This window comes from Pangasianodon hypophthalmus, chromosome 15, assembly GCF_027358585.1.
Source record: "Pangasianodon hypophthalmus isolate fPanHyp1 chromosome 15, fPanHyp1.pri, whole genome shotgun sequence".
In the NCBI taxonomy this organism is placed as follows: domain Eukaryota; kingdom Metazoa; phylum Chordata; class Actinopteri; order Siluriformes; family Pangasiidae; genus Pangasianodon; species Pangasianodon hypophthalmus.
In genome coordinates this window covers 16,754,138-16,825,337 of record NC_069724.1, presented here as the reverse complement: position 1 = coordinate 16,825,337, position 71,200 = coordinate 16,754,138, and the positions used below count along the sequence as shown (strand labels likewise).

Here is a 71,200-nt window from a genome sequence, read left to right as displayed (position 1 = left end):
TAAGTTTAGTTTAACAGTATAGTTTTTATAATTATGTTTAAAAAATATTAGATTTTGTCCGAAAGTTATATTATATACACAGTTATAATTATAAAACCACATGCTCTGCCTCATGGCGCCGTGAACCATCTTCTCAATTCAAATACATGCACTGCTGAGTGTTACAAGTCACTTTACTGATTTAATTCATTCCAGAACAAGGGCTCACATGAATCAAACTACTGTGCTACTGCTTGACACACCATGCATAAGTGGGTTTATAAGCACAAATATTGTCTGTTAATAAATATTTTACATTTTAAAAATGAAGGGGATTTCAGCAAGTAGTTTTCTCTATGTGAAAAACAAAAGCATCAGTTCACTTGTGCTGAATCATGTGTTTGTGAATCATGACAAGAGTCATTCAATAACAGATTCGTTTGGTAAGAGGCCCAGAGGGAGAGATGGATTTGGTTTAAAATTAATTCTTAACAAGGTCTTCTGGGTCTAACTGGGCTTGTTAATGATCAACACAGTCCACCCTGCTCACCAGACCGTCACTGTGGATACCATGAACTCGTAAACACCTCCACCTACAGCTTAAGCTCCTTCTGGAATTTAAATGATGCAATAAGAAATTAACTGTCTATTATTATTTTTTAAATATGTATAATTCTTCATAAGTGGAGCCATGTGGCGGCGTCTGTCCAAGGACGTCATCGTTGCGCACGTCACGTTCTTTTCAGGCCACAAAGGAGAGGTGGGTGAAGGTCATATTATAATTTGATTCCGTAATGTAGTAGCCTATAACACTTTAAATGTGTATTTATTTACTTTTTGCTGTCATTAAAATGTAATTTGATCATTTTTATGCTATTGATAGGCTATATCTGCATTAATCATAGCAATGAATCATAGTATACTTTTTAAACAAATAGTTTTAGCTATAGGTATAACAATTTTTAGGCAGTAATGCGTCCTTAGACAATGGGGAGGCAAGAATACATTAGGGATGACACCACTTGAATATTTAAAGAACATGGTTGCATTTGCAGAATATCAGATTTGCTCCTGGAGAATGATTGGCCATATACTATTTATTATATGATATAGGATACAATATGAGCAATATATGACTCAGTAAGGCTGCATGTATTACACAGAATAGATTGCACTTCACAAAAACAGTGTATGCGAAAAGTCTCACCCTTTCTTCAGCTGATAATCTCACCTGGATATTGATATTGCACGTAAGAACTGCTCCTGTATTCATAAACACTATGATGTTCATAATGAACATCCTTTCAACACACTTAGACTTTACACTATACAGTTGTAGAAGAATAATGATTTACAGTCGCACTAAGAGGTGTCACCCAGAAGAGGATGGGTTCCCTTATGAGGCTGGTAACTCTCAAGGTCTTCTTCCTCATGTTGTCTCAAGGTCTTCTTCTTCATGTTGTCTCAAGGTCTTCTTCTTCATGTTGTCTCAAGGTCTTCTTCCTCATGTTGTCTCAAGGTCTTCCTCCTCATGTTGTCTCAAGGTCTTCTTCCTCATGTTGTCTCAAGGTCTTCCTCCTCATGTTGTATCAAGGTCTTCTTCATGTTGTCTCAAGGTCTTCCTCCTCATGTTGTCTCAAGGTCTTCTTCCTCATGTTGTCTCAAGGTCTTCTTCATGTTGTCTCAAGGTCTTCCTCCTCATGTTGTATCAAGGTCTTCTTCCTCATGTTGTCTCAAGGTCTTCTTCCTCATGTTGTCTCAAGGTCTTCCTCCTCATGTTGTCTCAAGGTCTTCCTCCTCATGTTGTATCAAGGTCTTCTTCCTCATGTTGTCTCAAGGTCTTCTTCCTCATGTTGTCTCAAGGTCTTCTTCCTCATGTTGTATCAAGGTCTTCTTCTTCATGTTGTCTCAGGGAGTTTTTCCTTGCCTTTATTGCATCTGACTTGTTGATTAGAAATTACAATCTACATTAAACTTTACATCTAAATCTACAAATCTAAAGCTGATTGGTAACAATGTCTATTATTAAAAGCACTAAAAGCAGAAATACAAAAGAAATGAACTGAACATAGAATAGATTTTTCAGATGTGATATTTGAAGACAGAAATTGTTGAGGCTGAAGTTGTGGTGATTGAATTTTAGTTAGAATTTAGTTAGAATTATTTCCAATGCAAAAATAAAACCAATGATGATGATGGTGATGATGATGATGATGATAATGAAGATGATGATGATGATGATTATTATTATTATTATTGTTATTATTCAGGTGAATTGCTGTGCATTCTCGCCTGACTGTCAACTCGTTCTCACATGCTCAGATGATGGCCGCCTTTACCTTTGGAGAACGTTTAAGGGGAAACTTGTGGCCAAAGTACACGGTCACACAGGTTTGGATGCTCAGAAGAATGTCATTTCTTTGTCTTAACTAACAGTCAGTGATTATATGTGTGATTTTCTGACACCAAGGGCCAGTGAAATGCTGCACTTTTTCCAAAGACGGCCGTTTGTTTGCGAGTGCGTCACACGACTGTACTGCACGTGTCTGGAGCACGTCACCCATCCAGTGCGTTCACATTTTGACAGGTTTGTTTGAATTCGGATATAACTGCTTGAATAAGGCATCTGAACCTCCTATAGACAAGAACAGTTTTATGACTGTTTAATCCTGTTTTGTTCTTGTTTATACCTGCTACTACAGGGCTGTGGCCACATGGCTGCCACAAGGTGGAACTGCCCCTAAATAAACACCCTGCCACTACCACTGGGCCATTAGATTAATTAATTAATCATATCGAGCTCATAATGATTTAAAACTGCATTGTAGCATTGTATACTCTAAAAATGCTCTTTTTTTACAGCTTCCTAGGTTTAGTTGGGTCAATGTAACCTAGATTGGATTGATAGTGGCCAATGCACCAGTTCTGCCAACTCTTTTCATGGGAAAGTTGCAAATGTATGATCAAAAAGTCACAAGAATAGATGATCATTGCATATCAAAACACTATATATCATGATCATTTGCATATCAAAACATTACATGAAGAAGGAAGATTTTTTCAAGCCAGAGTAGACTAGAGTTTTAATACAATATAAAATAATAGAATATAAAATAATAGTTTATAACTGATCTATAGAAAGAAAATCCTTTGTAATGGCGCCATTAACTATTTACATATTTTCAAAATAGTGATATGAACTGGCGAGCCACATCAACATCAGGACAATCATTAACGCCTGAACATGAACAAAATTATATATCTGAATTTTTGAACATTTCAAAATTATATTTCTATTTTAACTACACAATATGTAGGCAGTGACTTTTAGTTCAGCATGCTGACAAAAAGTACACTAGCTAATGTTATTTGAGGGGGAAAAAAGGTTGAAGTTAGCTTCGATTGAAAAATAAAACAAATCAGTATTATTTTTTAAGACAATTTTAAATATTAAAATAAATCCTCACATAATTATCCTTACAGATAACATTAAGTTACCTAACTTTTGGGCTGCTACATAACTATTAACAAATATTAACATTAATTCTAGCTAGTTAAAATTACATCATGACTTTCTAAGTTGTGACCATAAAGGGGTCTGTAATTTATTTATTTATTTATTTATTTATTTACACTAAATGGCTTTGGCTAACAATGTTATTAATGATTTTTCAAAAATAATTTACATCAAGACACTAACTAGTCAACAAGACAAGCACAGTATTTAATTATATTTATTTATGGAGTGAAATAATATAATTTAAAGCATGTACCTTAGAGAAGAAATCTTGTTTTTTTTTAATCAGCTTAACCAATAGTTATTGTTCAGGTCACTTGCGAAGTGTTGAGACGGTGTCCTTCAGTCCCGACGGCCGAAGCCTTGTATCAGGGGGATGGGACAACATAGTACTGGTCTGGGACATCCAAGTGAGTGCTGTGTATGTAATATTTCCCTATTTGTTGTTGTTGTTTTTAACTGATTGACTGGTGACAAATGAAAGGAAATCCAACATAAAGTGTCTTAATAAGGTGTTGGGCCATCATGAGCCACAAGAACAGCTTCAGTGCTTATAGGCTGTTGATTCAATTGGCTTGGTTTAGAGACAGAGTCAAAGAATACAGTGTAAGGATTTGTTGTCTTATGCTGTGTGCTACTTTTTCACTTGATTAAATATTGTGTTGTTATTGTGTTGTTGTGCAGACTGGGCTCAACCTGAGGCAGTTCTGTGGTCACAGTGCTGCTGTTCAGAGCAGTGCATTCTCCACAGATTCACAGTGGCTGGTATACACACACACACACACACACACATATACGTACATACATCTTCCACCATGCCTGTTGAGACCGAGCAGCAAACAGAAAAAAGTCTGAATCAAAAAGCCACAACTGTAATGTAGGATTTTGTCCACATTTAACTTAATTTATAATTTTGTTGACCCTTCCAAAATTATATTTCTGTATTAAGCAGACATTATGGTGGCAATATCCTTTTTAATCATATAGTTTGGCTTGATGGCCAATGTTAGCCTTCTGACAAAAAGTACACAAGCTAATGTTATTTGAGGGGAAAATATGGCTGAAGTTGTGATCTAGAGATAAATAGTATTAGTATAAATAGACTAGTCCCCGCTGGGTTAGTCCATATTGGACCCAGCACTAGGTTTCCAAATTGACTCAGTTTGGGTTATCTTCAGCCCAGCGATTCTGAGAGTGTAGGTATTTCCACCAAATCTCTTGATTATTAGGTATACAGTATATACAATACAATAATGTTGTTATGTGATATGGACATTCAGCCATGTTATTCAATTGTTATGTGGAACAAATTAAATATTCTGTAAATGCAACTGTACAACTGCCTGATACAAATGTATATAAATCAAAATTTGTATATATGAGTGGACTGTATACACAAGCGGACAACATGGCACCATTTACTCCTATTGTGTGGTTTTTAAGCCATTTTTGGTTGAAATGTGAGTCGCCATCTTGCAAAGTTGTATAATATACTGATTTTTACCATTGTCAGGAAACGATTTCAAAGCTTTGAGTCACAACCTAATACCATTTGCTAGCTAGCTGACATTATCCATCATTTTAATCAAAGTAATTTAAGTATAAGAAGCTAATGTAAGTTACCAACTTAAAATATTCTGGAAAACAGCAGTCAACACAACCTATTTTTTTTTTAGGAAAAATATTGCTGCTCTCCTTGATTTTCATCTAGCTCTGACAGGAGAAGTGCACTCTTTCATGCTCTACTCATTCTGTACGTGCAGTTCGTTTAAAAAGGAGTGACTGACTAACCTTACCTAGCTACTTTGAGTGTTTACTAAGGTCATACAGTTAATAATTATTTAGCTAGTGTTTAATTAATGTTAGCTAGTGGTAGCATTGGTTTATGCAATCACTTCATTCACTCACATTTTGCCAGTTATAATATAATATCAAATAAGCAACATACAGGAAAAACTGCAAAGAACTCCCCGCTGAGGGTCTGTTACAACAGCTAACAGCAGAACAAGACATGGCTTTGCTATAGAACTGTCAAAGCTGTCAACACTGTAAATCTACAAAGTTTTAAGAAGGTTTTATGAAGTTTGCTGAGCTGTAATCTCAGTAAGAGCTTCAGGTCCATGTTGGAAAGTGTGTGCCTCTTCATGAACCTTGGCTGTCTTTTTTAGCCCAATCCAAAACTATCAATCACCACATCAACCATGCCCTTTATTTATCATCAAATAACTCCCATAAAATGCAGTTATTGCAGTATTGGGAGAGATATCATGAACAGAAAATAAGTTGTGGAGACGTAATCTACAATATACGTTTGGGTCTTTACCCCACTGACTAACATGGGAATGGGCGGAGTTAAAAAATTGTACTGCAGCCAGCCACTAGAGGGCCTCAGAGATAATTTGGCTTCACTTTTGAACCCCTGTTGTGACATCCACCCATATATACAGTCGTTGTTATAATTCATACATACGCTGTGTGTTTGGCATATTTCATGTTTGTATAGTGATGAAGACTGTGTGTGTGTTGTGATCCCAGGCCACAGGCTCATGGGATCACACTGTGAAAGTGTGGAGGCTCAGTGGTGATGAGGAGGTCGTGACCTTAACAGGGCATCAGGGGAATGTGGCCTGCCTCTGCTTCTCCATCACTGGGATGTTGGTGAGTTTCAATTTTTCCAAAAAATTCTAAGACGTGTGTTTATATACATAATACATATATAAAACAGCAGCAGGCAAACACACAGACCTCTTTTCCACTGTACAAACAACTAGAACATCTGGTACTTGAAAGCCGTAACTGTTTTTTTTTTTTTTTATTCTGGTACTGAAGGTTCCAGATATGTGGAAGTTGGTTCCTGCTCATGATTGGCAGCACTAATAATTTACAAGGCAGCACTGTCTGCTGATGATTGGCCCCCATACACCCCATACACATGCAACATTGTACACACAAAAGACAGACTAAAAACCACATTAAAGACAAAAACAACACTGTTGGTTTTTTTTCAGCAAATGATTTTATTTTTGTCATTGTAACTATTCCATTCAGTAAAAAATCAACTAGAACCAAAAGTTCACTTGGGTCCTGTTTGGGCTAAATTATGTTTTTCATGTATAAAGAGACAATGTCATGCAGAGACAGGAACATATTCACTACAGCAGCACTTATTCCAAACATCTATTTTCTCTTTAGCAATTAAATAATGTTTTCATTTCAGTATTAGAATTTTGGGCCCCTATAATGACAGTGCCATTTTTGTTAATACTTTAATGGTTAGCGGAAGTAAAATATGTCGGGTGTTATTTTGAGTGTTCCAGGCATCCGGTTCGTGGGATGGAACAGTGCGCGTGTGGTCACTGCAGAGGCGTGAGTGTGTGTTCGTACTGGGTGAGGGCGAGCGTGTGTGGGTGAGGTGTGTGGCTTTCTGTCGAGATGGATCAGTACTAGCATCCACTGCTGAAGGGGACAAGGTAAGAGCTCACACACACACACACACACACACACACACACACACTGACACAGAATAATAATGTTAAATGTTTCTCGCTCGCACAGGTTAAAGTCTGGGACATGGCAGATGGCAGGTGTATAAAGTGTTTACAGGTGAGTGTCTACTATTTAGGTCTGTCATGTGCAAAGAAAGCCATTGTGTGTGTGTGTGTGTGTGTGCAAGATAGGACTGTAAAGGCTTAACAATATTAACAATATTTACAGTATTTAACAATCTTAACAATACTTAGCAACAGCACAATTCATAAAAAGGATTTAATATTAAAAGATTTAGTTCACAAAGATTTCCATGTGTGGCCATTGGACTGAGTGTGTGTGTGTGTGTGTGTGTGTGTGTGATGTAGGGGCACAAGGACTCAGCATACGGGTGTGTATTCAGCCCTAGTGGTGCCCTGCTCACCAGTGGATCTGACCAGCTAGCCCTGGGTGAGGAGGAAGACACTGATGTTGAAGAGGAAGAATACAATAAGCGAGAGGACGGACAAGACAAACTAAAGCTTACACACTGTAAATTTTTTTGGAAAACAGGAAGCTGACACCATTTCTGTTTAAACAGTTTTCTCTGTGTTACTGCTTAGATAAGGGTATAGAGAAGAATTTGTATTTTTTGTTTTCTTTGGTGGATAGATTAGGTAAAATATTCTTACAGTTACATTGAGTTTTGTTTATTACTTTGGCTTCTGAAACCAATATCCCTTATTTAAGAAGAAAGTTTTAAAAATAACAATATAAAGCAAATGCAACTCTGATCTCTCCACCTCTTTATTTTGTATGTTAGGGCCTGACCTAGACTGGGGTCTGTATTCATCAACCATCTCAGAATTAATAAAAAACATGCTGTACTTGTTACAAAAATGACAGCTCAGAGTAGTATCTCCGAGTCACATGATAAAACTACTTGTACCTCAATCTCAGTACTCTTGTGCACATGCCCTTGTTGACTTGCCATATCTATTTTCTCTTTGGGAAATCCCTGACTCCTTCTTAGAAGCATGTTATTACTCTATTAGCTTAAATTATTTTAATCACTTCTGTGAAAGCTTGTAGTATTGCACACAAAGGAGATGACAATTCATTTGTACCAATGACTGAATATATGAGCAGACGTTGTAACAAGGATTCAGAAGTGAAGCCAGAATGTCTCTGATACCCTCATGTGGCTGGCTGCAGTACAATTCTTAACCCTGCCCATTCCCATGTTAATGTGACAGATGGAAAGCTTTTATTTTAGCTTATATCTCCATAAATTATTTTCGGGAATAGTGTTCTGTTGTTTCTACAAGTTCAGCAGACCTTTCCATTATGATAAATGTGTTTTATAAGACTTATTTGATGATAAATAAAAGGGTGTGGTTGATGAGATGATTGACAGTTTTGGACATGACAGTCGAGCTCCATGAACACATATGCACTTTCCAACACACACCTAAAGCTCCTGACAGATAGCAAAGCTAGGTCTGGTATAATAGACCCTTAACAAGGATTTCCTGGCAATTTTTCCAGTATGTTGCTCATTTTGATGTCTAAGCTAGCTCACCTTATTGATATTATAACTAGCAAACCAACGTCAGTGAATGAAGTGATGGCATAAACCAAGGTACACTAGCTACATTTCATAATAAACTATGATTTATGTATGACCTTAGCAAACACTCGAAGTACTTTGTTAAGGTTAGCACTTCTCCATTCAGATGGGTAACTTACCGTAGGTATAAGAGCTAGATGAAAATCATGGAGAACAGCTATATCATGTTGAGTGTAAATGTTGACTGCTGTTTACCAGTATATTTTCAGCTGGAATATTACATTAGCTAGTTCTACTTACTTAACTTTCATTAAAATGATGGATAATGGCAGCCAGCTAGCAAATGGTAGCTCAGTCAGTCATGACTCAAAGCTCTAAAATCTTTTCCTGACAACAGTAAAATCAATAGACCTGTGAAAATTATACAACACTGTCACTTTGCGTTAGCCGATGCACCATTTCAAGTTGCCTGCTCACGTACGTGTCCATCACTAACATGGACAGGCGAGAGGCGCACCCACTGTCTGGCTGGTCATATTTACTGTGCATGCTCTGGCTCCAAATTTCACAAGATGGCGACTCCCATTTTGGCTTAAAAAAGGCTTAAAAACACACAAAGGGAGGGAAAGGCACCATGTTATCCACTCATACATTCACTGATTTTTACCAGAATAATGAATAAAAAAAGTAAAGCAGAAAAGACAAGGTTCCTTTAAATGTTTTCTCAATCTTGAACTTTCCAGTTTCAGTGAAACTGTGCCTTTTGTAGCCTCAGCTATCTGACAGGAATGGAACCTAATGTGATCTTCTACTGTTGTAGCCCATCTTCCTCAAGGTTTTACATGTTTTGTGATGCTTTTCTGCTCACCATGTTTGTAAAGAGTGGTTATCTGAGTTACTGTAGACCTCTGGTCAGGTCAAACCATCTCATCAATATGGCATTTCTGCCCACTGAACTGCTGCTCACCGGATTTTTTTTCTCATACCATTTTGTGTAAACTCTATAGAGAGTTGTGTGTGAAAATTGCAGGAGATCAGCAGTTTCTGAAATACTCAGACCAGCCTGTCTGGCACAACATCCATGCCGTGTTCACTGAGATCACATTTTCCCCTATTCTCATGTTTGATGTGAACATTAACTGAAGTGCTTGACCTGTAGCTGCATGAGTTTATGCATTGCGCTACTGCCACATGACTAGCTGATTGGATAATTGCATGAATGAGCAGGGGTACAGGTGTTCCTCCTAAAATAGCCAGGGAGTGTAAGTGTTTTATTTTAAATCTACACTACAAAAAATTACATATTACCCAGTGAAAATATCTTAAATGTAGTAAAAGCAGTGTAATTGCTTGCATACAGATTCAAAACAACCAATATTGTGTCACTGTCTAATTATACTGAATGTACTACATATCTACAGTAGTACAGTAGTACAGCCGACTGTGGGGCAGACATGGCCTAATGGTTAGAGACTCGGGCTTGCAACCCGAAGGTGAACCTGAAGGTTGTGGGTTTGAGTCTCAGGTCCGGCAGGGATTGTAGGTGGGGGGAGTGAATGACCAACGCTCTCTTCCACCCTCAATACCACGACTGAGGTGAGACCCTTGAGCAAGGCACCGAACCCCCAAACTGCTCCCCGGGCGCCGCAGCAAAAAAGGCTGCCCACTGCTCCGGGTGTGTGTTCCCGGTGTGTGTGTGTTCACTACTGTGTGTGTGCGCACTTGGATGGGTTAAATGCAGAGCACAAATTCCTAGTATGGGTCACCATACTTGGCCACACTTCACTTCACTTCACTTCACTAGAATGTACTAATGTCCTTATGATTGCTAATGTGCCTCTGAGGTTAAACATAGACCATGCAAATTCTTTAGGTACAGAAATTCTTTAAACAGCATCCTTAAGCTGTTTTTAAACAAACAAAACAAATAAGCTGATTGAGTAATTGATTATATTATATTCTTTCAGATCCAATGCATCATTCACGATGAAAGAGTCCACTTCAGGACCTATTTGGTGTATCTGAGGACAGCTTTCTGAGCAATGTTCTGAGTAAACGTTTCACAGATGGGAGAAATGTCTCCAATGGCAGTTGTCACAAAGAGTAAATTTTCACTGCAGTCAGCAACATTTATTAAAAAAATAATCTGTGGGGCCACAGATGTTTCCCACACCATCAGATCACATCAGTCTGATCTCCCAGAAAGTTTGGAGAGGACAATAATAAGCAGCAGTGTTGACACAATTGACAGCTCACAGGACCAAGGCATGACCTCTCCCATGTCTCATCTGACTTTAACAGCAGGCTACAAATACTGATCTTCTCTGGAACCTGACCACAAAGAGAAGTCAAGCAAGTCTAACACTTATTACCTTGTGTATGACTTTGCAGAAAATTGTTTAAAGCACCTGCTAACATATTATCTTACGTCACTGAAATCAGATGTAGATGATTTCTCAGACAAAAAGCTTAGTAATGGTTATGGTTATGCGAGTCTACATAGTGCCATAGGACATGAAGCGCTCACAGCTCATGCTAGAGCCATGCACACATACTATTAATAGTTTCTCCAATGACATGGCTATCCAGGTTAAGAAGACAGTCTCTATAGCTTCAGACACGTCTGCAAAGAAGGCTCAAAGGTCTTGCAGCAAACTAAGTCTCTCTGTCGAGCTACACATCCTATTCCTGAGATACCAGTGATCTTGACCCCTTCTGCTCTCTGGACCTGCCTGATCCATCCTGATACCCTACTTCTGGTTGAAGTTCTCATCATTTGGAAATCACTCGCTGTTGCTGAGGAGGGCCCCACATGGACAGACTAAAGATCAATGAGATTACTGTGGATGGAACCACTTAAAAACCATGAAGATGGCTTTGGACTGCAATTGCTATGAACAGTTTTGTTACGATGGCTTAGATCAGTAATTGTATTATGTTGAGATGTGTAAACAATATGGCCGAAATCGCCAATCAATCCCAGTAGAAAGGAGCTTGGTTTACTCAAACAGCTGTAACTCAGGAATGGTTGCATGGTTGGTTCACATAAAAAATATGTTCAGTATAAGGGTCTGAGAAGACCTGTAAAGTTTGGACCTTGGTATTTGATAGGGGCCGGTATTAATTTCAAATAGATGTTTCTTAGGAACCATAAGCCCGACTGAGCTGATGAGCTTTCAGCAGGCATTTCACAAATAACACTGAGCCACTGTCACAAAATTTGTAGTATGGTCATCTATGGTCCCTTTATTGCTCTATGCAACTTGGCAAACCTGGCTGCTGGAGATTGTTTGGACCCTGCAAATCACTGCTTGCTGCCATATTCTTTTGTTTTTCTCCATTTCCATTTGAAACTGCTATTGACTGAATTGGGGTAAAAATATGCTATGAAATTGCTTTATTTGTTTATTTTTTGTGCTGGCCTAGTACAAGGCTGATGGTGACTCTATAGCTCATTTGATTCCGATCTGTAAAATGTAGCAACAACTTCTTCCAAATTCAAACATCCTGCCAAGATTTTACATTAAACCAAGGGTCGTCAGTCTTATCCACAAACGGCCAGTGTTGCTGCAGGCTTTCGTTCCAACCAAGCAGGAGCTACACCTGATTCCACTTGTTTAAGCAGTTCATCTTGGTTCCCAATCAACTAACAAGTGCGCCCCCTATTTGGCTGGAATGAAAGCCTGCAGCTACACCGGCCCTTTGTAGATAAGATTGAAGACCCGTGCATTAAATAATGACTAGACACTGTCTAAACTATCTGCTTTCGCTCCAGATTATAGGAACAGGTGGCTGATCAAGTGATACTTCAGAGAGCTAACAAAGGTCTTTAAATGTGCACATGGCATTGGCAGCCTGTTGTTCAAAACAACAAAGGCAGTCAGTTCCAATAAAGCAAGCCATTATATAGCTAAAAATAACCCAGGAAGAATAGAATTGGTTGAATATTTCAGTTTTGGTAAATTCTGCCAGATCTGATTCTCTAACACATGAATGTGCCTGTTAGAATGCATTCTCTTTAAATTCCACTGTTTGGATACTATTCACATTTTCATGTGATCTATATTTTATATACTGATTTATTTGATTTTTTAGTTCCTCAGCTTAGAACCATACATGCATGACTTAGCATCTTTCTTTGAATACAACATTGATGACAAAACAGAAATTTCCCTTCAGATTAATAATCCCAGATGTTTTCCCCATACATTGATTATGTGCTTTTATAGATATAAATTATAGAATAATTATGTTACTTGTAGTCTCTACTCCAACTGTTTTTTTTTTTGTTTTTTTTTAATTAATAGAAGCAGGATACACAGACACCCATGGATCAGTAGTAACCAGCCAGACAAGGCCCAATTTTTGTCTTTGGAGTAGTGGTAATATATGAATATATTAAAAATTGAAAATATATTAAAACATTAAATATAGTTGTTATAGTTATGCACATAGCTGACTGGTCTTGACACCAGGAACAGTAATATGGTTACTTGAACCCAGTAGTAATTTTTGGAAGGAAAAAGAGTTGCACTACCTAAAGGTTTGAACAGATGAATAGACTGTATCCATAAAATAGAATTTTTTCAACACTGGAAAGGGTCCCTGACAATAAAATTTGAGCCGCTACCAAAAAAATGCTCTGTAATTGTTGCCTATTACTTGGCCATAAATTAACTGTTCTTCTGACTACCAGCTCCCTCCCTCCCAACACACATTATAATTGATGAAAAATCACTAAACCTAACTTTGTTTTACAGTAAAGTTAAACAAATGTTATTATGAGCAAGTCCTCGTAATGTGTACCCATTCTGTAATACATGTGTCTTATGGACTGTAATAAAATCCCTAAACTTTGTGCAAAATAGCCCACAAAACTTATATCCCAAAAATCAACAACAAGACACATGCAGCTCTTTGTCCAGGGGTGGGGCATTTTATTCAAGAGGAGAAAACAGCCTTAAGCCTTGACAGCATATTTGCGCATGGAGTAGAGACGGGACTTCCTCTGCATCTTCTTGGTCATGAGGCCCTGCTCGTGCTTGGTGAGCTGCCGGCGGATAGCGCGAGTCTTTTTGGGCCTCAGGTCCAGAGGCTTGTATTTCTTCCCCTAAAGAGAGAAAGAGAATGAGAGAAAGGGTTAGAATATATTTTTTGTGGAAGCTTTTATTTAAAAAAAACAAAAACAAAAACCACACCCCCCATAAGAACACCACACTGGCGGTGCCACAATACAAAGAGGGAAACTCTTGTTACTCATGCTACTTGGTACCTCTTTACACTGAATAATAATGGCACTGGGCAGTGTTGTAGGAATATCAAAGTTGCCCCCCAAAAAACTAGGAAGCCGTTATTTCCCCTATGGGTTTGACGCCTTAACACTGCCCCAGGTCATGCTAACCCTTTCAAGGTGCACCCAATACAATGAGCCCATGTGAGACGTACCAAAGAGACGTCTCCCTTACAATGGCGTAGCTGCTAATTATTTGCACATCAATATCCAGAGCTATTTAATATGAACTTAAAACTTGTTGGTCTTCTTGGCTCCGCAGCTCCCAGAGAAGGTTGAAGTTGCCATTAATTTGTTGAGACAAAAGTCTCACACCCGTTTTTTATTTGGAAGTTAGACACGTACAGAATGAACAGGCTCTATAAATGATTATTTTCCAAACGCATCTTAATGACATGACAGTCTCACCCAAATCGTTCTCAAACAGCAGGAGTGTTCACTCTTGAACCCATGTTCACGAATGGTTACAAAGATTTGAACACTCCATCATCCAATGAAAGGGTAAATGCTTAAGTTTCACCACTCTACATTACTATTTCTCATGTTTGAGAAGGGATGTTCAAGCCAAAATGATCTAATAAACTGTAGGCCGCCCACAGCAGATGTGTGTCTGAGACGCTGCAGCGAGCAGCCATGATTATTGTAGCAAGAGAGTATTCACACTAACTCCACTGATGCAGGAGCAGCGCTGGGTGATCGTCTTGCTAAACACATTCCATCAGCACTTGCTGTGTGCAGATATTAAATCTGTTATTACTAAGCTTCTGCCAAGTTCTGACTTTCAATTTGGCAAAGTAAGGAAGCTTAGAAACTGCTCCTCTAACCAAACACACAGCAGTGACATTTTAGTCTAAAATAATTGGATGTGCCCTTTTGTACCACAGCACTGTTGAATTCTCAAATATGATTGATTAGAAGGTGTTGATTAAGTAAGGAATAACATGACAAACCCCCTGAAGTGCATTAATTTCTTATAACAGCACAGTCTGAAGTGTGTAATTCCATTTCTAACACAGCGATTTGCCAATGATTACAATGTTTATTAATGCACGAAACATTGCTTCCATGCATAAACATGGTTTATAGTTAGATTTACCATTGTGGAATGTCAAAGAGAGACAAGTGACAACAGGAACTAACTTATGTTATAACCGCAATAAACAGTCATTCCCTCAACAGCCTCACTCTTTTCTCTCTCCATCAGATCGCTCTCTCTCACACAGCCTGCCATTTTACCAAGAAACCGGAAAGCAAACTCCTCCGCCCTGTAGACTCTCCTGTGCCGATAAACTTTGTAAAGCAGTGTGACTGTTAGACATTCACAGCTCCTTCCATGTTAAATATCTCCCAACATAAAGTTTCACCGCACTGATTATACATTTTACTTTGTTAAACACATTTTTCAAACTCTGTTAATTAGTCTTAGATTATGTGGAGTGTCCGCCATACAAACACCTGTGTGGTGCATTAATATTAACCTATTATTCATGTTACAGCTGGAAGTACTTTCCAAGCCATGCTGTTATTCGAAAATAATGCACACCTTCTGGCCAATCAGATGCGAGCATTCAGCTGCAGTTGTGTATAATTTTCTATAACAGCAGCTCTCACAGTACTGGCTGCAAGACAAGTCTCAGGTTTATATTAATGTGCTTATTTCACCGAGTTATTGTTTCTATAGTAACGGCTGATTCAGAAAGACTTTTACGGCAGACGTGCGATGATAAACCTTGTAAAGAATTACAAGATGTTATTTAACATAACTGTTGATATGTTAAACTTCTCCTTAGTGAAAGCTTCAAGTTGTGTGTCCATTTTTGTAAGTCAAACATTAAAATCAGAATCAACTGCGGGTAGGAACTAAGGTGGGGAAGTAAAAATGTCAGCCGACATGTGCTGTATGATTGGTTTGAGGAATGTGTGCATGTGAGTATGTATATATACACACACGTTTTATATGCATATATAAAAAATGGTCAGTAGCTGTTTAGGCCATTGCTTTGCGGCTTGCTAGAGTGAATGCCAGGGTAGCATGTCGAAGCCTGGCAGTGAAGTGTAGAATACATTATTGCCTTTATTTTTTTCTTTCAAAGTCTAGAATTCATGATCATGCCACAACTTCAACCTTCTCTGTTCATAAAGCTTTTAACTAACTAATGAGCAAGAAAAAGGCCAGTTTGCCAGCTGCAGAATAAGCCTTGTGTAGGACAAACTGAATGGCATCCGTAGATACATCTCTGTGTGTCACCAATGAGATTATAAATGCAAGGTGCTGCTAATCAAACCTTACCAAGCACTTTTCACCCAGGTTACACTCACCTTGTAGAACTTCCTCAGATTCTCTTTCTGTGTCTGGTTGATGACGGTAAGAACTCTGGCAATGGACTTACGCACAACGCGACTATGGAGACACAAACATAAATAATCATAAAGGGGTCACTGAATTAAAGTCAGCATGCAGACACCAGAATTGTTCAAATATTAGTAGCATTTGAGTTTAACTGAAAGAAAATTGTGAAAATCTATGAAATTTCTGGACAAAGATGGGTCTCAGCCTGCAGGGCTTCTGTGGCAGATACTTCTCTATAGTGGCAAAATTTATTTCAGATATTTATATAACCAAGCTAAAACACAATGAAAAGTTTCAGATTTGTGGTTACTATTGCGTATTTTTCAAAATCTCAAACAAGTGATTTAACTCGTGAGATAATTCTCATGGTTAAGTCACGTTAAGAGCAAGAACATGCGTTAGAAGTTAGATTACAGCATCTAGTGAAGATTTCAAGTGTCAGTCTCACTAATCACACACACACACAGCTTACATCTTTGAAAGCTTGGAGGCAGCACCACCAGTGACCTTAGCCACGCGAAGCTGGGAAAGTTCCACTTTCAGGTCATCCAGCTGCTTGAGCAGCTCCTCCTTCTTCTTACCGCGCAGATCTCTGGCCTTGATCTTTGCCTAAAACACAGAAAACCACACATCAGTTTAAGCCAAGAAAGCCAAACTCTGGTCCTCTATAACCAGAATACAACAGTGGCTACATTCACATGCACATCAAATTACGTTTAAAGTTTATATTCGGGTTGCAGTCATATTCTGAATACGATGTTTATATGCGTACAGGCATCAGAATATTCCTGTATACATTGTTGTTGTAAGTGTCCCTGAATCGCTGTTCCTAAATACCTAGCATCTATTAGTACCCACAATTCCTTGCAGACTGAGCATGTGCATACATCTCCTTTGAGTGGATTTTATGAATACGGTGGTTACATGCAACAAATTTCTGATTAAAACAGGCATATTCCAGTGGTGGGAATTTGGAGAATCAGATTATCATCTTAATCGGGCAATCAGATTGCAGCATTTACATGATTCAATACTAATCTGAATACTGCCAAATTCTGGTTAATAACAGAATATTGATGTAAACGTAGCCATGGATGCCTCAATGTTTGTCTTTGGTCAGCAAAAAGACACCCAGTTAGCTGTGATGAGAGACGTATATTTTACTCCTCAAAGCCAGTGTGATGGGTTTCCTGCTTAAGTGTTTATATTAACCTCATCATGAACTTAAATCTAGGAATCCAATCAGAGCCAATTCAGGTGCAGGCACTTGGGACATTTCAACACTCAAACACCTTACAACATTCTTACAATGACACATGTAGCATTTTAAACTGTTTAACACATCACACCTAATCAAACATACACCTCAACAGGACCAAAGTGCCAATTATCCACATAATGTGTATAAGCCTAACAGCTACAACACTACTTAAGTGTTTGTGTGGATGAACATACTGGAGGCCATCACTCAGAACTGAGCTCATTCTACACACTACACTAGCTCACGCTAACCCCTACAACTGCTACAGACTCAAAACTCCAAAACAGTGGATATTTCACAGATTATAGACTGGCTGTATGGTTTATAGACACACTGGTCGCTCACAAACTTGAATATAGTTCACTTTATTGATTACCAAATGGCGCTGGAGACGAGCTCACCGGGCCAGAGTCACTACACACTGCAGCTAAGCTACAAGCAAACAGGAAAACTATCAAACTATAACAATTTCAGACTCGGCGCACAAAATATAACTTCCTGTCACTTAATACAGGAAAGCCCAGTGTAGAAAACCTCTTTGTTGAACAATTTAGGGCTTTAAATCGACAAGATTGCGTTAGATTGAAAAGTCTTCATAAAACCCTCACCATTTTACTCGACGGCCGCCACAAGAAAGGAAGTAGAAGAGGTCAGACAGGAACATCTACCGGGTTACGGTTGGAATGTACCATCCTCTTTATCCAGACGGGGGCGGAGGCTTCTCACAGGAACACGAACTACAGAGGCTTGTTAGGAGAGGAAGGAGGCCAATAGGATTTAATCAGATTTATAAGAATTAAATGTATGTTGTTGTGTTCACTATACATTATTAACTGAGTATTTTTTAAGGGTGTGGAAAACATTCACCTCTGGATCTCAGATACAATGCGAATACTTTTTTAAAACGACAAAGGAAGCTGTGTATTATAAACTGTAGTATATCCCAAATAAAGTTATTACCTATGAAAAATGTTATATTTATAAATGTGTATAGTTTATGATTGAACCATCATGGCTTTAATGAATTGTAAGGTCATGAGTTGTGTTACAGTTTAATAATAATAATAATATGTACTTGGTACAGTCGTGTCAATAAAGCTATAATTTTTAAAGAGAGAAAGAGATTGAGCTTGAGCTGCGTTTCCCCCCACTGACTCTCTTTGGTTTCCTCCAGCCTGCTCTTTTCTGATTGGAGGAGACTCGGTGAAGTTCCCGCCTCTTCCTTTCTCGCAATCACACCGAGTATCATGGCGCTGGTGAAGAACGTCTACAGCTTGCTGTTTAGAAGAACATCGACTTTCGCCATCACCATCATGGTGGGAGCCGTTGTCTTCGAGCGAGTGTTTGACCAGGGTGGAGATGCGTTATTTGACAATTTAAATCGGGGGGTAAGTGTCGTCCCCTGCGTGAGTTAATTCAACTAATGATGATGATGATGACCCTTCTAGCTAAAGCTAACGCTAGCGGAAGTCTGACCTTAGTGTTCGCGTCAGAGGACGAGGTCGTGCTTCAGTCCCAGATGACTCTCTAATCTCTAATCCCTGTATGCAGAATAACATAACAGAATATGCAACATTTATAAGCCACATTTCTGCCTTAAGTAACGTGAGATAGTTAACTGGCAGTGTGTAGTCACTTCACTAATTGGCTTTATCCTAAATGGTTGACTACTTTATATACAAATACATCTGTAAACAATAAAGCCTTGTTTATAATACTTATAGCTATTATATGTCAGCTATGTGTAGAGTCACCCTACTCTATGTGTAATGTAGTTGTACAGTAAATACTATATATACTGTGCATATATACTGTATGTTTGTATGTGTGTGTGTGTGTGTGTGTATATGTACATACATACATACATACATACACATAGTATTTACTGTACAAGTACATTACACATAGAGTGGGGTGACTCTACATAGCTGACATACAATATGTGTGTGTGTGTATATACATATATACATACATAAATTAAATATTCAGTTGAGGTAGGGTAGAGTTCAGTGGTCAGTGGGCTTTGGCAGTTCAACCGTTAAGCCTCTGGGTTACTGATCAGAAGGTCAGGGGTTCAAGCCCCAGCAACGCCAAGCTGGACCCTTGGGCAAGGCCCTTAACCCCATCTGCTCCAGTATCGTGACTGAGTCTGTGCTCTGTCCTCTGCTTCCTAACAAGCTGGGATATGTGAAGAAAAGAATTTCACTGTAATGTATATGTGACAAATAAAAGCTTCTTTTTCTTTCTTCTTTAATATTTAGACCTCTGCTCACGTGTATGGTATAGAACATTAAGCCTTTATCTGGTGGAATATCCTAGGTATTTAAAAAGTACAGTAAGTGGCACATTAAACTCTCCACACTTTCCGCTTTACACTTGCAAGACCGTGAGTTAATTTACAGCATGTAAATTAACATTACTACTATTCCGCCTCACAGTAAGTCAGCTGCAGACAGATGATGCGACATCACCACTTTGCACTGACTTTACACTGTATGATTTCTGGCCCGATCTTACTGTTGCAGACAAAAAGCACAGAACGTTGAGGAAATGTTTGGTCTTGAGTTGAGATTGGTGGTAGTAGAACGTTTAATGTGACCGATCTCTTGCCGTTGTGACCAAAGACAGCTGTGGCTGTGTCAGAAATGTTTGATCCTCAGTGTGACTTGTAATAATTTTAAATGCTGAAAATGCAGAGTATAACTGGCTTAAGTCACTGTTTTTCCAGTTTCCTGCTTGACTTTCAAAGCTCAACCCCTGAGAATAAACCCTGTAGGAAATATAGCCAAAGGCATCTAAGTTTGTACAGGTATGGAGGAAAACTTGTCAAAATGGTTATCGTTCCATTTCTGGGCATTATAGTCTAGCACATGATGCAAGCTTACTCTGGCCCTCTCCCAAATGGTGCCCTAAATTTTGCAGTCTTTATCACTTCAGTGACATAAGCGAAATATCTCCTCAAGGATGGATGAACTTTTGAAAAATTGGGGCAGTTGGGACACAGTGTCCATTAACTCATGCATGCAATGCACAGGTTCAGTTGCACTGTATGAATGTTTATGAGCCTGTGATAGATGAGGAAACTAGGTTTAAGGCAGCTAGTTAGGCTAAATATAGACTACTACTACTACTAGGCTGCAGTATTACTACTTCCTTTTAATCCAGACTAAGCGTAAAGTTCACTGTAGCTCCTAGATGAGTTTCTTTACGCTGTCATATGTGTATACATAGCTTTAGTCTTGTCAATCATGAATGAAGCTGCATTTCATTTCATGGGATGGTCTCTTACTTTCTGCTTTTTCTAGAAACTGTGGAAACATATTAAACACAATTATGAGAAGGAGGAGTGAGCAGAATGTCATCTGATGTCGTCTCTTGATGGAGCGCCCAGCCACCACCACCACCTCTCCATGTTTCCTGAGGAAGAGAAATTGGCTTTGGCAGCGTTTTTAATGTCATCCTTTGTGGCATTGGGATCCAGAGAGACTCTGTTATGATCATCATGGAATACTGAGAATCAGCAACTTACCCTGTCTGAATACTGCATCGTAAATCTTGTATTCCTCACATTTTGTAAATGTATACTTAAATTAAGCCTGTGTTAATAAAGCTGACATAAATCTGATTATAAGAAGTTACTTTCAGTTTCTTTGTGCATTTCCTACAAGGAAAAGAAGTGTATTTCGAAGGTTTCTGCTTATTTTTCTTATCTTTTGTTCCTTGTTGAATATTTCACAAGAGTTTCACCAAAACCTCCACAAAATCATATTATGAATGGGTACAAAATACCTGCCAGAAATTGTTTGTGCCCTCCATGATCACAGGCAAGATTTAATATATAAAAATGTCTAATTATTATAAAAAGATATATAATAACCCATGCAATATGTGATATTTTAAGCTCAAACAAGCATTGGCATTATATTGTTTTATTTAGGCTTTTTTTCCCCCACAAATTTAGTAGTATTTAATTAAGTAGTATTTTTTTAACTGGCTTCAAAATTATCAACATCCAGGCAGAGAAAAATACACAAAGGGCTGTATTCACATTCAGCATCTTGAGCCCAGTAGTAATGCCAATATTATTTTGGGGAAAGTTACTCATATTCAGCACATACTTAAATAGATGTAATGAGAGCACCATTCAGATTATACAAATGACCTACATGTCTGTTTTACTGGCAAATCATTTGTACAAGCATTTACACAATATCCATGAAACTCCCAGAGTTTCAGAAAAACGTTCATATCCTACTTGTGTTCCTGAGTGTTTGTGCATATAATTTATGTGTAAGAAGAAATCATTTAAATTGTGGAGAGTTCCTGCACTTTGATATACGGATTACACTGTCAAGTTTAAATAGCTTGTGTATTTCGTTCACACACACATGCATTTAAGGATTTTTTTTATGGTCTTAACTAAAGAAACATTAAAAATGAAAAAAAAAAAAAAATTAAAGCAAGCCATCATAAGTCCATAAATGAAGACAAATCATTCAATTAAAAATGCTGCTGTATAAAAGGAGGATGTCCTGCAATGATTCAGCATCTTCTTTTAATTCTGTGCAACACTTTATTAGAGCCAGCATTAAAAATAAAATCAAAATTCAAAATTCAAGTGTAAGTATACAGTATCTCTATTCCTGTGTCACTTCTAATTAGGAAAATGTATGGCAGTGAATACCCCATGCCAATCATGCATAATTAATTATTAATCGCAACACCTAACTGCTATTTACTGACATCAACAGCAACACCATCAGCAGTCCAAAATACTTTTCATGATAAACACCATGTTCATTATTGTTGGTATTGGCTAATATCTATCTATCTGTAAACAACAGAAAATTGTTAAGCACTTCCTCCTCTACTAATCTGCTAATTCATTGGCCCTGAGTAGGAAATCATAAGGTGTAATTTACAAATGAGTCCCCCCCCCCACCTCTGTGTCTAACTGTTGTAGACAGGTAATTCACTGTGTCTGTCACTATGTCTGTCACTGTGTCTTTCACTGTGTCCACATGTGCATGGGTGTGTGTGTGGTTAATATAAACAGATGTCACGCAAGAGACTTGGAGCCATCAAACTACATAGGAGTTACAATCCCAGCAGTTGCGAGCCTTCATTTTTCTGGAATAGTGGGCTTTTGACGGATAACAGTTTCTGCCTTTCTGCCTGTCTTTCCACAGGAGAAAAGTGACGGTGACCCCTCAGGTAACTCACATAGAGCTGGACCTGTTTTACATTAAATATCTTATTTCCTAAATAGGTATTTGTGTTATTTTGTATTTATGATGATGGATTTCCCATCATCATCATTAATTAAAATATCTATCAAATATGGTTTATCAGAACTTAAATGATGCTCAAAAAAATACCCATATATCAGAATATTAGATGAAAATCTAATTTAGATGGAAATCTAAAGCTCTCATTAAATATTTAATAAAAGTTGTTCTCTTGGTATTTAAGATCTCCGTTTTACATAGGTCAGAATATATATTTATATAATTGATAACATTAAAATGATAACTTTATGATAGATTTAAATATTGTAGGTTGATTTCTGTTAGCATTAACAGTTGATCCGATGATTCTAGTTGCCTTCTTGTCTCTGTGTGTGGAGAGTCAGCATGGAATGCATCTATGGTGTGGATTTGGAGGAGCTGTGCCCAGTGTGTGGGGACAACGTTTCTGGCTATCACTATGGTTTGCTAACATGCGAAAGCTGCAAGGTACAAACTAACACCTCTTTTATTTTATTTTATTTTATTAAAAAAAGGCTTAATCAGGAACCTAACTGGCTAATTTAGAAGCAAGATTTAACTGTGTTCCTGTGTTCTGTTGATATAGTGGTGTATTCAGAATTTGATACATAGATTTAGATACATAGATACAGAATTTGACACATAGATTTGTGTTTAAAGGGCTTCTTTAAGAGGACAGTACAGAACAATAAGCGCTACACCTGCGCAGAGAGCCAGGAGTGTAAAATTGATAAGACACAGAGAAAGCGCTGTCCTTTCTGCCGCTTCCAGAAGTGCCTCACCGTGGGCATGCGACTCGAAGGTAAGCACTAAACTAAACTCATTGGTTTCCATTCAGAGGAGTTAACAGTCTGCAATAGCCATAAATGGGATCGGTTTATTTTATCAGTGACATAACTACAAGAACACCCCTAAGCGTTTGGAAATTTTTGAAAGGTTTTTGGGGATTTTCAGGATCTTTTGTTCCTCTTTATTTCCAGCAGTTCGTGCAGATCGAATGCGAGGAGGCCGAAATAAGTTTGGGCCAATGTACAAGCGAGACCGGGCCTTAAAGCAGCAGAAAAAAGCTTTAAACCGGGAGAGTGGGCTAAAGATGGAGTCCATGCAACCTGTCCTATCACCTGCCCAGACAGACTATACTGTTAGTAGCACATTGGCCAATCTGCCAGACATTTCCACCCCTAAAAACATCCTCCTAACTATGCCCTCTTCCACCACATCTGCAGAGTATGAGCAGGGCCTGTACACCACACCTGGCTGCATGAGCATGGATTCCCACAGCCCACTGCCTTCTCAGTATCCTTACCAATCTTTGCCCTGTCGCACCATCAAATCTGAGCTTCCTGACCACTACACCAGTAGCAGCTCACCTGGCTCCACTGGGGGATACACTTACACTGATCAGACTCAGACTATGAGCTCACCCACACCACACACAGGCCTGGATTTGCCAGCACTGGTTTTGGAGTTTGTGCGCTGTGAACAGGATGAGCTGCTGGTGCGGAGTAAGATCAGCACTCACCTGGCGCTTCTGCAACAGAACCAGAGCTCCAGCAGCACTGAACCACTCACAACCTTTGGCCTAATGTGCCACATCGCAGACCAAACATTATTCTTCATTGTGGAGTGGGCACGGAGCTGCAACTTCTTCAAAGAACTCAAGGTAAGGGAGAAACACCTAGCAAGAAGACTGGTAAGGGTGTATGAAGGGTGAGCAGTGCTACAACGCAGTAAATGGAGCCTAACATAGTAAACATCTCCTGATTGTTAGCCCCTCAACACTAATATCAGCCCTGGATGGTCATCAGTACAGCTATAACACTGACCCCAAGACTAACGCCAGTAGAAAATTTACGGCAGATCCAATACCACCTAAGTAACACTGCTCCCCATTAGTGAATTCCAAACACCAACTCTTAACACCATTAGAACAGGAAACACGATTATACAGTTAGAGTGAAGAAGCATAAGGTTTGCAACTGATATGGTGATATGACACTAACATTAAACAGTGTTTGGAGGCTTCACTCAGCAATTTCATCTTGTATGTTTGTATCCGTCAGAGTCAGTTTGCACATATGTGCGTGGGTCCTCCCAGGTGTACAAATGGCTTTGTGATCATTAATCTTGTTCCTAGATTTCTACCCCTAATACAACACAGCTCCTCCAGATAATGTGAAGTGTACGAATTTACGAATTATTCATGACCACAGTACATAATTTTGCAGTATATACTGTAATTTTAAGGGCTTAATGATCTGGAAAAATAAATAAGCAACTTGTAGAATAACATTTGGTAAACTTCAGCCCTCTCTCGACAAATTAATCTGATGGTTGTGAGTGACAAGGAATATCACGTACTTCCTGTTGTTGTGGCTTCTGTCTGTAAAGAAATATATTAGGACTGTTACACAATGCTGTAAGCGGGCATGGACTATACTGGAAGTTTTTTTTTTCTTTTTAAATTTTACCCTGCAACTATGCCCTGCAAACACTGCTGAAAAAGAAGATGCTGCTGAAAAAGAAGATGTTTTCGTTGACCAATTATAACAACAAATAGTAATTTGCAGAACATAACTGTATTCAACTCCTCAACCAGACATCCTGTGGAACTTTCTGGCAAGCTTTCTATCTAATGTGACAGAGAAAGCAAGCTAACTGTTTTAAAGCAGTGATGTCTTTCCCAAATCAAGAAACTGTAAGTTAGGCTACCTCATAATATTTTATAATACTTTACCAGATTTACTTTGATTTTTTTATATTCCAGAGATTGCTGGACACATTATCAAAATCTATTATACGACTAATGCACTTGCAGTGTTTTTGCAAGTCAAAAAAGGGTAATTTAAACAGCATTTCATTACAATGCCCTTTTAATAACTATAGAGAACAATGATTTACGAATGACAAAAAAGTGCAATGAACAAACAAGTTTTACAATGTTTTTAAAACGGATTAATTAATTTTTTTTGGAGAGCCCCCCCCCCCCTAAAAAAAAAGGAAAAGAAGAAAAATATGTCTATCTTTCACTATGTCCAAACATTTTGGCTATTTCATGTCTTTTGTGCTGTTTTTGAGTTGTAGTTGACATATGAACTTTGTTTACACCTAGCACACATGCATTTCCCTTCTTACCAGAACACAAGAACACATTATTCCCAATAACAAATACAGCATCATACTGTTGTTAACCATCATGTCTATTAACTTCATAACATTTGCATTTATATAATTTGATCTGCTAACCTCAGAAGTGGAAATCTATTTATCACTGAATCCACTTTTTTGTTATAAAGCCTTCTCAAACATTTCACAGGGCTACAACTGAGCTACCATTGCAAAACTTCAATAGTGTGGTAATCTGTGGTTTCTTATCATTCTAAGCAACTTGGCAAGAACTGGCCACTGGGGGTTTTTGTGAATAGTACTTGGACCATGCAGATCACCATTTGCATCTACATTTAAAGTTGTTTTTACTGTTAGTAATATTAAATGTATCAGTAGCAGTAAAACAATTGATCAAGATTTGCAGGTCTTGATTGATGATCATTTCTGTTGCATCATATATTGACATTATCCTACATCCCACTGCTTTGCAGAAGTTTTCAGCAGGTAGGCTCAACCAAATCATTAATGAACAAAAAATGAAGGCAAGAAAATTGGGCAAACATTTATCAAAAAAATATAGGTAAAATTATTGAAGGATTTCCCCAGAAAAACTAACAGGATTACTTTGTCAACTGTGAGCATGTTAGCTAGCACACAGAGCTAGCAATACTTCCTGCAGTGCTGAACAGTTTCTATGTCACATACAGTCCCCTCCGAAAGTACTGGAATGGCAAAGCTACAAATATTTTCAGGCCACCTGAGTCATCAGCGAATATCATGTTTCACCATGGATTGCAGATGTAATATAGCACGTTATAAAATCCCAGTGCTTATAGTATTAAAATAACCAAACTGTTGAGTTGGACCTTTATTTTAAACTCTGTTGATAGCTGCTAATACAGTCAAATACCTGCTGCCAATTCACCAAAGTATGAAAAAAAAAATTTACTATGGGTGTCTATCCTGATGCAGACAAGATGAATCTTCAAAAAGGGTTTTATATATATATATATATATATATATATATATATATATATATATATATATATATATATATATGTATATATATATATATATGTATATATATATATATATACACACACACACAAATACACACATATATATGTATATGTATATATACAACATGGGGAAAGCGGTACTGTTTTTAATATGTTTCATAGTTAATTACCTTATCACATCAATTCACATCAATATAATATAGTTTTAAATATCTGAGTAGTTTTTGTTAGCTTACAGGTGGTTACATTAACTTTTACATAAACCATTAATCAAGTATTTCTTTCTACTGAGGTTTCTTATACAACAGTGATGCTTATTTAAACAGTATCAAAGGCATACATGTATAAGTTACAAACAGAGCACTTACCATGCATCACACACACACACACACACACACACACACACATCTGCTACCTGCTATAGACTGTCCTGTCATCCCTGAGTCATCACTAGCAAAAATATATGCCCAGCTGCATTCAAATCTATCTGCATTTAGTCCAGATGCAGTTGAGCTCAGCTCAATAATAATGATTGAGGGAGCGGATTTGGGATCAGCAACTGAGTGCACGAAAACTGCTTTCATTACTCTCACTGTGCTGATGGACTGTTTCCACCTTATATTGTCACACCTGGCCAGGTGAACTGAACACACATATTGAATTTCCCCACAGATAAACAACTTCTGGATATGAGCAGTTACATTTAGTATACAATCAAGGGTATTTGGAGTCACACACTTAGACTGTCCTTATGCTCTTAGCGCCATGTTCAGAGTTGACGTAAGTCATGCCAATATTTATATTGGGAAAATTCCTTGCATTCTAGTTAGGCAGTTGCTTAAGTTGTTTTTTTCTGGGTGGCCCATTCAGGTTATTAGGAAATGCAGACTGAATAAGTGTAAGTAAAATCATGTTTTTCTTGCTGTTAGTAGTAAGAAGAGGTAACATGAAAGCAATTTAAAAATGAAAAAATAAAAGAAGACTAATACAATGATATACGAATGAGAAGATGGCAAGCATTCAAAATAAAAATGTAATAGAAGTCTAGTATATATCCACTATATTACTGCATGAATACTCCTAATTGTAATTATTACATTAATCACTGCACATTTGGTTTAATTTCATAATATGACTTCTACCCTCACTATTTGGCAGGTTATAAAATAGAAATTAATCCAGCATATCCAATTATTTTGCATTTTATTTTTCTCAACGGGCAGGATACTACTCTATGAGGTTAGTGCAACCAAGGAGGTGAGAAGACATCATATAATTCTGCTTGCAACCAACAACCTTTGCCTTCTGGGACAGGTAGTCATTACAAGAGACCAGGATGGATTAAGCTGCTTTTTGGGTCACCTCCAGAACCAGCTGCTCCCATTCAGGAACCACCATCAACAGACCCACAGGGACTGCCTCCCTCCATAGTTATGGAAGGTTGAGGTGGAAAATTTGTAAATTTGCATTGCCTCTATATGTTCATCTTTCTTCATAGTTAACTTCTCAACTCATCGTGGGGATGGACCATGCCAATTGCTGAATAATTTAGCGCTTGACAGGGGTAGTAAAATAAGAACTTCTGGTCCAAACTCATGCAGCTGAATGCCCATTATACAGCTGGGCCTGGTAGGAATTCTGGGTTTGGCCACAGTGTGACATGTTTGAAGTCTGGTCCCCAAACACTGTGTACTTACCAGTAACACATGCGATTCTTCTACTTTTCTGGCTGTAGGGATGATCAGTAAAACCGCTATCTTAACTGAAAGCCATTTTATGTCTACATCTTCCATTGATCCTCCCCTGTGACATTGCCAATGATCTCCCTCATCCTAGGTGGGATGACACCCCAGGATGATATCCAGGCATACTTACATATGTTAGAGGATATGGCCTTGGAGTCTGGCTGCCCCAAGGGTGAGTGGGACCTCCAAATCTAAGAATTGTTGACCAAGAAATCCCAGCTGGCAGCCCGCTCTCTGCTGCCCCAGAGTCAGTCAGAGCTGTGCTGGAGTGTGTCATGTTGAAGCACATCCTGGTGCTTCAGAGAGCTGAATACAGATGACAAGATTCCTCTGATTCCTGCAGGTGGTGGCTGAAGCCCAACACCTAGAAGCCAGAGATGATGGGTGAACAAGCGGTGGAAAAATTCATAGTTTAATTCATACCATTCATAGTACCTGAATGATATTTGATTTAGATCAAATTAGGTGAATCTGTTGACAGTTTGTAGTCTCTTTGGTTGGTCTTGATCAGCAAAGCAACTTCACAGAGAAAGAGTCTTCAGGGTGGCACCGTTCACCAGAGATCATGCTAAACTTGCAGTAGTAGTGTTGTGTCTGCTTCTCCAAGGATCACGGATCAAAGCTTATGACTGTGTGGACAGTTTTCTCAGGAAATCTCCCCAAAGGTCCAGCCATACCCTCGGTTCAGTCAGTTTGTCCAGTGTTCGTGGACAAGACCTTTTTGACTTCAGAAGAGATGGCTAAAAGTGGCCAAAAGTGTGTGAACATCTGACCTTCAGCCCCATATGTGGGCCTTCCCCAAACTGTTGCCACAAAGTTAGAAGAAGAATTATCTAGAATGTATTTGTATGCTGTATGATTAAGATGTATCCTCTCTGGAACTAGGAGACCTAGCCCAAACCTATTCCTGCATGACAATACCCCTGTGCACAAAGCAAGGTTTATAAAGACATGGTTTGCCAAGGTTGGTCTGGAAGAACTTGAGTGGCCTGTACAGAGCCCTGACATCAACTCCATTGATCATTTTTGGGATGAACTGGAATGCTGACTGCATGCCAGGCCTTCTTGCTCAACATTAGTGTTTGAACTTATTAATCCTCTTGGGGGTGAATGGGCATAAATCCCCACAGCCATGTTCCAAGATCTCGTGGAAAGCCTTCCCAGAAGAGTGGAGGTTATTGTAATAGCAAAGGGGGGACTAAATTTTCAGTGGGATGTTCAAAAAGTACATATGGGTGTGATTTGTCAGGTGTCTACATACTTTTGGTCATTTAGTGTAGCACTGAAGGTCTGAAATTCTACATCTTGCAATGGTGGAGACTTAGCAGAGCTCGAGGCAGGATCAGCCAGAATTAGTCAAAAACACGACTCTGAAGTTGACAATCAGAGATCCAAGTGGATGGAAATCTAATGGCCAGCTCAAAAATGTTTGAGTTTCTGGGATTTATACTGAAGAGTGATGTGGCAGGTCAATGTTTCTGATTATCCTCATTCAGTGCTGCTGTAGAACTGCACTTCGGGGACAAAACATCAGAAGTTTTGATAAATTTCTGTCCATTGTCTTGCAGGAGAGACTGGCTTGTCTTTTCTGGGTCTGCTTCCCACATTGGAGCAGAGTGGCTTGTCATCTGGGTTGTTGAGTATCTTGCAGATCTGGCTTGTTGGGAATTGCTTCATAGGGCAGTTTATGACCATCCCAGACAGCCAGAAAGTGTACTAAATATGAACAAGAAATGTTCCTTCCTAACCCTTTGACAACATTTCTTGGTATGGTTTATGGCTGGATAGGAAAGGGCATATTTTAGAGCTTAATTAACTGGCAAAGTTCTTAAACAAGTTCATGCACAGTGAACACTCCCAATGCACATTGGGAGAAATGGTTGGAGCATCTATTATTTGCTGCTGGAGAGGTGCCGCAGTAAAAATTAAATTCAGGATATCTTGGACCTGAAAGCAAAACCCCATGCATGGGGTGCATGAGAATTTGCTCCTGGCTATAATAGATTCTCTGAACAGCATCTGTTCTCACCAGGAGACAAAGTCCCACATCCAGCTCAAAACGATTCACTAAGTGGCAAGGGCCCTTTGAGTTCACACTGTGAGGTTTACTGAGAGGTCATGCCAACAAACAGCACATTTATCACCTGAAACTCCTTCAAACTTGCTCTGGTGTCAGCCTTAGCAGAAAGATACGAGTTGTGGCCGGAGTCTCCAAAAATATACCCCACTCCAATCCCTTTGGGAGATCACTAAATGTCCCAGAGAGTAGAGGCCAGTTGGAATGAATTGTGATCTAACAGTTTTTTGTACTGCATTAGAGACATTCTACGTGTTGGTTTGTTCAGAAAGTATTGTGACAGTCAGCTTTACTAAACATCAGGGTGGTACAAGATCAAACTGCTTGGAACTTCTCTGACAACAAGTCGTGCTGGGGGGAGTGGTATCTGCACCCAGATGTGTTAACACAGATCTGGAAAAGGTTTGGCAAGCAGCAGCTAGAGCAAATGGCAACTCAATACATTGCTGAATGTAGTTTTCTCTGACAAAGCTGAATGAGAGAGAGAACGAGAGATTGAGACAGATAGAGCTATAAAAAGCAGCACAGTCCTGGTTTTACTGCAGCATACAATAGTTCAGCTTCCCAGCCTCATCTTGGATACCAATATACATTATGTGTACATAAGTTATATGTGTACATAAGTCATATAATACATAAATATTATATGGTGCAAGTATGTGCAGGTATTCTTTTGACTGTTTTTCCTTGGTACTGACCACATTAAAAATGTACCTCTCATTTGCCCTCTCTTAGGTGGGGGATCAGATGAAGTTACTACATAACTGTTGGAGTGAGCTTCTGGTGCTTGATTATATCTCCAGACAGGTGCATCATGATGAACAAGACACTATACTGCTCATTACTGGACAGAAGGTACAGTTAAAGACACATACACCCTCTAATATACACAAAAAACCCATGCTCATAAAGAATTTTAAAAAGTACTAAACAGATCCAAACAGATCCAGATTGTAAAACAAACTCAGAACAGGAAACAGGCAATGATCAGGCAATTGGAAAAAAGCATAAACAAGGCAAGGCTAGAATAACAAAACTGAAAAACATAAGCAGGATAAAAAAAAAAACCAGAATATCAGAAACACGAATACAATGGCTTGGAACAACTGATAACAAAGACACAGAACATATACTTATACTGTGGAGTTGTGTATGTATTTATGGTGTGGTTCATGATTGAGTTCAGGAGTGCATGATTAGTATGATGGTGTCTGTGAACGTGTGTGTTGGGTATTGTAGTTAATGGTGGGGATGTTTGTAGGCCACGCTGTTCTCTGTGAGATGTATTATGATGCAGATTCTAGTGTCTATATGACAGGAAACCCCTCCGCCCATCTCCAGAAGTGGGGCTTTTTTCTAGGCCTGCACCTGGGTCTTGGTCCTTGGCGATTAGGGTGGCAAGGATGAAACTTCTGACATATCAGTGGGTCAGAAACATTGTGGGCAGGAATCCAGCATCTTTCCTCTAGTCTGGAGCCCTCCCACCCAATGAGGTACTGGAGTTTTCCCTCCTTTCTATGAGACTTGAGGATTTCCTTGACTGTATATGCAGGTTCTCCCTCAATGTTGAGGGGTGCTGGGGAGAAGAGGGCAAGATACCTTCAGCGAGGGGACCTGGTGTGACTGGTGTGACAATGGGGCTAGGCGGCAGTGATGTGGGAGGTCAAATTTGTAGGTTACATCATTGATTCTCTGGAGAATCTTGGATGGGCTGATGCAGTGATGTGACAGCTTGGGTGACCCAGGTGTCCTTGGTTGACAGCCAGTGTCCCCCCAGCATCAATCAGTGAATTCCTTTGTTACTTGGGCAGTGTGTTTCAGATGCTGGTGTGCCATTTCCCACACCTGCTCACTCCACCTAAACCAGTTGTCTACTCCGTCGTTTGGGTTGGCATTCCATGGGAACAGACGAGGCTGATAGCCAAAGACACGTTGGAATGGGCTGAGATTGGTGGCAGAGTGCCAGAGAGTGTTTTGGGCATTCTCTGCCCATGGAATTGATTGTGCCCCGTCATCTTGTCATCTCATCAATGTTCTCAAGATTTGGCCAGTCTCCTGGTTTGTGTTCTCCACTTGGCTGTTGGCTTGGGGGTGATACCTGGATGTCAGGCTAACAGAGATACCCAATTTTTCCATGAATCCCCCGTTGCCAATGTTGTAGTTGCACTTGGCTAAGGAACGCTTCTTGGAGAAGAAGGCCAGGGGGTGGAGTTTGGCCTTCTGGACCAGCAGCTAATGTGTGGAAACTCCACAGCACTCAGGTTGCCCTGCTTGAGTCCCTCTATGACCTCTTCTCCCTCGGGAAAGTGATTGAACACCCATGGAATAGTTTGCTCCCCTCCTTGCGACCAAACTTCAGTGGCCCAGGTTAGCATTTTATCGATTAGCAAGTTGATGAATTAAGCGATTTTGGTTTGCTTGGAAACCTCCTCTTGGCTGGAAAAGTACAGGGCTTACACTTGGCATACTAGCATACACAAACATGCATACTGACATTGTTAAATTATGATGAAAAATTATTCATGTAACAGGGTAGGAATAACAAGGTGGACATTCCTAACCATGACCAATGAAATATTTGTTCTGAGAGATATATTTTATTAGCATAAAATAACTTCCATTATATGAACATAAAACAGACATTTAAAAATTTTGATCACATTTTGCAGGCAAGGAAAAATATTTTTTACTATGATGCATTGATGATCAAATATCCAGATAACAGTACATCACTGTTATAATGTAACAGTACTGTTTCCTTTTTCTAACCTTGGGGGACATGGTTGTGGGTCATCCTCATGACAAAGAGGTGGGGTGGTCATGCACTGAAACGGTGATAGACCTGCAAATGGCCTGTACCAGGGCAACTTACCAGTGTATAAAAATGCATCTTGTAAATATTTTACTTCCTCATAATTGATTGATATGAAAATAGCAAACAATGGGCCTCATTTATCAAGCGGCATATGAACGGATTTATGCATAAATCGCTTAGAATAAGAATAAGAATAGGATAAGAATAATAAGTTGGTTCTCTTTGCAATGGCAGCTGGTCAATTTTAAAAAGTGTTGTCATGGTTTGGCCTCCCTGGTAGCAGAAAAACGAATAGCAGTGATACTTAGTTTTTGTGTCAAAAACATTTTCTTTTGACCTAAATTATATTGTACTGGTGTGGTGCGGTGACTCCACTGGATATGATGCTAAACAATATTTTTTTTATTCTCATATATGTGAGGTAAAAGTATTTCTGCCTGAGAGAAATGCTTCTTTTTTATACTATTTTTAAAAAATATTTTCTGTGCAGGACAGCACATACAGTTTGGACCATAATTATTTGGACAATGACACAATTTTCATAATTTTGCCTCTGTACACCACCACAATGGATTTGAAATGAAGTAATCAAGATGTGATTGAAGTGTAGACCTTCAGCTTTAATTCAAGGGGTTTAACAAAAATATTGCGTTAACCATTTAGGAATTATGGCCTTTTTTTGTACATATTGCCTCCATTTTCACAGGCTCAAAAAGTAATTAGACAATTGACTGGTAAGCAGTTTCATGGCCAGAAGTGGCCTGTTTCTTTGTTATTTCATGACAAATTAAGGAGATAAAAGGTGTGGAGTTTCCAAGTGTTGAATTTGCATTTGGTAGTTGCTCATAGGAGCTCAGTCAAATGCTGCAAAACTGATAGGACAGCGTTTCATAATACAGATGGATAATGACCCAAAACATACAGCGACCTCAACCCAACTGAGCATGCTTTTCACTTACTGAAGACAAAACTGAAGGCAGAAAGACCCAAAAACAAGCAGCAACTAAAGGCAGCTACAATAAAGGCCTGGCAAAGCATCTTGAGGGAGGAAACTCAACATTTGGTGATGTCCATGGGTTCAAGACTTTAGGCAGTCATTGACTGCAAAGGATTTGCCTCCAAGTAGTAAAAATATTCCTAATATTTATAATTATATTAGTTTATCCAATTATATTTGAGCCTCTGAAATGGAAGGACTATGTAAAAAAGGCTGTAATTCCTAAAAGGTTAATGCAATTTTTTTTTTTTAACTCCTTGAATTAAAGCTGAAAGTCTACACTTCAATTACTTCAAAATATGCAGTGATATGTCCTAGGGATGTATAATGGCACCATATAGTGGGAGTGACCCACATATGTATGTTTGTTAGGTGGATCTGACTTCTTTGCTGACTCAGGCAGGGGTGACCCTGGGTGAGTTGGTGCGAGGGGCACGGCAACTGGCCCAGCGTCTTCAGGAGCTACAGTTAGACTGCCGAGAGATCACCTGTTTTAAGTACCTCATCCTGTTCAATCCTGGTGAGACCACAATCACACAATTTTTGAAAATATAAGCAGACAATGTGGTATACCTAAAGATATACCTAAAAATCTGATTTTTGGGTTTCATGGTTACCATACCATGAATTTTTTTTAATACAGTTCCATTCCTACTATAGTATTTGATGGTAGCTTGTTTATTTGATACTATTGTGTGACGGTATTGTGTATTGATAGTGTTGTGTCTTCGGAGGGGCAGAAACTTTTAGCCCTAGGAGTGGTGTCCAGTCAATACAGGTCTACCTATGTTACAGTGCCATCTAGCCTATGAACACTGCAAGTCTATGATGGAGACAGCTGTATTACAGTTAGTTAATGGGATTGTGTTAAGATTATGATTATATTGTGGATTTATACTTAAGATACATTGTTTGCATAAATGAATGGAGATTAAACTGAAAACTTCCAAATATCAGAGCAGCCTTTATCTAAGCTTGCTAGGAAAGACTAATAATAACTTCTTTAGGGTCTGTCGGTTGTTATTGCTGAAGGCTTGAAGGGTGGAGATATACCATATATAGAGATATATTTGTTGAACTGGGTTAGAATTTTATTCCCTTTTTCACTCTCCCCTCCATGCTGAATCTAGTACATTCTCTGCTAATGTGCATGAATGAAATATTAAAGAGGTATCAAAGTTTACTCAGTCTGCTTTTTGAGTGCCTCAGTTATTCCATCTTCACGATTTGACCCAGGCTAATAAACTGATTTCACCTGTGTATACTGGTAAAATTGGTTGTTTGTTCTTGTGTATCCATGAGTGCATGATAGTATGGCCTTGTTTGTGGTGTTGTTCCTCAAGAGTTAATCTCTTTATTTTAAAATAAGACTCTCTGAATCACCCTATTTTAATGCCGTATGTAATTCTTTTTCAATGAAGGATTAATGGATTGACCCCATGTTGCAGTGTGTGGATGTTTCACACTTTGTCAAGAAGTTGGCTGATTTTTGCATTGAGGGCTTATGGATCTTAGCTGCACTATATCAGCTCAAAGTGTGTGTGTGTGTGTCTGTGTGTGTATGTGTGTGCGCGCACTCACAGGTTCTCCCTCTGTCTCTCTCTTTTATTTACCCCCACTCTAACTGTCTTGTCTTTCATCTCTGCTCCCTATTTATTTATTGCCAGATGTGAAGCTATTGGAAAACCAGGAGTATGTGGAAAATGTGTATCATCAAGTGAGTGGAGCATTGCTGGAATACACATTGTGTGTGTATCCGCAGCATGTGGACAGATTCAGTCAGCTGCTGCTGCATCTGCGAGAGCTACGAGTTCTAAGCACTCAAGCTGAGGATTACCTGAGCTATAAACACCTCAATGGAGAGGTACCATGCAATAAACTTCTCATAGAGATGCTGCACGCCAAGAGAGCCTGTGTCTGACACATAGACACAAACTTCTACACTTGCACAAACACAAACATATACTCTTATGGTTATTCATACAAAAGCTCTACACCCAAAGAAAAAAATATGCATGTGTGGGGGGAGTAAACATTTAAGCAGATCTTAAATGGAATAAGCATTGCACAGGCATGTCTCAGTTATTTTAGAGGTAATATTATCTGCATATACCATGACAACAGGCCCTAGCAGATATTCATAGATAAGGTAAGCGGCTATTCTATGTGAACTTAGGGCTACATAGATGATGTTTCTTCCTAACTCTTTCTGTTTGAAGATTGTGTGAAGGTCAAATAAAGGTTCCTTCTCTTAAGTTTTGTACCTGCTTGTCCCTCAATTCTCCTCAAAACCTGGGATTGAAGATAGGGATATGGCTTCATGGTGAGTTCTTTGGATGATGTAAAAAGTGTATAATTAATCATGCTCACATTTAACAGGAGGTAAGACCATCATCAGATCATCCCAAATAGCAAGGTGTAGGTGAAAGTGTATTTTTTATTGTTGGTTATTCTAATGAATTGTTGGCGGTTCAACTGACATAAAGATTTTGTCATTTTTGCTGTGGCTTCATCAGAGGAAAATTATACAGAATTCCATACCAGGCCTTGTTGTTTACTACCCACCCCCTGTTTGATGGACAGCTAAGGTCCTCCTACTGTTCTGAAAGACTATGATCATTCAGGGTTCACACTTTCCTAAGTTCTACTCAGAAACAGTTCTACTGAAGAATAAACCTGGCTTGAATAATGCACTTTTCAACCAATTAGACTAGTTGTAACTGTAAATTCCTGAGGTTCTGAAACGGTAGTTTGTTCATTATGTCTTACAAGCTGTAGGTATCTTTAGCATATATATGATTACTACTAACAATACTTTCGACATCTTTCCCTGTAATTTGAAAATAATGGAAATCTGTTTAATTCAATGTCATTATAATGGAAGCCTAAGAGCAGTTGTTCAGCTCTGTCAATAAAACTTTATATGCAGCATATTTTTTGTTGAATGCATTCATGATTTCTTCAAATGTATTTGTAATGACGTTCTAAATACTATATGTATAACCAGAACACTGGGCAGGAATACACCCTGAGATACCAGTCTGTTGCAGGACACTTACCAGCAAGTTGGAGGAAACCAACGTGAACAAGAGGAAACCATGCAAAACGTCACACAGACAATAATCTGAGCTCATGATCGAACCAAGCACCTTGGAGCTGTGAGGCAGCAACACTACCTGCTGTGCCTTCAGTGTTGAATGCAGTTTTGAATTCACATTATATTGTGGCATATTTTACACACCTACAGACAAATTTCAACAGCTACCCTTAGGCATTTTTCATACTGCATTGCAAATCTAATTTATTAGATCCAATTTATCTAACTGGATCCAAATTGTGAATTACAAGAGACTAGTCAAAGCTGTAGCTCAGCACAATGGTATAAAAGCATCTGCCAGATGTGTAAATGTAAATGCAATTTTTTTGGGGGTATTATAAGAATATTTTACAATCTGTTTGAAATTACACCTTTCAAAATCACTCAAAATGAGTGATCATCTTTCAAAGATTAGTGCAGATTATGTGTCATTATCGATAGCAGATTACGTATGTATTTAGCGTTGTCACTGTAACTATGGTTATTGTGAGAGGTGCATTGATCAGCTCATCCAGATGCACCAGTGTCTATAGTAATAATAGCATTAACTGTTTGTAGAGTTGGTAGTACAAGAGCTTGTATACTAGAGCTATAGTAGTTGATCCAGTATAAGTTTTGGGTTGGTTGAATGTGAGGGCTGAATGTTGGCTCTCCCTATAAAACACTGTGCCAGTGTTGGGCCAACATCAGTTTACTACCTGGGAAATAATGCATTATATGTAACTTATATAATTAAAAGACATATTTTCCATGATAAATGTGAACTTTAACTCAGGGGTTCCCAATCATTGCCATGCTGAAGACCCCCAAATAACCTCTAACTAGGGCTCCCTGGTGTGAAATGTCTCTAGGAATCATTTCCATGACTTCAGCAAATATTATGCAAATATTATACCTTTTTTGATGTATTTACCTATTTTTATAATTATATAATTATAATAAAAAATAAATTTTAAAAAAGCATAATTTACATTTCAAACGACTTGTTTTATTATCATCAAAAATCACTGCCATCTGTTTGACAGTGTTAAAATTTCTTTCTTTCAATAAGTTCTTATTGTTATTATTACATGCAATATTTCCAGATCCAACATTCTTTTTCAACATTTTGCCATTACTTTTGTACAACATGCAGTGTTTGTGTGTGAGCGTGTGTGTGTGTGTGTGTATTTGTTCCCAGTTTGGGAACCACAGAAATATTCAAGTTTACCCTTAATGCATCTACATGTGATCATGAATGCAATGACTGATAAATATGAACTTAAATGCACTTAGGTATTTATTTAGATACTGAAGCTATTCTAGATAACTTTATAGCACAGCCATGTTGAATTCTGAAATCTGACTATCCAGAAACTGTTGATTAATTTTCTATAACAGCATGGCTCTGGGTGTCAGGTGCACAACACATAACATTAACTTACAACCACAAATGAGACTATTATATTATTTTATTTTGTAAACTACAACTTGATTAATTAAAAAAAAGTTACTAAATTATTAACTACTTCTACTAACTTTCTAACTAACTTTTTAATAATATAAAACAAACTTTACATCTTTAAAATTATGTTACATCTTTCAATTTGGATGACCACATATCAGAGAAAAATGTCTGCTGATGACTAGTTTTAGAGCCACTGTTTAAAAAAATTACAATATTTTGAGAAGATATGCCAATAGTTGGATTGGCTATGAAAAATTAGCCTTAAGTGCAAATGAGTGTGTGAATGTGTGGTGCATGGTGCCCTGCGATGGACCGGCATGTCACTCACGGCGAATTCCCAGGATGTATTTGTTGGTGTATATTAATTTTTCTTTTAGACTGAATCTTACATTGCAGAGGAGGACACAGACACCGAATTACAGCTGGTGACACAAACCCCTTCACAGTGCAGAATGTCATCCTATAGATGTTAGGGAGATCTCATATTCCCTGTTAGGACAAGGTATTTAGAAATAAAATATGTGTTGGAGGTCCATCTGACGTTTTGTTGCAGAGTGTTAAGCAGCTGGGATGAAAATCAGCATCTCCAAGCCTGTGACCCTGGTTCTCTCCTGATAAAGAACAGGATGCTCCCATCAGGTGAGGAGTTCATATCAATTGTATCTTATTCATGAGTCTTACAGTTACTGTACCAGTCCGTGGTGGTGGAGCTAGAGCTCAGTTTTCAAATATAGATATCTGTTTAGTGGTCGGTCTACGTCCCAATCCTCGGCTAAGGTCATGAGCTGTGGGTAGTGTCTAAAAAAATATGACCTATTGGCCTAAACTGCACACTTTGGCCAACTGTTGGTTTCGAAATATCCATCTTATGTACGGTCTGTGTATCTGATGATAATTTTTAAACCCAGAAAACTCTACATTTTACTTTAGATGGGAAGAAAGCCCCAGAGGACCCAGGCAGGCAGGAAACCCAGTGGCTACCTGCTGCACCCCCATGATGTTCAGGTGCCTACATGAGCATAAAAATTTCAGGAGGGACTTTTATTTTGACAGACATGGAGACTTTGTCGTGGCTAAATGTTGGAGAATCACAATGCTAAGCAATTCAGGAAATTGTTCTCATTGAGTTTGTTGTGGATTTAATTTTTAAACAGTGGTTTATAATGTGAATGGATAGTTGAGTGACTGATCTCTCTGTTCTGTGAAAAGCCGTCATAGAGGCTGGACTACTGTCTGCGGACTGGCTGAAGGTGTGTGTGTGTGTGTGTGTGTGTGTGTTTGTTTCTTGGGCTTGCAGTGTTTCAGATCTGTCTAAGATGGCTTCATACGGGTGTAAACAGTGCTGTTGATCCTAAACATTTACAAACAGGACAAACAAACAGGTTCACACGCACACACACACACACACACACACACTAAATATATATATATATATATATATATATATATATATATATATATGAATTAACATTAATCTATGTATATTTTCTTTGCATATGGACATTATATATATATATATATATATATATATATATATATATATATATATATATATATATATATATATATATGTGTGTGTGTGTGTGTGTGTGTGTGTGTGTGTGTGTGTTGTGTATTTGACACACAATATGCACATTTTAAAAAATGTTAAATGATTTATATGTTTTAGATATGTTAACATATATTTTGAATTTCAATGTAAGTTACACTGTATGGCCAAAAGTTTGTGGTCACTTTCTTAATGTTTACTTTGCCTTGTTAAAAACGCAGAATAAAATAAAATTGAAAAAAAAAAAAAATGCTATTACCTATTAAAAAAGTGCAATAATCTGATCTAATCTTTGAATCTCTTTGGATGGAAGGACTGTGCTGAGAGGTGCCTGTTTCATTAAAATGGATTTAAGTAAAATTTCAAATATTTCTGTAATTTCAGAATCTGGTCTGTTTCTGTAAAAGCAGTGTGTGATGCTCCGCTGGATTCTCGGCACTCGCGGCTCACATGGCTCGGCTGAGGTAAACATGGCAGTTTCGTGGCAACAACTGTGTGCTTTCAGCCAAGTGGGAGAGTGTAGCTGAATGGGCTTAAGAAGTAAGGGGGGTTTAAGAGAGCAGAGTCAAGACAAGCAGTCAGATTGAGATGTTATTGTTATTCCATTCTTCTACATATATACACTCACCGGCCTCTGTAATAGGAAAACCTGTACCCCTGCCCATCGATGCAATTATCCAGTCAGCCAAATTTATTGCAGGAGCTCACTGCATAAAATCATGCAGATATTATTATGTACACATCACACATCAGAATGGGGAAAAAGTGTGATCTCAGTGACTTTTACTGCAGCATGGTTGTTGGTGCCAGACAGGCTGGTTTGAGTGTTTCAGAAACTGCTGATCTCTTTGGATTTTCACACACCTTAGTCTGTAGAGTTTAGAGAATGATGTGAACAACAACAGTTCTGCAGGCCTGTTGATTAGAAAGGTCAGAGGAAATTGGGCAGACTGGTTCGAGCTAACAGTAAGTCTACAGTAACTCAAATAACCACTCTTTACAACCGTGGTGAGCAGAAAAGCATCTCAGAATGCAAAACACATCAAACTTTGAAGTAGATGTGCTACAACAGCAGAAGACCACATTGGGGTCCACTCCTCTCAGCCAAGAACAGGAATCTGAGGCTTCAGTGGACACAGGCTCACTGAAACTGGACAGTTGAAGGTTGTAAAGAACATTGCCTGGTTCTTTTCTGCACCATTCTCTAGAGATTGTTGTGCGTGAAAATCCACGGAAATCATCAGTTTCTGAAATATTCAAACCAGCCCATCTGGCACCTATAACTCAACAAGTCAAAGTCACTGAGATCACTCTTTTTAACCTATTCTAATGTTTAATGAGAACATCATCTGAAGCTCTTAATATCTCCAGGACCAACATACCACAGCCTACAACAATACAGGAGCATGATACATGCTGAAAAATGTGGTAGTGTACAAAATGCACAAAGACAATTTGTAAGTGGGGCACAATACACTAACTAATTAATGACATTACAATGAAGTAACTAGACAGTGCACTACACAGGACAAGAGGATTGGACACAGGACACTGACGTGTAAATGCACTGGACTTCCTCTCTTTCTCAGGCACGTTCACGTGTGTGCACTCTTCATTGTCTGGTGCAGAATGTGAATGTGACCTGGTATTGTTTTGTCATCCTCTGGTATTGTTCAGTAGTCCTCTGTTATTCATTTGTAAGCATTTGAGACTGACTCAGAGTAGCACTTAAATAAATCTTATTAGTCTTAAATAAATTTCATTACTCAGGTTAGGACAAAGTGGAACTTAAATTGTTCTGACCTTAAATATATGCTCAGTTTATGGTCAAAAAGTGTCAAAAAGACTTGGGATCCAAGTTTTTTCAGAGTTTTATTTGAACTAATTAAATTTTGTGAAATTTCACATTTCAGTGTTTATTGCTCTTGGGGGAGCTTAAGTTCCTCTTGAGCATGAACTCCCACATAATTCAAACAATGACCAGTTCAGAAGTTAAATACAGTTCAGAAGATGTGCGGTATATGATGATGATGTGAGGGCTGATTGAAGCTGGATTTTTCCTTTGTGTTGCGTGTGATACAGAACCGCTGTGCTGCCCTTTGTATTGGAGAGGAACAGCCCAAAAACTGTTACACTGAACTGCAGGTGCTCAGAGGCCATTTCGACATTGTGCGATTTCTGGTGCAGATTGATGATTTCAGGTAAGCAATTCCCTCCCTCTCTCTCTCTCTCTCTCTCTCTCTCTCTCTCTCTCTCTCTCTCTCTCTCTCTCTTGTCAGCCGATCCTGAGATTGACAGCTGATCTTGAGCTACACTATATGGCCAAAGGTTTGTGGACACCTGACCATCACACCTCTATGTGGTTCTTCCCCAAACTGTTACTACAGAATTGGAAGCACACAGTTGTGTAGGATGACTTTGTATGCTGTAGCATTACAATTTCTCTTTCCTGGAACTAAGGGGCCCAAACATGTTCCAGCATGACAGTGACCCTGTGCACAAAGCAAGATCCATGAAGGCATGGTTTGCCAATGTTGGTGTGGAAGAACTCAAGTGGCCTGCAAAGAGCTCTGACCTCAACCTCACTGAACACCTTGTGGATGAACTGGAACGCTGACTGCACCCCAGGCCTCCTCGCCCAACATCAGCACCTGACCTCACTAATGCTCTTGTGGCTGAATGACCATAAATCCTCACAGCCATTCTCTAAAATCTAGTGGAAAACTTTCTCAGAATAGTGGAGGATATTATAACAGCAAAGGGGGACTAAATCTCAAATGGAATGTTCAACAACCACATATGGGTGTGATAGTCAGGTGTCCACATACTTTTGGCCATATATAGCGTATATCATCTCTGAGAGCAAATCTTCAGAGTTTGTATGCGATTGTGTGTCTGTGTGAACCTGCTGTTAGCGACCACCCTCAACATTACACCAATTACCTCAGAGCAGATGTAGCTACCTACATAGTTTTATGCGTATATATGTGTGTGCATGTGTGTGTACTCCTACTGATAATATCGGCTAGGGACAGGACATTTGCCATATATGTTTTGAAAACAGGCCTTTGCATTGTTTTTTTTGTGTTTCAGATTTGCGTCAGCAGGGGATGATGGGATGGTGCTTGTATGGAATGTTGAGGTGGGACACTTTTGCGTGTAGACTTTGTGTATATGTGCTGTGTGATTCATAGAGATTTTAAGATGGCACCTTTTATTTAACCCCTAGTCTCTGCACATTTTAGTCACTGGCTCACCGTGTAAGAAATACATCCGAGTTTTATAAATCTAATCTCTATGTATGATTACCACAGACAAACACTGAGAGAGAGACACTGATGCGAATGATGCTGTTGGTCAGAGTGATTACACACCCCCATTGTATTTATCTACTTATACTCACTGGCCACTTTAATAGAAACTCCTATTAGGAAACAGGCTAGGCGATGATGGTCCAGTTTCAGTGAGCCTGTACCCAGTGTAACCTTACATTCCTGTTCTGGGCTGACAAGAATGGGACCTGATGTTGTCTCCTGCTGTTGTAGCACATCTGCCTCAAGGTTCGATTTGTGCATTCTGAGATGCTTTTCTGCTCACTACAGTTGTAAAGAGTGGTTATTCAAGTTACTGTAGCCTTCCTGTCATCTTGAACCAGTCTGGCCATTCTCTTCTGACTTTTCTCATTAATAAGTAATATCTGGCCCACAGAGCTGCTACTCACTGGATTTTTTTTTGTTTTTGCACTATTCTGTGTAAACTCTATAGACTGTTGTGTGTGAAAATCCCAGGAGATCAGCAGATACTCGAACCAGCCCATCTGGCACCAACCACCATGCCATGGCCAAAGTTACTGAGATCATTCTAATGCCTTATGTGAACATCAACTGAAGCTCTTAATCTGTATCTGCATGATTTTATGCACTGCAGTGCTGCCACATGATTGGCTGACTGGATAACTGCATGATTGAGCAGGTTTACAGATGTTAATAAAGTGGCAGATGAGTATATAATTAAGGCAGATGAGTGTATAATTAAGTTAATAAAGTGGCAGATGAGTATATAATTCAAGTTTCAAGTTCAAATTTCGAGTTTAATTATCATTTGCACAAAAGGTCAGGGACAACTACACATTGAAATGTTTGTTGTGAGGCTCAGGTAATCTAATAAAGTATTCGTTTGGTGATAAGTGGATAAAGATGATCAATTAGCAACTTCATTAATCAAAAACAAGGTTCTGTTCAGGAATTTCTCTTGCATATGTCATAATGGTGTGTGTGTGTGTGTGTGTGTGTGTGTGTGTGTGTGAATTGTGTGACAGACTGGAGAGCGGCTGGTAGAATTACGAGCTCATACTCAACAGATCACAGCTTTGACGGCGTACACATGCACCAACTCAGAAAAAACCCTCACAGCCCTTATAACAGCTTCATCGGACCGCATGATGTGTGTATCCTTGTATACGTACCTATACACATGCGCAGTTTTTCTCTGTATGATCCTGCATTGGCGTGTAATGAGCGCTCCTTAACACCGATGTAGCTGTGGGATGCAGACACAGGACAGCGTCTACGCACCGTGTCCAATCTACAGTCTTCTGTTAAGGTGCACTGTTTAATCTACACATGACCTAATTTACTTTCATGTGAAAAATGTAATGTTTGAGCCAAACTGTCTGCTTGTATTCAGTTTGGGGATGGGGAGCGGGGGGTGCATTAGTGTTGGTTTAAGGTGAGGATTTGGGGTAGGGATAGGCATAGTTGTATCTATCCATAGTAATACACAAGTAAATGGAAATACTGCGTGCGTGTGCGTGTGTGTCTGTGTGTGTGTTCTCTCTGCAACAGTGTGTGTTGGTGTTGCATCATCTGGATGTGTTTCTCTCTGGAGGCAATGAGCTGTGTGTGTGGAATAGAGACTTTCAGCTACAGTGTAAGACGGTACATTGCAGAGACTCAGGTATGCACACGCACACACACACACACACACACACACAGTTTTTAAAAATGTCTAATTTTGCTGTAGAAAATTAACAGTACCTGTTCCTGATGGTCTGTTTATTTCTTTACAAAGGCATCACTGCATTGGTGGATTTGCCTAAATGCTATGTTGCTGCCACCATAGACAAAGAGATTGGTAAGCCATACTGAAATATAAGTTTACAATTAAAAAAAAAAAAAATCTGACACATACCAAAGGTAAATATTTCTTAGTCCTTAATTTCTAAAAGGAGCAATGTGTAATGATTTGACAACCTTTCCCTGCAAGCTATGCCCCTTTTGATGGTGCTGCACTCAAAATCTACTTAAATAATTGGTCTCATTAATTATGCGCCATAACAATTCATTATTTTAAATGAAAATGAAATTTATGATGCATTTATAAATTAAGTCAAAATTATTAAATCTCAAGTTTAAACTGAAAGTGATTATAATTAATGATTTGAATAGGTTTGATGTTTTAAAATAGTTTGGCTTTTGTGCAATGTGAAATTAATAAGCAAGACTAGCTACTGGTTTCAGTAAATGGTATTTATTAAAAAAACAAAAAGATACAATAAATACTGTATACAATAAATAGATAAAGATACAATAAATACTAACTACTAACATTAAAGCGTGAACTGTCAGTTAATCAATTCAGCCATAGAATATCTCATTATCATTGTGTTTGTATTGTATTTGGTATCTCACGCACTAATAATTTTCTAAGATTCATCCCCCCACATACACTCACTATTTAAAAAAAACCTTTTTATCCGCATTCAAATAGATGGCAGTACTTTTATATAGTAGGCAGCTTCAACTTAATGACATATCGGATGGTGAATATTGGCGCAAATTATATTTAAAGAAAAACATAATTTATCTTTAGGATTCTGTTTTTTTTTTTTTTTATTGTCAAAGTGCATAAAGATTCTTCTAGATATGTGTTTCTGTGATTAATTACAGAACACAGTGTGCATTCATGCAGACAGCTGCAGTTTGCTTATTCGGGTAATTGAGCTAATTATTCATGAATTGTTTTTAAATTATTTTCAAACCCCAAATTAAATTGTATTATACACTCCCAGAGCACTTTATTAGGAACACTATACTAATACTGGTTAGGGCCTCAAAACAGCCTCAGTTCTTCATGGCATGAATTCCACAAGATGTTGGAAACATTCCTTTGAGATTCTGCTCCATGTTGACAGGATTGCATCAAGCAATTCCTGCAGATTTTTAAGGTGCACTTTCATGCTGCAAATCTCCTGTTCTACTACATTCCAAAGGTGTTCTACTGGATTCAGACCTGGGCCACTTGGCAAATAAATATTCTAATGCGACTGATTCTTAACTGGTGTGTCAGTTGATCAGTTGAAAAAGTTTATCTTTTCATTTATTTCAGTAATCTTTAAGCTGAATGTGTCTGAAACTGAAATGTCGATCCTGGCCATTCGCCATCTGACTGACCACCAAGACACGATCCGGACACTCATCAGAGTCAACGGTGAGCCTACAAACATGCGTACACACCACTACACAAACACAGATACATACAAAGGTGAAGAAATGCATGAAACATTCATGAAGTGATAACATACTAACATACAACCCAACTTTTTATTATTTTTTTTTTGGAGCTATGTCATTAGGAAATATTTTAACATGGATTTATTAAGATCAAAGCTTGCATCTTTTGGCATATTTTGATAGAAATACAGTCTTCTCGGATTTTCACCTACTCTTTTTTTAAAATTAGGTCTACCTATATTACAAATATTTCAGCATTGTGCTGCGTCTTCAAATGACCTTTTGTTTCAGTGTTTAAAATCTTTTCAATTGTTATGCAACACATGGTAACCCTGTGTTCCTACCACATTTTTTATTAGTTGTTTTCTCTTAATGGAAAACACCTGAAATTAACTTGTCTTTTCTGCTTTCAGTCAGTAAGATACATACCTTTAACATACCTTTGGCTTACATACTTGAATACTTATTACTGTTATAAAAATAATAATTTAAAAAACCTTAATGTTTGTCACACCACCTACTAGTATCTAAACATCATCACTGCTATCTTGAATACACTTCTATCAGCACCACATTCTACCCTGAATGTCACCTTTGTGCTGTAAAGCTAAAAATGGTCCGTGATGTTGGTCCTATGCTGGTCTCTTTTTTATTGATGGGGGGAGTAGTGGTGGCCAAAAGTATGTGAACACCTGACCATTGCACATCCCATTCCAAAACCAAGGGCATTAATATGGAGTTGGACCTCCTTTTCAACCTCCACTTTTCTGAAAAGGCTTTCCACTAGAATTTGAAGCGTGGCTGTGGGGATTTGTGCCCATTCAGCCATAAGAGCACACGAGGGCACTGATTGTCTGGCAAGAAGCCCTGGCAAAAATTTGGTGTTCCAGTTCATCCCAAAGGTGTTCAGTGGGGTTGAGGTCAGGGCTCTGTGCAGGCCACTCGAGTTCTTCCACTGCAGCCTTGGCAAACCATGTCTTCATGGAGCTCGCTTTGTGCACAGGGGCATTGTCATGCTGGAGCAGGTTTGGGACCCTTAGTTCCAGTGAAAAGAAATCTTAATGCCACAGCATACAAAGGCATTCTGAAACAATTGTGTGTTTCCAAATTTGTGGCAACAGATTGGGGAAGACCCACATATGGGTGTTATGGTCAGGTGTCCACATACTTTTGGCCATATAGTGTAAATGGTATGTATTATACTATATTAAATATGGTATATATTGAGTTATTTTATTGTTGTTGGTTTTTTTTTCTTACTTTTGACTTTGTATCTTTGTTTTGTAATTATCTTGGATACACCAGAGAAGCAAGATTTGACTTGTATTTAGGCATATTAATACTTTTCTGTTAAATTACAAGTCATAAAATACAAAAAACAAGTCTCCTGTCAGATTGGGTAACATAGTTTGAAAAAAAATTCTTGCCATGCCAACTGTGTGTTTGTTTTGAACCATGAAAATGATTAAAGCATATGGTCTCACTTTATATATAGCTTGGTTTTAATATTTTGTATTTTTGTTATAAAAAAAAAAGCAGACACCAAAATTAGGCAAATGATAACATGTTGCCTTAGTAGAAATCAAAGCATCGATTAGACAGGAAGATTATCTCTTTAATTTCTTAATTTTGAAATTAGGGGAAAATGCTTTCATTGTTGAGGTCCTTGTTTTTATGCAGTAAGCGATTGATATCTTCTTGTTGTTGGTAGATGATCTGTTTGCTAGTGGCTCTCACATTGGAGAGGTCATCCTCTGGGATACCCTTGACTGGACGATCCAGGCTTACGAGCGTATTTTGTGGGAGGAACCAGATCGAGAGGGCCAATCAGAGATCAAAATGGGGCAGCAGAAACGGAGCGAAGCATCCATTCAGCACCTGCACTCAGACGGAGAGGTGAATCTCCTTTCCAGTGGTGACTGGATTATATTTTGGATTTTTCAAACTTTGGTCAGCATCTCTCTCTCTCTCTCTCTCTCTCACTCTATCTCTCTCTCTCTCTCTCTCACTCAGCGGATAGTTGCAGCAGTGGGCAGTGGGCTGTTTGTGTATAACACAAAGATGAAGACAGTGGTGGCGTATAGGAAGTTTGCCCATGACTCTGATGTGCTATACACCACGCTGCTGCACAATGGGTACAAATTTATATTTGTGTGTTTTATTTTCAAAAGTTACCAGTTGGTAAAAAAACATATAGTGCAGTGGGCTTTTTACTGCATTACTGTTTACTGTAATATATGTGTGGCGGTTTGGGAAAACCCTCCCCATTTTGTAATTTTGACATTTTTTACAATATTTAGTTCAGTAAATTAGTTTTTTTTTTGTCTGAACTGAAATATGTTTCTCTTTTCCATGTATCTCCCTCACAATTAAAGTTATATTAAAATCAGTTTACATGCAAAAGTGAAAAAGGAGAAAATTGCATTTAAAAATTCCATTCCATTTCCCCTGAAAGAAACACTGGTGTGTGTGTTTGTGTGTGTGTGTGTGTGTGTGTGTACGTACGTACATGTATACTTACATGTGTTTGTGTGTGTTCTCTTTAAGACAGGTGATGTCTTGTTCAGAGGATGGCAGTGTCAGGATCTGGGAGTTACAGGAGCTCCCCCTACCTGCAGAGCCTGCCTCCTCAGGTGAGAAAGACACCTACTGACTCCTGACACCTGACTCCTACTCTTACTTCTGGAGTCATAGGTTTACATATGCCTTGCAGAATCTTTAAAATGTTAAGAATTTAAAAAAATAACAAGAGGGATCATAAAAAAATTGCATTTTGTTTTTTTATTTAGTATTGCCCTGAATAAGCTATTTCCCGTAGCAGATGTTTACATAGAGTCCACAAGACAAGCAAATTTTGTTTAAAGCTCTTTTTTTTTCATTTATTCCTGCTCTTCAGAAGCTACATAAGATATATACATGTTTCCCAGAAGACAAAATAATAACAATTTACACCGATCATCCAGTTCAAAAGTTTACACCCCCCCCCTGTCTCTTAACATAGCGTGTTGCCTTCTTGAGCATCAGTGATTGTTTTCACCATTTGTAATAGTTGTGTATAAGTTCCTCAGTTGTCCTCAGTGTGAAAACCTCATATAGCCGCTGTTGGAAATGGGTCAAATATGCAGAAGATGCTGGTAAAGCAAAGAATATGCAGGACCTGGAGGATTTTTCTGAAGAACAGTGGGCAGTTTAGCTGCTCAGGACAAACAAGGGACTCATGAACAACTATCACAAAACATAAAAACAGTCGTTGATCATCCAGGTAACAGCACACACTATTAAGAATCAAGCGCATGTAAACTTCTGAACTGGTTCATTTGTGTAAATTCAGTTATTATTGTGTCTTGTGGACTATATGTAAACACCTGCTATGTCAAATATCTTATTCAGGGCAGTACTAAATAAAAAACCAAACGCAGTTTTTATGATCCAGCTTATATTTTTTTAATTATTAATTTGCAGATACTGCAAGGCGTATGTAAACTTATGACTCCAACTGTATATGTGGTGCATACCAAAACTCAGTCACACACAAACACAGTGGTCAAGGAAGGAGGAGATAGGAGGCCTCTAGGATAAAGATGCACAGTAGAATGCATACAGAATTTTGAATAGAATAAAACAGTCACACTGTGTATTCAGATTTGTTATACCCTGAACATCATGTCGTCAGTAAGTGAAGGTGAATGATGACATTAATGGATTCCTGTATTCCAGAGTGTTTCTTGGACTGCATTGTCGCAGTCCTCAGTTCAGGTTTCTTTCCGAGGGCATGGGTGGCCTGGCTGGGGGTACCAAATCTCTCCATCCATTAGGGAGAGCGGATCTGCTTGGTGAGGAACCTAGTTGCTGAATTCTGTGCAACATGGAAAGAATCAGTGGAAAGGGTAGTGGAAAGCCCAGAAAAGGCAGATAGTAAATGGTGATGCCACTCAAGGGGCAGATCTGAGACATCACTCCTGGGCGTGCATGTTGTTGTGCTATGAAATTAAGCATGAAGCTCAGCTGAAAAGCGGAAAATTCTGGTGCATATAACTAGTCCATTTTGAACCTGCAATCAAAATTAACCAAAAAACTTTGCATGGAGCCACAGAAAGTAGTTAATGCATTAATCATTTTTTCACTACTTTCTCTCTCTCTCTCTGTCTCTCTCTCTCTCAGGCTTTTTCGGCTTGTTCAGCACCATTGGGAGATCCAGTAAACAGGGTAGTGTGCAATCTAAGAAGCTTCTGGAAGTTTCTGGTCTGTGCTCGCTAGAGTTGGTTGGTGATCTGATTGGTCACTCTGGAGCAGTGCAGGTATTCTATACACATTCCACTAACAAACCTGAAGAGCACAGGACTCTAAGGTCAAATACTTACTGGCTGTAAATGTCAGTGTTTAGATCTCTCTGGGTTTGGTCTCTTTTTACATTGATTAATGTATTCAAAGGCAGACGCATTTTATAAGACGCAAATGCATTTGTAAGGCAGAACTAACAATAACCGGCTAGTGTCTAACAGGAAGTGATTGTTTTTCCCTGTATTTTTGTATTGCACAACTTGGTTATATTAGGTGAGAGTGAGTCATCCCAGGCTCCTTCTTGTCTTTGGTTTGTATATTTATTCCTCAGTGTTTTTGCTAGCACGGTAACAATAATCAGCTCTTGAATAACAGTTTTGGTCATTCTGTGTTAACTCTTGAAACTGTGGTGTGTGAAAATCTCATGAGATCAGCAGTTTCTGAAATACTCAAACCAACAACCATACCACTATGAAAGTCATTCAGAACCCCATTTTCCCCCTATTCTGATGTTGCACATCAACTGCATATTTGGCAATTTATTGCCAGCTGAAAATTGTTAAAAAAAAATAAATAAAATTATTTTGTGCTTTGGAGCAATTTTGGCCCAAAATAAAGCACATCAAATCTTTCACATTTTCATATCTATTACTTATTTGACACATTATGATTATTAAGAACATATTACAGTTTTTAAGAAAACCTAAAATATTCTGATTCATGAAGTGTTAAAAATGGAAAAAAAAAATCATTTCACACATATATTTCAATTGCAAATTGCTCATATATGACAAGGTCTACCAAAATAATTATACCAGTTGAAAGAGCATGTTTTAATAAGCAAATCCACAAAATATGAAGTTGATATCTTGAACAAACTATATTAATTAAGGTAATTAATATATTTTAATTAATTAATTAAGGAGATTTTAGTATTTTGATATACTAAACAACAATCCTTAAAAATCTCATGTATCTAGCATGTATACTTCAAAAGTAATGACTTATGACACTTTGGAACTTTTTCTGTAACACTTGTTTTTACAGTAAAATTAGGGCCACACCATGTCCCCTTTTTTAAAAATCCTCTATATCTCAGAAACTAATGCAGATACAAGCCCGAAATTTTGCAGACTTTTTGCAGACCATGTCATACATGAGCAATATGCATTTGAAATACATGTGTGAAATGATTTTTTTTTTTTCATTTTTAAAACTTCATGAATCAGAAGGTTTTAGGTTTTCTTAAGAACTGTAACATGAGTAATAGATATGAAAATGTGAGAGATCTGATGTGCTTTATTTTGGGCCAACTTATTTGCCAGAAGTTGATTGGGAGTAATGACATTATTTCCAGAAAGTATGAAGCAAATCTGAAATCTCCAGTGAGTTCACATGGATTGACCCTATATTAGAATTCCCATGGATCAAACGTTTACAAGCTGACTGTCTTTCTTTAAAAGTCTAGAAGATTCCAGAAGTTGATGTAATGACTTGTAGAAGCTTCTGATTGGCCAATTGCATAATTAGGAGTTAATTGGGAACACATGTGGCTGTAAAAGGGCCTAACTTTAAAAAACAACATATCATCTAACTGTTACTCTGCTTAAAATGGCTGCTTAAATGTTTTGCTCCTGCTTTTCTACGCTACAGATGTTTCTGAGTTTTGGCAAGAGGGGCGTGGTCACTTGCTCAGCTGATCACCTGCTCATTGTGTGGAAAGACGGAGAAAGAGAGTCACATCTGCGCAGTCTGGCTCTGTTCCTGAAGCTGGAGGAGAAAGGGTGCCTCTGAACCTTCTCACTCTCAGTCTCACCCTAAAGCAATTACCTGATGATCAATAGAGTGAGGTGAGGAACGGGTTGCCAGGTTTTCCAATATGCAGCCTGCAAAGAACAAAAGAACACTGGATATTTTTAAAGAAAACACAAAAGTCATTGAGAGAGAGAGTGCATGAAACACTTGTTTTAAAAAAAAAAAAAAAATTAAGCATGAGTACTCAATAGAGCTCAACTCCACATTTGGCATCTCACTCTGAATGCCCCTGCTGTTTAATGGGAGTTTATTGTTGTCTTTTATTATTGCCTTTTATGTGACAATAACTGTGACTGAACTAAGAGTAAGACATAGCTGTTACTGAACATGCTCAAATTTTATCTGAAAGTGATGGTTTCATTTTTAAAATGCAAGGCTGTTGTTTGTTCTTAAGCATTTCTGACAAATCATATTGTATGGATGTTTTTTTATTTTATAATTTATTCAATTAATGAGTTGTAAATGAATCATGTCAGAGTGAACCTTTGAGGCTCTTACATTTTACATTTTACATGATTTAATTTTTTTTTTTTTCAATTGACTTCATGTTTTAAATATAAATGAATATACTACAAGATGATTTAAAAGTTTTATTAATTAACAATATAAATGGCTATTAAAGAAGCCTTTTCTGGGAAGAGACCATTTTTTTTAAAAAAGCTGTTTGAGAATTTCTCTCTCTGGGATGCTATTGCAAGCTATTTGTGAAAGAATATTTGGTACTGTGGTGTTAGCTGGGCTCTTCTCCCTTCTCCCTCCCAAAAACATACCAGTAGGCGGATTAGCTACACTGATTTGGCAATAGGTGTGACTAGTGACTGGATTCCCATCCAGGGTGTATTCCCTCCTCATGCCCATTGTTCCCGTGATAGGCTCTGGATCCACCACAACCCTGACCAGGATACTCTCCATAATCTCCTTAGTATTATGGAAGTTTTATTAGATTTAAAAAAAGATGGGACACATCAGTTTTTTGCTATACTTCACAAAATACTAGGTGAACGATGACAGCCCCATGCCTTCAACTAGAGCTTGTCAAATTGCACTGTCAGCTGTATGAGCACAGGGTCTACAGAGCAAGCCAGCTGCCTAAAACACAATCCATGTTCCCTCAGTGTGCTGTTTGTGCAGGGCCACAGGTGTGAGTGTTATCTCTGTCTCTAGTGCTTCACGCAGCTCCACGTCTGATGGTAGGTAGCTATCTGAAAGACGGCTTCGACTGCAAATTACAATTACACAATTGTTAGTGTGACTCACAGCAAGAAATGCCATGTTTTGTTGACAAAGTCAGTGTTGATTTTTTTTTTCATTTTTACATGTTGCATCCTTAAACTGTTTTTCATAAAACAAGTGTTATAATGTTTTATTGTGCAAATAGCTATACCACAAACCCAGACAAAAAAATGAAGTGAAATAAACCATCCATTATTCTTGACAGTATTTGTAGTATTTGTGTATTTATAACAAAACATGTAAACTGGTTGGATGAAATATTATCTCGGCTCTGTTTGATTATTATATGACACTAGCTTATGTACATTTATGAAGATATGAGTGCTGTCTGTTTCATGCTTCTAAATATTCTGTAAAAATATAGACAAAGTAAATGAGGTTTATTAGGAATGACTCATTGGCATTGTACCAGTCACTGTCCTCCAGCGGAACACGATTTCAGTCATTCATGAGCATTTACAATTGCCCAGGATTGACTGCGATCCCACAGGACACAAGAAAAAAGTTCTGCAAGTGTGGGAGGTTTTTAACTTCAATGCGGGCATGAGTATGAAACTCAGGACAAACAAAGACCATGTTCATTAATATGAACTTGTGGTGGCTCTTGCTCATCGCCTTGTCAAGGTCATTGTGCTACTAATTTGTTTATATTTTGTGAAATAAAACCAACTAAATTTGGTAGAAAATACTGTAGGCAGGTACTAACAAAACTAACACTGTGCACATCACTAATAGACTAATTATGAATTCAATGATGTAGAACTGTAGGACTTCTGACAGTGCTAGCATTTCTACATCTGTGTTTTTTCCCAGTGTTTCTGATGGTTGTAGGGTTCATGCTGTTGTTGTTCCTCTTTTGGCCGCTCCCGTTAGGGGTCACCACTGCGGCTCATTGGTCCGCGTATTTGATTTGGCACAGTTTTTATGCTGGATGCCCTTCTTGAAGCAACCCTGCCCAATTTTATCCAGGTTTGGGTTTGGCACTGAGAGTGCGCTCTTGCACACAAGAGTGGCTTTCCCTGGCTGGGAATTGAACCCAGGCCGCAGTGGCGAGAGTGCTCTGGCCTAACCACTAGTCCTCTAGGGACCCGGGTGTAGGATTCATATTTAATGTAGGGGAATAAAAAAAAAAAAAAAAACACCCTTCGGGTTTAGACCATACCCACTTCAGATTCAAATCTGGACACAGATAATGATATGGATAGTTGGAGCATTGAACAGATAATGGTATTGAATTATACCTCTATGAACTGAGAGAGATTGTATCATTATACTTTCTTTGCCATACTATACCATGTGCACAATGAAGGACAGTTGACTGAAACTCCAGTATGAAGTGTATGAATTTAGACTGTGGTTGTTAAAAATGTCAATATAAATGAGATTTTAGACAAGTTTATAAACACAGAAAACCAACCATGCCACTATACTAATATTCACACCTTTATGAACATTGGGGTCAACATGCTCCAGCCATTATGGATGCAATATAAATGTGGAAACATCAATGTTGGTTACCAGCTTGATGAGCTTGTCCACTTTGTTCCAGCTTCAGTGGTCTGGGAGTCTCTGCAAATCCTTAGATTCAACACATGGGTGGGCAAGACAGAAGCCATTCAAGAATCTCTCCCGGTCAAACAATCTGCCCAACTTGCATCATAGTGGGGTTTCAGTACACACTTTTAATTTAAGGAAAAAAGGACTGTCCATAAAAACTGCAAATCCTTTACTGTTGTATTTACTGTATGTTGAAATAAAAATACTGCTGTACTTGTACATCATACATTGGAATATTTTATGTTTTTATGTAACTTTCTAGTTCTTAGATTCTTACTACATGTCAAATGATGTTCAATCCCAATATAAAATGCCAGATGGCCTTCCTATCACTGCTCTTTCATATATATCCATTCATATGTTGAGATACTTTACAGTGCTTTGTGCTGCATTTGAGAAGTATTATAGTATTATAGAATTACATAAAATATTATTTTACATTTTATTGTTATTATACATTGACCCACATTCTGCATCTTTGGGGAAATATAGAGCAGAATGTAGTGTTACACATTTATTAACAAAACTATACAATCATTGGATACAAACAATTCTTTTAATATACAATTTATTTTGTATTTAATTCTTCCACATTCACTGTAAAATGTAAACTCTCTCATTAACTAAGTCCCTTGATTCAAGTTTATTTCTGGAGCTGTGTCCTCAAAATGAGAAATCATTCTTTGTTGACCTCAGACTTTAAAGCCAGGCTCACGGGTCACTCAGTAGCACGTCTCCCGCGTCAGGCTTGTCATTACTGAGGTCTGCATGTTGGAAGCGCTCCCTTGCGTGCTCCCAGTTCTGCTGCCTTCTACTCCGGCCAGCTGGAACCTCATCCACCTGAAAAATCGCTCCACAGCCCAGACCGGACTGAGGCACCCGAACCTGCACCTCCACCTAAACAGAAGGTGAGAGAGGAATGGGTGATCAGTGGGTGAGAATGAGTGTGTGTAAATATTTCAACAGGATCTCTTTGCTGATTGCACACCAGAGAAAGCATGTCTGAGTCCATATCCGTTGTTTTTTAATGCCTAGCCACTGAAGGTTGGCTGGCTTGTTTACCTGGGGTTTTGTTGTCCATAAAAATGTTACTGAAATGAGACTATTTTATTCATAAAATGTTTAAACACATCCATCTCTCCTATTCAGACATGCCCATTGGTGTGCAGTCTGCAGAACAACCCTCCTCTATTGACTGGCAGTGTGTGTGTGTGTGTGTGTGTGTGTGTATTTACAGGCTCGGTAATGCCTCCTCCATCTTTGCCTAGTCCCTCTCCACTCTTCCATCCCATTCGCTCCAACATCTGACGGCCCTTGTTCCTGTCACTGATCTCCCTGCACACACACACATACACACAGAGTTCAGTGATGATTACAGAAAGACTTGAGTCCTTTAGGAACAAGAGTAAAGGAGGAACCCCAAAATAAGACTGATATATTGATATTGCAATGTGTTACCATCAAAATACAGGGTAGTGGTCAGTGCATTTACTGTATATCTACATTTTTATTCACTGCCAAATGAATCCATCAAGCAATGCATTCCAAAAAAACAAAACCATGGGGTCTGAAAGTGGGTGAGAGCATGAACCAAGTGTATCATGGTTTAGCTGGGTATGGAAATGTATGTAGTTGTAGTTGTGATGAGATACAGGAGGCAATTTTTGAAAATTACTTTTGTACCATTCAAGTCCTTTACACAACAAAAGGGTCAAGATGCAAAAAGGAGAAGGAAGGGGTGCTTCCTTTTGTCATGTCATGAAAGTCATACGATAGTTTGATTTACTGTAAGGATTACATTCTACACACATAATTTTATCAGGCACACCTACCACATCTGTATGATTTGAAAGTATGCAGTTACTGACTCTTTATCTTTTGCTTTACACAATTCTTCCTATCCCACTTTTCCATCCACCTGAAAAAAGGGTGGATGACTGCTGGTTTTGATATTAGACAGGAGGCTGGAATCTAATATCTATCAATATCCTGACAGTGAAACTATTAGAGCAATGCATTATACACATAGATCTTATTATTGCTGTAATAAGAATGGTGTATCACAAACCATTACACTCATGCACACGTAAAGGCAGATTCATTCATGATTCCAGTTCATTACACCTGTGAATATATTTCATGTGTGTCTTCGCATTCACTGTATGAATCCACAGTGTGGGCTAAAAAGAAATCAGTCTCAGCATTAATTCTTCATACCATTCTGTGTAGTTTTCATATTACCATTGGTGGAGGTGTTGCCCTTGTTTACACAAAAATCCAAAATAAGACATGTGTTTAAAAAAAAAAAGACAACTGTTAACAGCAAATATTGCTGATGTGGATGCCAAATCCTGAAACCTTACATTAATCTCTTTTTATCTTTGACTTTTAAAGACAGGGGGTTTAGCCCTGCTAGCTCATTTATATAAGCTTTTATATATTTGGTCCTTCAATAAAAAAAATGGGCCACCATAAGTCCACTACTACTTAAAATTATTTTGGTGTGAACGATACACTTACAGCTCAGTGTTACTGCTGCTGAGTCTGTGCCTGGTGCAGGTCTGAATGTATCAGGTGCAGCAACATAGCTGGGGTTTGTTAAAACACTGTCTTAACTTCCTAGTTAAATACTACAGCTCATATTTTTCCATGTGCAGTCTGAGCTTTTGTTCTCTAGCCCGTCATCATGGTCGGTTTTTAACTACAGGACACTACTGGCTGGATATTTTTAGTTCATAGCAGTGACTGAGATCAACCCCGGTGTATGGAGGCGTGGAAGTGACGTACACATGCACAGATGCAGGAGCGTCGTCTCTGTAGAAGGTTCCCTCACTTCCCACTGTCTGCCTCCGGTTCTCTGCTCGGTCCTTATACTTATTGCTCAACGCACTGCCACCTTCGTATGCACTGTTCTAGACAAACACACACACATGTTTATGTCACATATAAAGGAAATCTCAAACATTTGCAAAATAGAGGTAACTTTAACAAATTGTAGGATTAGGATTGAAATTTGACTTTAAATATGTACTGTTGCAGCACATGAGCTTGCATTTAAAAAAAAAAATGGAAAAATATAGGTAGCCTTTGTAAAGAAGAAAACAATGACAACTTTCATGTAGTTTGAAAATGTTCACAAGGAGGTTTGGTCATTTTTTTTTTGGCTCCTGCACAGTAAGCACATTCCTACATCCAAAAAATTCCTTACACACACAAAAAAAAAGGCCAACTTACTTTAAGGCCATATTTAAGTTTGATCTGTTTGAGCTGTCTCTGTCTCTGCACCTCTTTGTCCTCCTTACTCAGTACAACGCCTGGACAAAAACATGCGCACACACACACACATCAGACAAACACTCTAATAATTTTTAATTCATTATACTTATCACTCGAAATAGTGTGCTAATTAGCAGTATCATGTGACTCCTTGTAGTATGTACTTGTATACCCATGTTTTCTTCTGGGCGGCGGTAGCTTAGGTGAGCTCGCACCTGTCCAGGTTCGCAAGCATCGCACGTGTCCGAGCCCATGTGAATGTGAAAGGATAAAACTGTCTCACCCAGCTTCACTTCATCACCATGCGTTAAAGGGCAAGGGTCACAGCGCACTTTAGGCTGCAGACAAACACACACAAAGACAGTCATATTAACCATGAATTGAATTGAACCTTGCATTTCCTGCTTAGCGCACCTTTTCAAACGGTGAAAAATTGCTTGTGTCTCTAGCATGGTAACCATGATGACAGCTAGTGTTTGGTCAACAAGAATTGCAGTATTATTTTAAATTATTATTTTCAGGCATTACTGTCATTTGATTGATGTCTCTTCCACCATGTAGCAGGACACAACTACAGTGCACTGCTCTCATCAAGGACTGTTGTGCTTGTATTTTATATAGAGTGCAGCAGTTGTTGCAGAAATGTTTTTAGCCATGATATGTAAAAAATATATAACAACACTGTTTAGTACAGTAGTATGGGACAAAACTCAGTGTCGATGAACTTAGAATGTTATGAAGCCCAGCATGCAGATGGTTTCTGAATGAATATCCTCCCAACAGGTTGGAACTCAGGGGCTCATACAATAACACTGTGTACAACCGCCTCCATACAAATACCCCATAAAGTGGCTTGCTGAATGGGAATATACTGTCTGCATACCATAAACTGTTCAGAACTCATGAAATACACTATATGGCCAAAGGTATAGCGAGACCAGAGATCACTTTGTGCACAGAGGCATTGTCATGCTGGAACAGGTTTAGGCTAGACCCATTAGTTCCAGTGAAGGGAAATCCTAAAGCTACAGCATACAAAGACATTCTAAACAATTGTGTGCTTTCACCTTTGTGGTAACAGTGTGGGGAAGGCCCACATATAGGTAAGGTAGGTGTCAACCACACAGATTATCTAGCCTTATCTATGCATGCCTCACAAGCTGCCTTTTAGCGAGAGACGCCAAGGAACTATTGTGAATCACAGCTAAAATTATGATTATTACAGGTATAAATATTACAAACTATAATGTTAATGACAAGATAATGTTGCTTTATCAGCAAATGTGAATTTTTAATTGTAATTTTTAATTACACAAAGAACACAAAGCAACAGGCTGACTGATCAACACAAACCAAACTAATTTCTTCTTTTTAATTTTATAGAAATAATTATATAATATTACTTAAACATAGTATATAAATAGAAAAGCAAATAAATCCAGTGTATGACAAAAAATTGATGAGGTGCAATACCTGTAAAATTCTGTTGCCATTGAGCACTGTGCCGTTCTGACTGCCCCGATCTACCAACATGTAACACTGTTGATCCTGATCAAAATACACCTCTGCATGGCACTATACACACATACACACACCAAATTACACCTCTGCATAGATCTGCATACACACAACTGGTTTTAAATACACACAACACAAAATACGCTCACAGATGAATAACAAGAAATACACCACAGTGAACCTGTGATCAAACTAGACTACTCAACCACTGTTTATTTTATACATTAAATGCAAAAGTTTGAGAGTTGAGGAGTTTAATGGTATATCTGTCCATAAGCTGTTTAATTCTGACAGTTCATACCTTACTGACTCCCATCTCTGGAATCCTGATGGCATGGTCCATATCCTTCTCCCTGCAAATGCACACACAACACATGATAAATTCAAACAAAATGATGATACGCTAAACCACAAACAGCTGACACACACTCTGGTGTTTCTGACCGGCCGATAGTGGCGATGTTGTCAGCTGTGAGGATGAAAAGAGTGCCGGGCTCCAGGACAGGAGAGCGAACCACAATCACTCTCACGCATGGGGGCCATCCTTCTGTAACACACACACACACACATGAAGTAAGGTTCAGTAAAATAGTCAGTGTTGTTTTATACTTCTGATTATTTCCAGGTACACATGAGGGTGTTGCGATGTAACGTAAGAGTCTGTGCATCTGAAAATATGCCAGACTGCCTACATATTCTTATATCACCTACATATTCTCACGTTAATGTGTCCACTAGGGAGTAGAACATGAAAAACTACATGAAAGTCTTGCGTTCCTCTGTAGAAAGAATGGACAGAAGATGCAAAGCATTTACTTCATCAATAAAAACTACTTTTGGGTTCTAAATCACAGCACTGAAGGCAATGGAAAAAAAAGTGTTTTCATATGGGAACAGTTTGTGATTTTTTCAGGTTTTCTCCACAAAAAAAGATGAGTGAAAGAGAAACATGGATTGAAGCATCAAAGGTGTGTAGGCACCTATTTTTATTCTACATTTTCTTATTATTCTTCTGCTTCTTCTTCTTCTGGCTGGTGTGTCTATGGCAGTCCATAGAACTGTCTGGTAAAAAGATGTGAAATTTGGCACACTGATTGGGAAACGTCTAAGGAACATTCTGACCAAATTTGGGCCAAGTGCTGCCAACGCTCTAGCGCCACCATCAGGTCAAAGTTGGGCCTAATTTGGAAGGTTTTGAACCGTGTCTCCAAAATTTAAAAGCCAGGAATTCTCTGGGCCGAGACGAGTTCAACGTACCCTATTACATCAACTTCCACCTAAAATAAAGATGGCACCACTGTGTTTTAGTATTATTTACTATTTAGTACTATTATCAAAGGCAAAAACACACAAGACCCTTCTACCCTTTATATCCCTTTTTCTCTCGGTATCTGTTTCAGTCTTTATCCACTGACATGGACTGGTGCTGCTTTGTGTCTAATCAGAACTGGTCCATCACAAAAGAGCCAGTTTCTGGTTCAGTTTGAACGCTAAAAAGGTGCTGATTGGGAACTAACTGGTGACTTATGACAAGCTCATTTTATGACAGCCATTAAAATAAACAAGGTCTAAAGAGTACTGCAAGAAAAATATTGCAAAATTATATATTACATTCATGGGACCACTGATACAAGCTAAATAGCAGCTAAACTGCTACAAACAAACTTATTTATCTCAGTGGAATAGGGTATCTACCTCACCTTCCACTGGTTGCGTGTCTCTCTCTGGGCTGTATGAAACTGGAGAGGTATCTGGAGGGGGAGACGGAGATGCTGACGAGGATGATGATGAAGGATACTTCGTTGCCCTGGATGGCAAGATCTCTCCTTCTTCTGGCTCACTTTCGCTGTCCATATTAGTAGTGTGTGAGCTCCAATCCCTGTGCGAGTGTGACTTCTTTTTCTTCTTCTTCTTCTTTTTCCTGTCTTCAGAACGTGTCCTGTTCTGTCTATGCAACCTGCTCCGTGAGCGAGATAGGCGCGTCCTGCTCCGAGAGCGAGATAAGCGTGTCCTGCTCCGTGAACGAGACAGTCGTGTCCTGCTTAGTGAACGAGATAGGCGCGTCCTGCTCCGTGAACGAGACAGTCGCGTCCTGCTCCGGGAACGAGACAGGCGTGTCCTGCTCCGGGAACGAGACAGGCGTGTCCTGCTCCGGGAACGAGATAGGCGTGTCCTGCTCCGTGAACGAGACAGGCGTTTCTTGCTCCGAGAGCATTGTCCTTTTCTCCGTGTGACTGTCTCACCCTTCTTTCCCATGCTGTGCTCCTCCTGATCTTTTACAGCTTTGGGCCTCTCCTTCACACCACTGTGGTTCTGTTAGGTAGGAGACATTCAAAGAGAAACGTTATCTGTATGCTAAGTAGGAGCTTGATTTTCAGAGACAAATTTTCATGAGCATCAGTCTTTCAGTTTCTTCGGAGCCTCAGTATTGTTAATCAGAGTTAAGAGTTACCCAGAGTTAAGACTTAGGCCCAATCCCATTTCTACCCCTTAGCCCTTCCCCTTGCCCCTACCCCTCCGTTTCGCGCGTTCACGTGAAGGGGTAGGGGTGTCTTGATTCTCTTTTGGTTGGAGGGGTAGGGGTAAGGCGAAGGGCCACATATCCCTTCAAACGAAGATTTTTCGGGACCACACTTCAAACGAAGGGGTATGAATTATCTCAGCGGAAACCGGCTACGGCAGCAACATGGCTGCCCGAGCGAACAAAAAGACCCATTAATGTCAATAAGCATTATTGACATTAATAAAGATTTTAATGAACATAAATCATTTGTTTTATGTTACATTCAATCGTATGTTCAAATTTACGGTGATGTTATTCAAAGAAATGTTTGCAAAAAAATTGCTAAAGTTTGCCACAACATATTTTCATGTCTGATCAGGGCTGTAACCAACAAAGACACTGAGGGGGGCTAGTCCCCCGATAATTAGAAATCGCTAAACTTTTTTCTCAAATATTGCCAATTCGAGAGAGAGAATTAGGACCTAGATGACGTATGATGACGTGTAACGGTATAGTAGTGGTGTCCCAATTCTTAGGGGAATATTTTCACCCCTACCTCTTGACACTCTGTTTGAAGGGACAAGGAGAAGGGGTAGGCATAGGGGTGGGGGTAGGTGAAGGGGTATAAAATAGAATTGGGATTGGGCCTTATTCTGAGTTACGAGTTAATGCACAGCTATATGAGTTTGGAACACCAGGGGCCTCCATGATTTTTAAAAAGAGATGTACAAAAAAGGTCTACTATCATTTGGTAAAAAGGTTTATGTATCAGGCAGTCATAGGGAACCCTGATGTGGTGTGAAAAGAATAAAAACTGCAATGTATGTTGCAAAATTATGTAATTAACATAACTAATGCCAGAGGATCACAAAGAAGTGGTGATCAAGAAGTGTTCCTATCTATCCAAAACACCAGTAAGAAATTAAGGCCAATTTTGAATTTAGTCAGTCTGTCTGCCAGCTGGCTTCCGCTTTAACTGAAATGGAAAAAGGAAATATTGGAAATATTTTGGGGCATGTTGAGTGTAAATGATATATTAGCATGTACAAATATCTTGAATTTTTATTTTTAGATTTTATTCAATTATTATTTATTCTATCTGTTCATATAGAATTTTAGAAAATATTAGTTATGAATTTGGAAAACATTGAAAATATTTAAGAAGCTGGAAAATAATGAAGATTTTCTAAGCGCTGTTTTTGTTGTTATTGTTGTAAGAAATTCATTATAGAATGTTGCTCAGGCCAACAGGTTAACATGGTCAATTTAGTCTACTTGTTTTGCCAAATTATAATGAAACTAGGAAATGCTGTTAAGATACAAACCATTTAAATGTCTAGTATTTCAACATGGGGTTCCATCAGTGGAAATTTGAAGACATAAAAAAGCGATTATTTGATTACCTGGATCACATTCACGTCTGTGCTGCAATCATAAGGAGATTCATTTTTAACCCGGTTAGACAGGGTTTCTTATCTTCAGCCCTGGGGACCCCCTCCCTCTGCTTCTGACACAACCGCTCCAACTGATCAGCTAATTATTATGTCCTTAATGAGCTGGGCCAGATGTGTTGTGGGTAGGAAAACATCAAACAGAGCAGTACTGACGCTCCCTACGAGTGAACCCCTGCTGTAAGGGGTCTACTGCTGCGAAATGTTCTCACTCAGACGGAGGTCTAATTTACCTGGGATGTGAGCAGGCTTAAGCATTTTACCTGGGACTCTGGATGCTCTGGCCTCTCTGAGGTCCTCTTGCTCTTCCATTTGTTGACATTCTCCTGGTCATTGGCAGTTTGGCCTAGCTGAACCGTGGACAGCTCAATTCGAGAGTGGAATTGATACTTCCCACTGTTGTGATCGTAGCAGTAGTAGATGCCCGTGTTGGCATCATAATACAGCTGACTGCTCTGAAGACAGAAAATTCACCAATTAGGTTAAATAGACAAACTCCTACCTATGACCTTCTAGACTATGGTGTCAGTACGGTGAAGTGTATTTCATAAGAGAACATCCAGATGTAAATATATATAGGGTTGTATGAGGACAGCATACCGAGTCGTAGTAGAAGCCAGTGGAATGGTCATAGTACATTCCTGAGCTCTCATCAAAAACAAAGCCCGTCTGAGAGACTGCCTCTTCTGCTGTGGCTCTCAACATTGCTGCTATGGATGAGCTGCTGCTGACAACCACCTCACACACACACACACACACACACACACACACACACACACACTTACATTAACTCTAGTTAAGTACACCCTTGCCCCTTGTCCTAACCTCTTAACCAATTAGTAAAGCAGTGATACCCCCTTTATTTTATTTATTTAGAGTTCAGTGTTGGAAACTACTGCGTTGTTCTGACTTTTACTGTTAATATACGTAACAAATTTTCTCTGCTCTAACAGACCCAAAGGCCAGACCAACTTGGACAAAACTTCCAGCTCACCAGTTGTGTAGGTTATGCTGCCATGTTAAGGGAGAAGGTAGTAACTGCTCTTAGAGTGAAAGAGATAAACAACTTTACAGTTTACTTGATGTCCAGTCACATAATTAGATAAAGGGATTGTTTAATGATGAACAGGCAAGTGATTTTTAATTCTTTTGCATCAGTGCAAATTTCAAGCAGGAAAGCCAAACTGAGTAAAAGAGAAAAAGGCAGGACTTCGGAAACTTCGAAACACCTACGTAACTGTCAACCATTTCAGATTCATATGTTGAATGGCTCATCTGTCGTTTTCATTAGGGGAAAAAAAGAAGATTGTTCTTTTGTACCAGTGTACTCTGATTTTTAAATGCAGAGCTCCTACACAAAACTAAACGGTAGGTCTTGCAGACATGAAACTTGGCAGATAGTAGTACTTCATCCCACTATTCAGACAAGTGAAAGGAGCCCAATCTGCCAGATGGTGGCCCTACAGCAAAGAGTTTATGTTTTCAGCCATATCTCATGAACCGTAAATCATGCAGTCAAAATTCTTTTTATGACTGATTCCTTGTGCAAAATCCAGAAGTCCCGTATGCATATAGCTCTGTCCACTTAGATGTTGAACTAATTTGCATAATACTCAAAACATACTTTGGTGTACTAGATTTTTGCCCATTTTCAAGAATTCAGCCACAGAAACATCCAGCAGGTCATCCCAGGCTCTAACTTCTCATTTGACAGGGTTATCATTAACTTAGACAGATAAGTTCATTTATAGACTCTCTAGAGTTCCATGTAACTTGCCAAGAATTGGCTTGTGGGGCCGCTACTTGCTAAAGATGCCATAGATAGCTACTTGCAGCTATATATTTTTATTGTATTCATATGAAAAATGGCTATTCATAACTTTTTGTACATATGCGTACTGCTCACTTATTAGAAACTTCTGCTCACTTATTCGAGACCACCCCATGCTGGAGCTTTTCACTGAAGCTGAGCTCATCCCTGCACCACAAATCTCAGTGAAACAACATGGCTGAAAGTCCAGCGGTGATTCTTGCGTACTGTATGAAAGCCATTTTAATAAGAGAAATCTTTGCTAGAATTTGGATGAATTTGCCAATGATGCTAAACTCCATTTAACTTTAAATGTATTTGACCTACTGTGCTAAACATAATCATGTCCTTTACTGTGCACTTTATGTGTATCATCCTGTACTGATATGTTTCTGTTTTTATTTTACAGTTACTTACGACTTTACATGTACAACTTTATGTGCTGTTCTGTATTTAAAAAAAAAAAAAATCTGCACATGGAGGTGGTGACCAGCAGATAATGTGGAGTGGCTCAAGAAGAGTGTGTAAGAGTATCACTGCGTAATCACTCACTGTGACAGCACAGTGCACATACACTCCTGTTACCTCTGTGTCAGCCATGCTGGTCACGTCATCTGACTGCGGTAAACTGGCTGTTGCCGTCTCTGTAGTAACAGGATCAGAGGTCTCCTGAATTTCTGTAGCAGTGTTAAGCGCGGGTTCTGCAGCAGCCTGATAGTATCCACTGTAGTAATAACTGTAATCTTAAAAAAAAAAAAAAGGACAGTTATCACAATCATGTTTTATTGACCAAGTACACTTGTGTATGCATAGAATCTGAATCAGTTTGTTGAGCTCTCACATTGCGTATTTAGTCATTATAAAAGGTTAACACAGACAATAACAAAAACACTGGTAATATAAAGCCTTATTCAGACTGGCCTAGTTTTACATGAGGTGCTGAGGTAATGTAATTATTACTGGTGTATTTCTGGGATTTTAGTACTGTCTGAATCCATCATGTTAGTAATTTACAGATTTTTTTTACATGCACAAGTCTGAAAAGACCGTCATATTTTACCTCCTATATAATAATTCGCAGAAATAACCCTCAATAACATAGCTCCCTTCTGAACTGATATATTGGTCAAGATTCCACGAGATCCTGCGGGAAAAGAGGTTTTGCTTGCTCTTTTCTACTGTCTCCTGCTGAAACCAACCTGACGAAGTATTGGCAGAGTTTACAACGCAGGACAACGAAATATAGACAACGTTTAAAAGGATGTGTGAGAAAAGCCACGCTTCTGTGGGTATTATGTTATTTATTGCATTCCTAGAACAGGTATAGCCTACATACATGTTTTGATCATTTAACCCACTAATGATCAAGCGCAACTTGCACAACCATGTGCCTTACAACAAGCGGTTATAATAGAGATTAAACAAAAACGATCAGTTTGTATTAAAATGAGGTGTACGTAGTACACATGGAATTTTGAGTAATGACCATTAAGACACTCCCATCTCTGAACAAGCTATGCTCGACTCTCCAGTGGAAAAGCAGTAAATGCCACTGGCGGTGTGAGAATAGTCCTATAGCTAGAATCTGTGCGCATGTGTGTGCGTGTGTGGGTGAGACAGCACCTGTCTCAACCTGGGTGTAGTCCTCAGTCTGCGTCTCCGCTTCCACTCGACTCTTCTCTTTCTTCTTCCGCTCATGAAGCTCGGCGCTCAGCTCCTCAACCTGCATCCCACGCAGGCACAGACATAATGTATAATCGGAGTCTAATACACCTACTTACGAGGGTAGTCCTTTAAGTGAATGTCAGGCTCAATGACACATTTGTGTTACCTGCTGTCTTAGATCATGGTTGAAGCTCTCTGTGCTCCTCTGAAGCCTGAGACTTTGGTCCAGCTGCTTCTGCACTCTCTTCAGTTCAATCTGACACTTCCCCAGCTCCTGCTGCAGGCTCCTCATCTCCATCTGCAGATCTGATACCTCTGACCCACAGCCCTCCATCTTCTGACCTGCAACCTCTGACCCCAGACAGATGTCCTGAGGAACAGCTGGCTCAGCTTTCGACCCATCATCCTTTCTCAGGCTTGGCTCCTCAAACCTGGACGTTTCTGTCATCAGTGGGTCCGGGATCTCATCTTCCTGGAAAACTGCTGGCTCCGACTTGCACTTATCTTCCAGAGAAACAGATTTTTCTTCCATTTGCAGAGCGACATCTGTTTCCCTCTCCATGCTCCAGACTCTCTGAAACTAGCAGTGAGTAGAGGAGTAAATTCTGGCTGCTTAATACTCCTCTTTTATTCATTACTTAATAACAGCTCTCATGTTCACCTTGGCCATGTCCTTTTTTTTTTTAATCACTCTTATTACATTATTAGTAGCATTAGGTTTATAAAATACTAATTGCTTGTTTTAAATGACATTAATAAAATAAATACTTTATGGAAATAAACACAACAAGTTCTTGCCATCTTGGGGCTCTTCCTTATAGCAGGTAAGTGTCTATAAGAGATGGAGTCATCTTTTTGTTTCATAATTCCAAAAGAAAACATATCATTTATCTCACCTTGTTTGTCTCAGGTCAAAATAACTTGAATATAATATTTGCTAGTATAATAGCTACCCCAGCATTTTAATTTGAACACATTTCATTGAATGTTACCTGTCCAGCAGTGCTATGTGTCTTAATAGCGCCTACGCAGTATGTAGTGCACTACATGACCAATTTGACATAAGGCCCTCGGCTAAAAAAAAAAAACACCCTCTCAGCCAGTTTTCAGCCAAATTTATAGTCGTCTCATCTTTTCGCTTGGTTTGTAAACCAATAATAAACGTCTTATGACTCATTTGCCTACGAATTCCACTCAGATATAATTTTGGTTAATGAGAAAGTGAGCTACAATGAGGAAACTTGATGTATTTATATTCCATGTCGATAAGTGCCGCCATTTTCAGCTAAACAGATGGGCTCTTCTTCTTCTTCTTTGGGTTTAGAGGCAACTTTCACGCTGAAAAAGAGCAATACTGCCACCTACTGCACGGGATTCTACTCTGCACTCGGCCGTATTCCCTGCTGGGTTTTCAGCTCAATCCACAATCCAAGCAATGAACCTGGATTATTTAGCAAAATAAAAACATGGGGCCCTTCTGAAAGATTTTCTTTTGTTATTTTGTCTTCATCTTACCCAGAGGTGTAATTATAGGCTACAGTACACAGTACTGTGCAAAAGTCTTAGGCACTCTATTTTTTTTAGTACAGACTTTGTTATAGATTTTTATTTTATGACTTCTACATTATTGATTCAGTACAAGAACATTTCAAATGTTTGTATGTCAGTAAAGAAAGCAGCATATTACATAAGAGACACTTTTCAGACAATAAAACATAATGAACATAATGTTGCTGGGTTTTGCTGCAAAAATAAGAAGCAAGTGTGACAGTCAAAGTCTCCAGAAGAACTGTGGCTGCTTCTGCAAGATGCTCAGTAACACTTACAGCTCATTTCCTTATAAAACTGCACACACTGTACCTGAGACTACTATTTTTTTTTTTTAAAAGCAAAGGATCGTCACACCAAATATTGACTTTGTTTCATTTATTACTGTTTACTGCTCTTTATAGTATTTTTTTAATGTAGAAACATTTAATTTCATTATTTTTGAAGGCATCTTTGCTCTACAGCATTTCTTTGCATGTGCCTAAGACTTTTGCACAGTACTGTACATTTAAAAGTACTCAAAACACATCTAACAGAACACAAAGTGTGTGAAGTCAAATCTCAGTGAAGAAACAAAACGTAAATCTTCAACTGATATTAAGTAACGTGTTAACTAACGCAAAGTATCGATTCACAGGAGCAAGAGACACAGCAGCGATACTTGCCAAGCGGTGCCGCCGGTGTAGTGTGCATCATTCCCGGTCCCAACTAATGCAGAACTGCTAACTCTACTCAAAACATGCTAACCCTAGCTAACTATTACCAGCAATTCATCTTGCAAATAATAAGGGGAAATAAAACTGAAATTGGACAACAAGATGTGGGTTTGTCTTTAATTATCCTTACTTCATTCATCTCTGTCTGTTACTGCTGTTACATTACTGCTGTCCTGTTTCCTCTTTTCCTCCTCTTCTTGTTTTCTCTTGCGCTTCTGGCTGCCAGATAGGTAGGCCTCTTCATTTTCAGGAATTAAAGCTTGCGCGACTCGAGTGCGAAGGTGTGGAGCAGGAGAATAAACGAATCTTCGAATGAGATGGCGTCGTGCAAAAGGGACGGCTGAGATGTTGCTCTGCATTATTTTAAGATGAAAATTTCTGATTATTTAAATGCTCAGCCCTCAGGGGCCCTCTCAGAATGCGGGGCCCCAGGTAATTGCCTGCCTTGCCTGCCCTGTAGATACTCCTCTCCCTATCTTACAGCCTTTTACCATTGAAAATGAATGGTCTCTGGTCTGTGTTGTAAAATGAAAGAAATAACCCATACGTTAGTAATTCTCACGATGAAATTTTACAAAAAATTTCAAAAGGTCACCACACTATTACAGCCCATACACTTGAATAATATACACTCCTGGGCAAATAAATGGGCCTTAATGGTCTTAACAGCAATTCATTGGTCAGGAAATTAGCAAGTATGAAACAAATGCACTCCTGAGAGCTTCTGTGCCACCATTTGCTCATTTACTTTTGCTGCAGTGA

General features: G+C 38.8%; 6 protein-coding genes across 9 annotated transcripts; 4 read left to right on the top strand and 2 right to left on the bottom strand.

Moving 5' to 3' along the window:
* Positions 1-535: 535 nt before the first annotated feature.
* On the top strand, positions 536-8,368 carry wdr38 (WD repeat domain 38). The gene is made up of 9 exons (XM_026928766.3): positions 536-739; positions 2,250-2,370; positions 2,450-2,566; positions 3,809-3,906; positions 4,181-4,261; positions 6,032-6,154; positions 6,814-6,966; positions 7,052-7,099; positions 7,351-8,368. The coding sequence occupies exons 1-9, from the start codon at positions 671-673 to the stop codon at positions 7,540-7,542; spliced, it is 1,002 nt and encodes a 333-aa protein (XP_026784567.3). The 5' UTR covers positions 536-670; the 3' UTR covers positions 7,543-8,368.
* Positions 8,369-13,445: 5,077 nt separating this feature from the next.
* On the bottom strand, positions 13,446-18,179 carry rpl35 (ribosomal protein L35). Its single transcript, XM_026929070.3, has 4 exons — positions 18,041-18,179; positions 16,644-16,780; positions 16,141-16,222; positions 13,446-13,641 (listed from the first exon to the last, which is right to left on the bottom strand). Exons 1-4 carry the CDS (start codon positions 18,041-18,043, stop codon positions 13,492-13,494), a joined length of 372 nt encoding a protein of 123 aa, XP_026784871.1. The 5' UTR covers positions 18,044-18,179; the 3' UTR covers positions 13,446-13,491.
* A 463-nt stretch (positions 18,180-18,642) lies between these two features.
* Positions 18,643-21,057, top strand: LOC113535627 (cytochrome b-c1 complex subunit 9). The gene is made up of 2 exons (XM_026929073.3): positions 18,643-18,820; positions 20,738-21,057. The coding sequence occupies exons 1-2, from the start codon at positions 18,680-18,682 to the stop codon at positions 20,780-20,782; spliced, it is 186 nt and encodes a 61-aa protein (XP_026784874.1). The 5' UTR covers positions 18,643-18,679; the 3' UTR covers positions 20,783-21,057.
* Positions 21,058-23,065: 2,008 nt separating this feature from the next.
* nr5a1b (nuclear receptor subfamily 5, group A, member 1b) lies at positions 23,066-36,381 on the top strand. The gene is made up of 6 exons (XM_026929062.3): positions 23,066-23,167; positions 23,360-23,501; positions 23,680-24,362; positions 31,384-31,503; positions 34,833-34,980; positions 36,128-36,381. Exons 1-6 carry the CDS (start codon positions 23,066-23,068, stop codon positions 36,379-36,381), a joined length of 1,449 nt encoding a protein of 482 aa, XP_026784863.3.
* A 3,684-nt stretch (positions 36,382-40,065) lies between these two features.
* wdr41 (WD repeat domain 41) lies at positions 40,066-54,601 on the top strand. Its single transcript, XM_053240288.1, has 14 exons — positions 40,066-40,254; positions 40,938-41,017; positions 42,636-42,754; positions 43,647-43,695; positions 44,872-45,000; positions 45,093-45,155; positions 45,398-45,509; positions 45,624-45,686; positions 46,941-47,042; positions 48,777-48,961; positions 49,079-49,200; positions 49,613-49,698; positions 51,227-51,363; positions 53,000-54,601. Exons 2-14 carry the CDS (start codon positions 40,970-40,972, stop codon positions 53,138-53,140), a joined length of 1,356 nt encoding a protein of 451 aa, XP_053096263.1. The 5' UTR covers positions 40,066-40,254; positions 40,938-40,969; the 3' UTR covers positions 53,141-54,601.
* Positions 54,602-55,841: 1,240 nt separating this feature from the next.
* On the bottom strand, positions 55,842-69,479 carry aggf1 (angiogenic factor with G patch and FHA domains 1). 4 transcript variants are annotated; one of them, XM_053240285.1, is made up of 15 exons: positions 68,836-69,479; positions 68,341-68,754; positions 68,133-68,232; positions 67,095-67,252; positions 65,300-65,437; positions 64,963-65,154; positions 62,446-63,058; positions 61,190-61,292; positions 61,047-61,098; positions 60,701-60,802; positions 59,400-59,565; positions 59,186-59,265; positions 58,739-58,863; positions 57,187-57,286; positions 55,842-56,848 (listed from the first exon to the last, which is right to left on the bottom strand). In XM_053240285.1, exons 1-15 carry the CDS (start codon positions 68,842-68,844, stop codon positions 56,663-56,665), a joined length of 2,538 nt encoding a protein of 845 aa, XP_053096260.1. In that variant the 5' UTR covers positions 68,845-69,479; the 3' UTR covers positions 55,842-56,662. The 4 variants fall into 4 exon arrangements, 3 of the variants coding, with proteins under 3 accessions (XP_053096260.1, XP_053096262.1, XP_053096261.1); XM_053240287.1 differs by having other exon boundaries at positions 69,071-69,479; XM_053240286.1 differs by having other exon boundaries at positions 55,843-56,848; positions 69,167-69,479.
* Positions 69,480-71,200: the final 1,721 nt, after the last annotated feature.

Excerpts from the sequence above, each read along its gene's own strand:
- wdr38 (XM_026928766.3), top strand. The coding sequence starts at position 671 with ATGTGGCGGCGTCTGTCCAAGGACGTCATCGTTGCGCACGTCACGTTC. Across the intron at positions 2,371-2,449 it reads CAAAGTACACGGTCACACAG|GGCCAGTGAAATGCTGCACT; the intron begins GTTTGGATGCTC and ends TCTGACACCAAG. Across the intron at positions 3,907-4,180 it reads TACTGGTCTGGGACATCCAA|ACTGGGCTCAACCTGAGGCA; the intron begins GTGAGTGCTGTG and ends GTTGTTGTGCAG.
- rpl35 (XM_026929070.3), bottom strand. Across the intron at positions 16,223-16,643 it reads GCCTCCAAGCTTTCAAAGAT|TCGCGTTGTGCGTAAGTCCA; the intron begins GTAAGCTGTGTG and ends GTGTCTCCATAG. Across the intron at positions 13,642-16,140 it reads ATCTGAGGAAGTTCTACAAG|GGGAAGAAATACAAGCCTCT; the intron begins GTGAGTGTAACC and ends TTCTCTCTTTAG.
- LOC113535627 (XM_026929073.3), top strand. The coding sequence starts at position 18,680 with ATGGCGCTGGTGAAGAACGTCTACAGCTTGCTGTTTAGAAGAACATCG. Across the intron at positions 18,821-20,737 it reads TTGACAATTTAAATCGGGGG|AAACTGTGGAAACATATTAA; the intron begins GTAAGTGTCGTC and ends TGCTTTTTCTAG.
- nr5a1b (XM_026929062.3), top strand. The coding sequence starts at position 23,066 with ATGGAATGCATCTATGGTGTGGATTTGGAGGAGCTGTGCCCAGTGTGT. Across the intron at positions 24,363-31,383 it reads ACTTCTTCAAAGAACTCAAG|GTGGGGGATCAGATGAAGTT; the intron begins GTAAGGGAGAAA and ends GCCCTCTCTTAG. Across the intron at positions 31,504-34,832 it reads TGCTCATTACTGGACAGAAG|GTGGATCTGACTTCTTTGCT; the intron begins GTACAGTTAAAG and ends TATGTTTGTTAG.
- wdr41 (XM_053240288.1), top strand. The coding sequence starts at position 40,970 with ATGCTCCGCTGGATTCTCGGCACTCGCGGCTCACATGGCTCGGCTGAG. Across the intron at positions 45,510-45,623 it reads GGTACATTGCAGAGACTCAG|GCATCACTGCATTGGTGGAT; the intron begins GTATGCACACGC and ends TTCTTTACAAAG. Across the intron at positions 48,962-49,078 it reads ACCTGCACTCAGACGGAGAG|CGGATAGTTGCAGCAGTGGG; the intron begins GTGAATCTCCTT and ends TCTCTCACTCAG.
- aggf1 (XM_053240285.1), bottom strand. Across the intron at positions 63,059-64,962 it reads CAGAGCATCCAGAGTCCCAG|AACCACAGTGGTGTGAAGGA; the intron begins GTAAAATGCTTA and ends CCTACCTAACAG. Across the intron at positions 56,849-57,186 it reads GAGGAGGCATTACCGAGCCT|GTGGAGGTGCAGGTTCGGGT; the intron begins GTAAATACACAC and ends CCTTCTGTTTAG.